A 72,089-nucleotide genomic window follows, 5' to 3' on the forward strand; every position below is an offset into this window, starting at 1 on the left:
GTACGCTCTGAGAAATCTTTATTCCCGTAAGTAATGGGAATGGAAGAAGTTTTATTGTGGTAATATTACTCAATTTTTAAAACCTTCTTTCAAGTTATGTGCTAAAAATACAGCAACTGACAGCTTGATTAGGTGCTCCTTCAATTTTGTTGAAAGCACAGAATTAGAAACCTCCTAACTTGCAAAGTATTTGTTACTTAGTCATTAGAATTCTCTCATTTCTGCAAATCTCCCAATAGGGATTCACTCAGAGTTATCAAATGAGTATTAGTTACTCTTACCCGCTTACTTAGAAGCATATCAATTTACCCAGAAAGGGTTGGGAAAGTTAAAAAAATTGTTAATGTCAATTCCCTTTTGCAAACATGTTTTATCTTATTATATGTGATTTACTTATTTTTTTCTTAAATCCTTGGATATTTACATTTAGTTCATTCAATCTCTGGAAAATATCTGACATGTAAAATAGTTGATCAAACCAGCCCTTTTGTCAAACCAATGAGCCCAATCGCATTTACTTTCCATCAGAAGAAATATGGCTTCATTTTCAGATCAAACGTAAGAGTTAGTGTGCCTCCCTCCACCTATCTTCTTCCTTCCTAATTCTAATGCCAAGGTATTTACATAAGTCATGGAGCTTTGCCAGGAGTTTGTTACTGAATGAAATAAAAGACGGCTACTTTGTCTTACTGAGGCTCTTTTTTTTTTCTTTTTTTTTGCTCTCAGAAGAATCTATCTCAGGGGCAATACATTTTGTGATAATAGGTAAAAATTGGAAGGGATGAAGTTGTTGAGCAAAAAATTGCCATGACTTCTACTGCCCCACTATGCCATATATCTAAGACTGAAACACCCCAACAGAGATATCTAACACTTTGCTTCAATCTTAACAGATATATATTTAAGACAGAGAATGGTGCCAAGGTCTATTTGGGTTTATGGTATCATTACCAAGGCTGTTGCCCCAGAATCATTCCCCTGCCCCTCTCTCAAATGGGAACCAATTACTTTTGTCTTAGTTTCAGGAGGAAACTGCAAAGAGAAAAAACAAGATCTGATTAGAACTCACTAGGCCCAAGATGGTAGAAGATCTGACCTCCAGTTGCCTTTAACCCTCATTATACACTCATTATAATACATTTGCATGTTTCAATGACACACCCACCAGCACCATGACAGTTGACAACTGCCATGACAATAACTGGAAAAGCCCATACAAGCACTGAAAAGGAGTGTTGCCTCTGTGGGTCTAAACCACACTCCTGTTCTCAGATAATGTGTTCTCTTTCCAATTCCCTCTCTTTTACTCTGACCCTCCTATATATTTGGTGTCTCTGCTCCAGTTGGGTTGAGAAGTTGATTTGCAAACTAAGTTCCCACTTTTTCATTCTTTGGCCATTGACTAAAACTTGTGCTGTTCCAGTCTCAGCATCGGTTTTGTTATTGGTTGTGCGAATCTGAGGGGGAAAGAAGCTACCTGGCAAAGACAAGGGGTATCAGCCCAGCGAGGGTCTAAGTCAACCAATTCAGTAACAGTATCTTAATTAAAGATGGCTTTATCAACACAGATATTTAGAATTCTCCTTATGTTTTCACTCTGTGGTTTTTACTCTCAGGGCAGTACAATATAGTAAGTTTGGGGATGCATGAGAGACATGTCTTTATTTTGTAATGTGGGGAAATGCAATTATGAAAGGTGAGGGAAGGTGGGCAAGGAGAACAGGCATGATGTCTTGACTGTGGCACATTCTCAGGCAGATCAAGTCTAGAAAATAATGCCGATGGAATCTGAGGATTTGGAAACTGATGGTCCAAAAACTACTTGTAACAGGGAAGAGCAAAATCTGACTCCATGTTGGAGCTGTTTCTTTTATTTTGAACTTTGCTTTTCATTGCTTTTGTTATTATAACCATACATAATGGCCTGCTTCAGGGAACCCTGCCCCTCTGCCTGAATGTTAAACTAAAGTGCCTTTGTTCAGCTCACAGGGAGATAATCTGACCCTGCCCACTGTGAATGGCTGCAGAAAAGAAGAAATTAACACATCCCCTCCCAATGCTGGCCAAGCCAGGAGATATTTTGCAAAACGAATGGCTTTTTTACTTTACTTCCTCACCTCCTCCCTCTCTCTGTTCTATAAAAGAAACTGGTATCCAGACCCCCCACTAAGATGGTTTTTGGGGACACTAGTCTGCCATCTTCTCAGTCTGCCAGCTTTCCAAATAAAGTCATTATTCCTTGCCTCAACACTTCGTCTCCTGATTTATTGGCCTGTAGTGAGGCGAGCAGAGCGAGCCTGGACTCCGTAGCATATTCATGCCATTCCATCTCCCGAAAAGTCTTAGAGTACCCCCAGGGGCATGCAGGCTCCATTTGAAGACTGTGCTTTAAAAGAGGACAGATGGGGCTTCCCTGGTGGCGCAGTGGTTGAGAATCTGCTTGCCAATGCAGGGGACACAGGTTCGAGCCCTGATCCAGGAAGATCGCACATGCCACAGAGCAACTAAGCCCGTGCGCCACAACTACTGAGCCCGTGTGCCACAACTACTGAAGCCTGCACGCCTAGATCCCGTGCTCCTCAACAGGAGAAGCCACCACAATGAGAAGCCCGCGCACCGCAATGAAGAGTAGCCCCAGCTCGCCGCCAACTAGAGAAACCCCACGCATAGCAACGAAGACTCAATACAGCCAAAAATAAAATAAATAAATAAAATAATTTTAATAAATAAATAAATAAATAAAAGAGGACAGATGAATCCTCTGAATTAAATATCAGAGAAATCCCACAGAGACTGGTTCTCAACCTGGGCTTGTGGAAGGGCTCCAGTGTGCTACAAAAGCCACCCTAAAATTTTTTGTGTTTTTGCATGGGGGGGATTTTCTTAATTTTCATTATAAGTGACTCTTACTAAAAAATGTTTAGATTCCATATCCCTCCATTTATGGAGAGAATATGCCAGGTCAAATTTCCTATAACTAATGTCTACTTTCTTATGAGTGAAATTGGAAAGATTGTTTTATATTTTGTGTGGTTCCAAGGAGGTTTAAATAGTTTATAAAACTACATATAATGAAACAAAATCAAACTTTATTTTAGACATGTGAGAGAACCAGAATAGGTGGAATATAGGGTAGGAAAATAACATAAAGCTAAGAGCAAGATTAGAGCATAAAATGCTTCCTGAAAGGGTCTCCATTCCCTTATTAAGGTCAGACCATGAATGTGGTTATGTGCTTTCTAGCAGCCAACACAGGAAGTACATAATCACCTAACTCACAATATCCACGAGATGACTATCTATTCCTTTCACTGAGGCCAAGGAGAAATCCTCCCATGGCTTTTTTTTGTGTGTGTGTGTGTGTGTGAAGAGATTGCTGTGGACAATATCCTCAATAATACCCTTACAGTTTGTATAACAGTGATCTTCATAGAATTTCTCCTTAAAGTAGCCTTCAATGCAATAGTTATACTTACTGAGTCATTACCATGTGAGAAATACTTGACCAAAGTATTTATTTACATGCATTACATCATCCAATCCTCACAAAACACATTGTGAGATAGAATAACTAGGGCTAAAGTGATGGTGTGTGACTTGGAGATAGGTCATAAAAGGCACTGTGATTTTCTGTCTCACTCTGTCTCTCTCTTGGTTCACTCACTCTGGGGGAAGCCAGCTGCCGTGTCAAGAGGACACTCAGGCAGATTATGGAGAGACCCGCTTAAGTGAGGGACTGAGGTCTCCAACCAACAGCCAGTAAAGAACTGAGGCCTCTGACAATAGCTATGTAAGGGAGCTGGGAAGTGGATTCTCCAGACCCAGCTGAACCTTCAGATAACTGCATCCTCTGATTGATGCTGAGTCAAAGCACCCAGGCAAGCCACTCCCAGATTCTGAACCCACAGAAACTGTAATTTAATAAATACTTGTATTTTAAACCACTAAATTTGGGAGTAACTTGTTATGCAACAACAGATAACTAATAGAGGTGGTAAAGGTACAAACCTCTCTGATGCTCTAGTCGAGATCAAAGAAATTCTTTAGAAACTCCACAGCGAGGGGTTTTAACCTATGTGAACATGTTTGAAGCAAACCCTTTGGAAAATCTGATGACAGTCATGCAACTTCTCCCCAGAAAATGCACAAACGCACATGCACAACACTGAAATATGTCAAGGAAATCACAGTCTTCCTGAGGCCTATCCAGCAATCCACGTACCCCAGATTAGGAATGTGGTTTACACTGGTGCTTCTCAAACTTTACTGTGCATATGAGTCTTGTTAAAATGCAGATTCTGATTTACTAGGTTTGAGTTAGGGTCTCAGTTTTTGCAAATCTAACAAGCTCTAACAAGACGCAGATGCTTCTGGTCTTTGAATCACACTTTGAGTAGTAAGAGAGAAAGAGGGGTAGCCTGCACATTCTTTGGGCAATCGTTAATAAATATTGCTTTTCTCTCTGGGAGTTTTGATAGGGATGGACAGGTAGTAGGTTTGGGGCTATCATCCCTGACATGTGTCTGGAAAGCAGCACTTATTCAGCGTGTAGAGCCACAGGTCTTGGCTTTTAACACCAAACTGGCTGGGATCACAATTTAGGGATCTCATAAAGTAGTCACCTCACCTCTGCACAGAGACGGACGGCTATGGTGGCATCTTTAGGCAGGGCAATATTCTTTTCAAAATGTAATATTTGGTGAGCTCAAAAACACAGACAAATGGGCTCTCAGAGGTCAAAGTTCTTTACCCTGATCACGTACAAAATCATTTCATTCTGGAAAAACTTTAGAGCAGCTATAAGTAAACACTGACCTTGGCCATAAAGCTATTTCAGTAAAGGACCCAGAAAATGTATACCTTTAAGAAATATAATTTTCTGGTGGACATATTAAGTTAAACTGGTTGTAAAATATTGATAAATGGATTTATGGAGTTTTAAATTATGAACTCATTTAATGTTGGGTGATACTGAGCAAAAATAATGACTTTAATTCTAGAATACTTGGTCTCTAGGCTTTTTTGGGGAAGTCATGTGATACAAAGGTCGATTCTATCTTAAAGCCAGTCTTGGAGTGTTTGAATAGACATGTCATCTATATATAAGAGAATGTTTATCTTTCTTTGTAGTGGGGTTATGCATCCAGATCATGGAAAAGTGCTGTCAAATTACAAGGGTAAAAATAGAAAAGGGGGAGGGGCATTGCAGAGGCCTATTTTTCCTCAATGGAAATTGTTAGCTGGCACATCAAGAAACCACTCTTTTGTTTTCATACTATAATTCTTAAACTAGTTCAAATAGATACAGATTATAAATGAGCATAAAAGACAAAACAGTACAGTTTAAAAAGGATTTCTATTTGAGTTCATGCAGCTTGACCAATAATTTATGCTCTTCTCAAAGGACAAGAAAGATGAATAAAAGACAAGAAAATTATTATATTATTCGTGGGAGAAACAGTAATGCTCACCAAATGTTCCATCTGCTCTCCTCCATTTCTCAGCCTCTTTATAGTATGTGAGCCCACGTGACTAGTTTTGGCCAATGAAATGGGAGCAAAAGTGATCTTCAGACTGAAGCAATAAACAGCCTATGTATAATTTTCCAGCCTTTCTTCTTTCCTAATTGAGGAAGTTATGTGTTCCATATGGAGCACCTACAAGTTGGTGGGGTCTTGGTCAGCCTGAGTCCTTGAATGGAACAGAGACTCTTGCTGACCTGTGATAGACATGTAGGATGAGCGAGAAATAAGTCTTCATTATGTTAAGCCACTGAGAATTCAGGATTAATTTGTTAACACAATAAAACCCAGTATATCTCAACTACTGCATTTTTGTGATAGATTTCTCCACAAGATAAAAGAGTTTAATAATGTTAATAGGGAAGTGGCTTTCTCTAAAGAATGCCTTCTCTTCACAGTGAACGTTGGTTTGAGAAAGTCAGCATTAGTTTAAAAAACACAGTACTGGCATACACACTGGATGAAAGATGTAGTAAATTAGTAGGTTAAAGAATTGCTCTTTGGAAAATGAGATTAAATTATTGTTGGGATCTAAACTGACAGATTTATATGTGTAGAGTTAATGAAGGCAAACAATTTGGATGCATTCAAAACAATGCTTAAGGCTTAACAATTCCAAAGTCAGAAAATTGTGTACTATTATTTATTTAGGTTGAGATTTTAAAGTCAACGAACAATGAAAACAATACTGATATGCAGTCAGAGAGCGTCCTGGGATGTGGAAAGTTTAGTTTGGGTTTAAATGTTGGCTCTACTCTTCCTAGTTTTCTAAGTGTCTTTTCACCATTTGTAAAAGGGGAATAAAGGCTTCTATCTTTCAGAGTCGTTGTGAGAAATAATTATGGTAATATGATGTATATTAACTACATAGTCTGGATTCTGACCCTCAGAAATCACTCATAACTGTGATAATAAGGATGATGGTTTCATCAACCAAGATCTGAGATTCTACAACTTAATTCACAAATTCATACCTTGAGTCACTTGGCCCCAGAAATTGCCCTCATGATAAGATCTGATTTGATGGTTAAACACAGATCCCATTGTAATCCAAGACTGTATATGTGTATCTGTGTGTATGTGAGTATGTATGTGTGTGTGATTTCTTTCCCCTCTTTTAAGAAAGACTAAGGAGATTAAACCATTTGTAGGGAATAAGGAACCAATAGCATCTTCCAACTTCTTTCAGATGTCTTATTAATTGTGCCTTTTTTAAAAAAAATTAATTAATTTATTTATTTTTGGCTGTGTTGGGTCTTCGTTTCTGTGCGAGGGCTTTCTCCAGTTGCGGCAAGCGGGGGCCCCTCTTCATCGCGGTGCGTGGGCCTCTCACTATCGCGGCCTCTCGTTGCGGAGCACAGGCTCCAGACGCGCAGGCTCAGTAGTTGTGGCTCACGGGCCCAGTTGCTCCGTGGCATGTGGGATCTTCCCAGACCAGGGCTCGAACCCGTGTCCCCTGCATTAGCAGGCAGATTCTCAACCACTGCGCCACCAGGGAAGCCCAGCCCCCAATTGTGCCTTTTTTGACTTCTGCAATCTTTATCAAACTCCTTGCTGGGAGAGAGCCCGTTTGCTGAGAGGCAGCAGTGTGCCTGTGGTCAGCAATCCACTGATAGCAGGTGAGCGGGACAAGCTCGCCTTTGAAGCAGCAGTGCTGAAGTTTAGAAGTCATTGTATAGCAAGAATCCACCCATAAAATCAGGAAGATTCCTGATCCCTTTACCCTCTCCACAGCCTTAATTTTTACCATCCAATCCCAAGTGTAAACAGCTTCTTGGTAAACTATGGAAAGGAATTTTAAAAAGATAAAAATAATAACTTTAGCCCAGATATTCAATTTGAGAGAAAGAGGGGAGGAAATAAACAGGATATCTTCTGTAACTATATCCACGGTAGAAATACAGCCAAAGCTTTTTCTAGATTTATCTTACTTGCTACCTTTCAGCACACACATGTGCTTAAATACATTTAGAGAGAATTTTTCCTTTTAGATACATATATTTCTATTTTAAAGATGGGCTCGGGGCTTCCTTGGTGGCGCAGTGGTTGAGAGTCTGCCTGCTAATGCAGGGAACACGGGTTCGAGCCCTGGGCTGGGAAGATCCCACATGCCGCAGAGCGGCTGGGCCCGTGAGCCACAACTACTGACCTGCGCGTCTGGAGCCTGTGCTCCGCAACGGGAGGGGCCGCGATGGTGAGAGGCCCGCGCACCGCGATGAGGAGTGGCCCCCGCTTGCCACGACTGAAGAAAGCCCTCGCACAGAGGCGAGGACCCAACACAGCCAAAAATAAATAAATAAAAATTAAAAAAAAAAAAAAGACTGGCTCACCCGAAAGCTCAAGGAAAGGCTCCACAAGGAGTCACCACCAATCCTTAATAGGCTATTTAGAATAAATAAAAGATAGAAGAAAGTAAAGGAGAAGCTATATGTCCAAAATTCAGAGTGGGCCTTTGTTCGGAAATATGTTACATTTACCTAAGGTTGAAAGAGATCAGTGCAGCTAATTCACTTTTATTTCTGATGGATTATTTAACCTTGAAATCTGAAGAGACAAAAACTCTAAAAGTTCTCTGACTTGTTTCCCAGCTAAATTTCATTTCATATTTTGTCTCCTCTTTGCCTCCAGAACATCATTATGATTTGTAGTTACATATTCATTTGTGTTTATTTAGTATTTATCTCCCCTATTCAAAAATACACACTGTGAAAGCAGAGATCATTTGTATTTTGTTCACATATAAATTTTTGTTTATGATCACCAACACCTGGGTGGACAGTGTCTGGTACATGGGAGACATTCAATGGTAGTGATTGAATAGAGAATTAAATCTTATAATGTTATATCATTATATAATCTGTTATAAAATTTAGTTCTTTTTAGAATGTATATATTAAAATTATTCAGAAAGTCAACATATTAGAATCCTTACCTTTAATTTACCAACTGGTCATATTACACCAAAGAAATCTTAGATGTTGAGGATACTCAAGGGAGTTGAATAGCTTAAACAAATAAAAATAACAATTCCACATCTGTTGGCTCTCTAATATAGCCTAGAACATAGATACTATTATGGCTGGTATTGGTCATAGGAAATCAATGTGAGTCAGGCTGTGACTCAAGCTGGACAAATCTCAGCCAGTTCCTTGGCCATATTTGATTGGCATATTAGTTTCCTATTGCTGCTGTAAGGTTGTACCACAAACTCATTGGCTTAAAACCAACCAGATTTATTATTGTACAGTTCTGGAGGTCAGAAGTCCAAAATCGTTCCACTGGGATAACATTGGTGCCAGCAAGCCTGCATTCCTTCTTGAGGCTCAAGGGGAAAATGCATTTCCTTGCCTTTTCTGGCTTCCAGAGGCTGCCTACATTTCTTGACTTGAGGCCACTTCCTTCATCTTCAAAGCCACAGTATAGCATCTTCTCTCCTCTACGACCTCTGCTTCTGCCTTTGTCTCTCTCTCTCTCTTTCTTTGTGTCTCTCTGATCCTCTTGCTTCCCTGTTTTAAGGACCCTTGTGATTATATTGCCTTCACGCACATAATCCAAGATAATCTCTTTCTTTCAAGATCCTTAACTTAGTCACATCTATAAGATTCCTTTTGCCATGTAAAGCAGAGTCTGGGGATCAGGATGTGGGCATCTTTGAGAAATCCATTACATAGCCCACCACAATTGATACAGGAGTAAGAATCTGGCCTAAGCCAGGCCAGCACCCTTCTGGATTGTTTTTTGCCCCGGAACCTGAGAAAAATCACCCATGTTAATGGAAGCTCTGACATACGAGGTTTAGGATCCATCAGCAGTCATATTCCTTGAGGTATAGAATAGGCTGGCATAAAGGAAAAAGAATGGAGTCCCCTGGAAGAGAGACTAACGTGGAAACAGAGGGCTGAGGCCCAGGTGTGCTTTTGCCAGGTGTATATAACTGAATCACATTGCTGCACACTTGAAACTAACACAACATTTTAAATTAACTATACTTCAATAAAAAATAAATCATAAAAAAAGGGCATGCAATAAAAGACAGTCTTTACCCTCAAGGAGTCCCATGGGAGGCAGAGCAGCAAATCTTCACTGCGTGTGATGAGTACCATGGGAGCACTCCTGGGGACACTTCACTCAGGAGTGTGCAGGCCAGGGATGGTTACCAGAAAGCTGATGTTTGGGCTGAACCCTAGAAGATAATAGGAGATTTTGGACAGTCAAGGGAGAGGACATTCCAGGCAAAGTCACAGAGGCACGAAAGAGTGTGGTAGATTCCGTGCATCATGAGCAGTGTGATATTATAAGAACAAGGAGTTTGGACTTCCCTGGTGGCACAGTGGTTAAAAATCCGCCTGCCAATGCAGGGGACACAGGTTTGAGCCCTGGTCAGGGGAGATCCCACATGCCACGGAGCAACTAAGCCCGTGCGCCACAACTACTGAGCCTGCGCTCTAGAGCCCGCGAGCCACAACTACTGAGCCCGTGCTCCGCAACAAGAGAAGCCACCTCAGTGAGAAGCCTGCGCACCGCAACGAAGAGTAGCCCCCGCTCGCCACAAGTAGAGAAAGCCCGCGAGCAGCAATGAAGACCCAACGCAGCCAAAAAAAAAAAAAGAACAAAGAGTTTATGTGGGGTACTGATGAGAAATGAGGTTAGAGAGCTTGACAGGGCAAAATTGAAAAGGTCTCAAGGCTCATGCTAGGGAGTTAAGGTTCTGTTTCCAAAAGCAATTGCACAGTGCCTGGCATAGAATATCAACCGTCACATCGCTGATGGTTCTGACGCAGAGACTGCTCACAGTCAGTACAGAAATCAGAAGGCCTGGTCACAGAATTGATGTTTGGCACTGAGACTGTTACACTGACATCTTTGCTCTGGGAGAGAAAAATCAGTGTTGGAGAACTAGATTTTTTACATTTTTAAAATCCAAAGATCAAAGACATGAATATGACTGCAGCTGTATAGGAAGGGGATGAGAAGTGAAACTGGAAAGATTGAAAATAATATATACTTAATACTTACTGAAGGCTCCTCTACATTCCTAATACACTAATTGCTAATAGCAGGGATCTTCGCCTGGGGTCTGTTTATGAGCTTGGGATGATTCTGAAAACATCTTGAAATTTTAGGCAAAGTTTTTTTTTTTTAATAAATTTATTTTATTTATTTATTTTTGGCTGCGTTGGGTCTTCGTTGCTGCGTGCGGGCTTTCTCTAGTTGCAGCGAGCGGGGGCTACTCTTCGTTGCGGTGTGCGGGCTTCTCACTGAGGTGGCTTCTCTTGTTGCAGAGCACAGGCTCTAGGCGTGCCGGGCTTCAGTAGTTGTGGCACGCGGGTTCAGTAATTGTGGCTCATGAGTTCTAGAGCGCAGGCTCAGTAGTTGTGGCGCACGGGCTTAGTTGCTCCGCGGCATGTGGGATCTTCCCAGACCAGGGCTTGACCCCGTGTCCTCTGCATTGGCAGGCAGATTCTTAACCACTGCACCATCAAGGAAGTCCTAGGCAGTTTTGAGCATGAGTGCATTTGTTTATTTTCCTAAGGATAGGTGTTTTGGATTTTTATCGTATTCTAAAAAGTCCTTGTCTTCAAGGTTAAGATCCACTGGCTTCTAGCAGTCAACTAGAACAAAAGGACGTGAAGCAACATTGTTTAGACATTGCATGGTGGATTATAGTGGTAGAAATTTCTTTTGGGGGGAGTGGAGAGTTAGCAGGTAGGCCAATGCCCAGTGGTCTAATAAACAATCTCCCAAACCCTGCTGCCTTATCATAATGACAATTTATTTCTTGCTCACCTCGAAGATCAATGCAGTTAGTGGCGGGAGGTGGGTCTTCTGCACACAGCTGGTTAAGGATCAAGCTCCTTCCATGCTGTGGCTCTACCATACTCAACATGTCACCTCAAAGGCACCCTGGCATCATCCAGGTAGCACACAAGGGAAAAGAGAGAGCACACGGAGAAGGTGCATCCCTCTTAACTGCCTTGATGGGGAAGAGGCACATCCCTTCTCACATTTCATTTACAGGAACTGATCATAGGGTCCCTTCTAAGTGCAAGGGGGTTGGGAAGTGTAGTTTATCTGGGTGCACAGGAAGAGGAAATGTATTTGGTGAATATCTAGCTAGTTTCTGCCCTGGGAAGTTTAAAAAACTGGATTCTTATCTGCTGGTCATGGTTTTGGGGTAGCTCTAGGTGAAAAAATATGGAATGAACTAGATATCCTTTCTCAAAGACCATATGGTTGTTCATACCAGGTTTTTTAAAATGTATCCTTTGTCTAAATAATGTTTGGGGTCAGAAGCACAACCTCAAGAATTCTCTGATTCATCAACACCCTTAAGGGTAGTCACCCACCCAGTAACTCAGATGGAATGTGAGATAAAGGTCCAAGCCTTCAATATGAAGAAAGAGATTGAGGAATCTATACTATACTCCTTTCTACACTGAAGATGCTAACAGTATTTCAAGGTCCAGGATATTTTATTGTCAAATAAGATTCACTTTATGCTTTCATTCTGATAAGCTCCTTTGTAAAACATTAGCCCAGGACCGTCTTAACTCAAACTGCAGAGCAAGTCAATTCCAGAGGGGAACACAAAGATCAAGTGATGTCAATCATCTAAGAACTGGAGCATATTAAAATGCTTTACTTTGAAAGACATTTTCAAGTGACTACTTTAATCATATAGAATTTTGCTAATTAAACAATTTAAATGCCAGCTCTACTAACTGAATTTTGAGTTACATTTTATTTTAATTGTTTCTGTTCTCTAAAAATATACATCAGAGCTTTTTAATTTTAATTCCACATTTTACACAGCAGTTAAGTCTCCCACACAGCCAACTCCAACAGTCACAAAAGCAGAAATACATGCTTGCTGAGGGTACTCTTTTCCAGTTTTAAGCTTATTAAAAATTCATCTGTTGAACTGTTTAGATTAAGTTCTGCCCTTTACTGAATCTTACCAGTCTCACAAAAGCCAAGCAGTCAGTGTGGTCTGTATGAATATAATCATGGTCGAATTCTGACCTGACATAGTCTTTTTCTGACCTTAAATACTTTCTTCTCCATTAAAAAGTCTTGCCTCTTCTAATTGATTGCTAAGTCAATTTCCTGGCTCTGTCTTCATTTGTTCATTTAAAAAATGTATTGAGGGGCTTCCCTGGTGGCACAGTGGTTAAGAATCCGCCTGCCAATACAGGGGGCACGGGTTCGAGACCTGGTCCAGGAAGATTCCACATGCCAAGGAGCAACTAAGCCCGTGCGCCACAACTACTGAGCCTGCACTCTAGAGCCCTTGAGCCACAACTACTGAAGCCCGCGCGCCACAACTACTGAAGCCCGAGTACCTAGAGCCCGTGCTCCACAACAAGAGAAGCCACCGCAATGAGAAGCCCGCACACTGCAAAGAAGAGTAGCCCCTGCTCACTGCAACTAGAGAAAGCCTACACACAGCAATGAAGTCCCAACGCAGCCAAAAATAAAAATGAAAAAATAAAATAAATTTATATAAAAAAATGTATTGAAAATCTTCTTCTTAGCTGTGTGACCTTAAGGCAAATCACCATGCATTATAGAGCCTCAGATTTTTTATCTTTGAAATAAGAATAATCTCCTAGATTTGTTGAGAAGACCTCAAATGGGATGATGAAAAGGAAGGTGCTTTGAAATCTTCCAAGGGCTGTAGAAATACCATTATCAATAAAACCACTAAACCTCCTGATAGGTGGGAACAATCATTGTTGCAGAGTTCAGAGAAGGAAGCAAGTGTGACTTGAAGCATCCTGCTGAGAGCGAGAGGGGAGAGTGGGGAGATAGGACTTGTGCTGAGTCATGGTGAAAGAGGAGGACTTAAATATATGGAGAGGGAAGGAGAGGGCAACTCAGTCAGAACTGTAAGATCTGTCCTGACAAAAATGCACACAGGTGGAAATGAACTCAAGTTGGCTGGCTCTGAAGCAGGTTGTTGACCTGGGTGGATTGAGGAATAAACTTGAAAAGTAAATTAGGATCAAGAGGAGAGAGTCTTTTCATTGACAAGGACCTTGAATTGATTTTTGATTAGGACACGGTGGGATGAGGTTGGTATTTTCAGAAGACTCATCTGGCAAAAAGGGTAAGCGACCAGATGCACAAAGACTCGTTAGTGGGCCGCCATGTTCCAATCCTGGTGAGAAGAAATAAAGGCCTGAACTATTATGAGAGCAGTGGGGTAAGAAAAAAATGGTACATGAGAGAAGTGGAAAACCCTGACTGTCATCATTGTACCACTGCTGCCACCACCAAAAGCACAAAAACCATGGCATTGCAAGAGAGTAGCATGGATTTGGTAGGACAGGTAAAGGGAGAAGTTGAGAAAGACTCTAGCTTTGGAGTTTCAGTGACTAGGAAAATGGCATCCTCAACAGGCAAGATGGTACTTTTCCAGGACAGAGGGATGGGGGCTTTGGTGTTGGATATATTGAGTTTGAGGTGAAGCTGGACACATAAGTGAAAAGCTCAGGACTCTGTTACTTGCACTCCTTGCTTTGAATGTTATGCCCTTGAAATAGTGAACTGTCTCTTTCTTGTGTGCACCATGCTGTCATACTTCCATGCATTTACCCTTGCCCTTCCCACCTTATTTATTTACTTATTTTTGGCCACACCCTGTGGCTTGTGGGATCTTAGTTCTCCGACCAGGGACTGAACCCGCTCCCCCTTCAGTGGAAGTGCAGAGTCTTAACCACTGGACGGCCAGGGAAGTCCCTATTTTTATGATTTTTTAAAGTCAGGTTTAGTGATGTATAACTGACATACAGTAAAATCCATCCTTTCCAGTTGTATGGTATGAGTATCGACAAAAGTATACAGTCATGTAACCACCACTACACTCAGAGAATTTTCTCTGTGTCTCTTTGGAGTCAAACCCCTCACCCCATTTCCAAAACTCTTATCCGATCTCTGTCCCTATAGTTTTGCCTTTTCCAGAATGATACAGATGGAATCATACCGTGTAGAGCCTTCCGTGCCTGACTTCCTTACTTAGCATGATGATTTTGAGATTCACTCCTGTGTTGCAGGTACCAGTAGTTTGTTTCTTTTTTTTTTTTTTAATTAATTTATTTATTTTTGGCTGTGTTGGGTCCTCATTGCTGCACGCGGGCTTTCTCTAGTCGCGGCGAGCCGGGGCTGCTCTTCGTTGCGGTGTGTGGCTTCTCTTGTTGTGGAGCATGGGCTCTAGGCACACAGGCTTCAGTAGTTGCATCACGCAGGCTCAGTAGTTGTGGCTCATGAGCTCTAGAGCACAGGCTCAGTAGTTATGACGCACGGGCTTAGTTGCTCCGCAGCATGTGGGATCTACCTGGACCAGGGATTGAACTGCGTCCCCTGCATTGGCAGGTGGATTCTCAACCACTGCGCCACCAGGGAAGCCCAGTTTGTTTCTTTTTATTGCTGAATAGCATTCCTATGTATGGAGGTATCAAACTTTGAAGAACAATTGAATTATTGACATTTTTAGCTTTTGGCTATTATGCTTAAAGCTATTATAAACTTTCATCTGCAGGTCTTTGCACGGACATAAGTTTTAACTTCTCTTGGGTAAATACCTCAGAGAGAGATTGCTGGATCGCAAAATAAATATATATTTAATGTTACAAGAAACCAACAAACTGTATTCTAAAGTGACAATACCATTGGTATTCCCACTAATAATGAATGAGGGTTCCAGTGGATGTTTTGGGTGCCTCCTCTCCCTCCCCCCTTCCCCTCATCCCCACCCCCTACCATGTTGTTATGCTGTTAGCAGCCCTATGGAGAAGCCCGTGTGATAACTATCCTGTCTGAACAAAAGGTAGTGAGGAACCGAGGCTTGCCAGCAACGAAGTGAGTGAATTTGGAAATGGGTTCTCTGCCCTCGTTGAGCTTTGAGATGCCTGCTGCCCCATCTGAGAGCTTGGCTGCAATCTCAGGAGAGATCTTGATTCAGATCCACCCAACTAAGATGTTCCCAGATTTCTGACCCTCAAAAACTCTGTGAGGTAAGAAATGTTTGTTGTTTTAAGCTGCAAAGTTTGGGGTAATTGGTTACACAGATAATTAGTGCACTGAACCAAGACACTGGCGTGAAGCTCAGGGGAGAGGTCAGTTCTGCAACAGAGATTTCAAGTGAAACTATGAGAGAGGATGAGTTTTGAATGCTTTGTGCCGAGACCAGAGCTTCCAACCCTATATCTGGGACCCCATCCAGTATGTCTCTATCTCAAAGGATATAGATAATTTTCAAAACAAAATTAACTAAAAAATAATACAGTATTTGGGGGGTAGGGAGAGGGGGCCACATACTCAATAACGATTGTGTTGTCTCAGTTCTCTGAAATTTAGACATCACCCTCTATGCTGGTTTCCAGCCATCTCTACCCTCATGCATTATTTTTTGGTGGTCTATTCATCTGGCAATTTTCAGGTATATACAAATTTTTTACATCCCACTCTTCCTCTTCTTTCTCTTTCTCCTTTATTCCCCTGAAACCCAGTTTTACAGAGTGATGCAAGTTAAAACAACTCCCTGTGGAATCTGCTCAGGCATAGAGAGAAATGAACTGGGGGGAACCCTGACACCCTATTCCCATTTGGCCCCCGAATCCCAGACAGTACATTGTTCCTGGAGATGTGAGTATGGGAAATAGGTGGGTGTGGGGAAGGGCTGGAGGGTAGTGGCTGATTCATGCTGCCTCTTCAAGCTGGAGAGTTACAGATCGGTGGTGAGGAGCAGTCTCCCGCTGTCTGCAGGGCGACTGGGACTTGATCGGCCCAGATGAGGCTTAGGCAGTATTTAGACGCTGAGCTTAGACAGAATCCTTCCACCCTGCAGTTCAGCTAGAGCTCGGGGGTGGGGGTTGGTTGGGAATGTGGTGAGAGGGTGTCAGGATAATGTTTGTGACAAGGTCTCCCTCTTTCCCCTTAAACATACTTGCCGTTGAATTGCAGCCAAGATTTTAGACCAGGACAGCCGGCACTGCTGGCTTCTCCTTCTTGAAGGATTCCTGGGGCTCCTCTGAGCCACACTGAAAGCATCGTGCAAAGGAAATCCTTTTTCCTTAATAAAAGCGGCTGTGATTCCCTCCCACCAAGTTCTTCACTGTCTCTAAAGCTGCACATGGCCATATATACAGACACAGAGGGAAAATACAGTTTTCTGAATGTAGCACCCTTACCTCTCACAGCAAAATAGCCAAGCCCTTTAGGATAGAGATGCTTTAGGCAAACCCGTATCACATCTAATGTCTCCTAAGACTTCTGCAAAATTAGGGTAGGAAGTCATTTGGGCTTCATTTTTCTCTCTCCTACTGCACTATAAATCTAACCAAACCACTCTATCAATACAATTGCTTCTTTTTTGATTTTTGCACAGAACCGATTTCTCCTTTCATTGATAGCCCATAACTGAAAGCTTTCTGAAATGGATGTGGGAGGAGACATGTGCAAAACAAAAAGAAATGGGAAAACGTTAAACAAATTACTTTTCGCCTGTGAGATTTTCCTCCTTTTCTCTGCAGCGTTATTTGCCTTCTCTGTTGACATTTCAGACTAGAGGAAGATTATGCATAATTGGAGCAGCAGTTTCTTTATCTCTAACCCTCTGAGGGTTCCAGGGACAGAGGTTGTTAGCCTGGGAAACAGGATGTTTGCATTACTGATTAGGCCACGCTGCTTTGACTGAAATAGTAGAGAATATTCTTCGCGGATTTGCCTGTGTCAAGTCGGCCTGCTTCTTGTCCATCACTTCTGGGGTGAGTTAGCTGCCGCCACGTGTGTCACACATCACGTCTCAGGTTGTTCTTTCAGGCTGTCAGTCATCTTACCTGCTGCTGATGATTAAAAACCTTATCTCAACCGAGAAACTGTCTGCTGCCTGCATTTGTGTCTGTGACCACGGGATAGTTGTTCGGTGCTTTGGGCTATCTTTATCTCAGATTCCTGGTGCTGGGGGTTCCAGCTGTTTGTGGGAAGTAGAGGAACAAATGACTTTACCATTTTCAATTTAGTTGTGCTGCAGAGGCAGCTGAAGATGAAACCACACCGTGTTGCTTCCTTAACTACATTGCTGGCTTACTAAACAATGCTGCACAATCATGGTTTGCAAGCTTTGGTAGGTAAAATGCAAATTTCTCAGCTCAGCTGACAGTGATTTTGATCCAGTAGGTCCCAGATGAGACCCAGGAATCTGTCTTTAAACAAACAGCCTGATAAATCTGATTTAGATGGAACACGGGACAGACTACAAGAAACAGAGCTACACAACGTTAAAGAGTCGAGTGGAGGTTAGGAAATCCGAGTTCCGTTTTAGTAATCTCATGACGAGTCAAAAAGAATGTTGAGGGAAAATCCCAATACTTCTATTTATAGTGACCAGAGTGTTAGCAATTTAAGGATATGATTTATGTCTAATTTCTCTCTCTTTTTCTGATGTTAACTAAATTCACTGTGGTAATCATTTTTTAAAAATTGAAGTATGGTTGATTTACAGTATTGTGTAGAAACAGACTCAGAGACATAGAAAACAAACCTATGGATCCCACAGGGGAAAGCGGCGGGGGGAGGGATAAATTTGGAGTTTGGGATTAACAGATACAAACTACTATATAAAAAATAGATAAACCACAAGTATGTACTGTATATATATATATATATAACTGAATCACTTTGCTGTACACCTGAAACTAACACAACATTGTAAATCAACTATACTTCAATAATTTCTCTTTGGTGATGCACTTTGATTGATACACTTGATAGACAGACACTAAATAATTAAATCTAATAATGATCGTAACAAATTTAAAACATTTATTATCATTTGTTGAACATTTTTTTATTAATATGAATCATAATCGAGACCCAAAACTAGACCACAAAATATTTGGGAATTTAGTAGCATTTCAGATTAGTCGAGACAAAAAGGATTGATTAGTCCCTACCTGGTATTATAACTGGCTTGTCGTTTAGATTTAAAAAGAGGCCAGATTTCTACTTCACTCATCAACTCCAGATAAATTACAGATGAATTAAAGATCTAAATTGAAAATAAATAAAGCTGTATACACCCTAGAATAAAATACAAATACTTCTTTTTAGTATCGTTGGCATGACATAAAACCAACAAGTCAAAAAGTTAAAGATAGGCATATTTGACTACCTAAGAATTATTGTATGGTAAAAAATATCATAAAAGAGTCAAAAGTTAAGCTTAAAATTAAAGATAAAATTAACAACTTGAGAAATACTTTTGAATAGGCAGTTATGGACAAATAATCCATAAATGACCTATAATTTATGAAATGATGTTCAACTTTGCTCAGAATTATATAAATGCAAATGAAAATAAGATACTCTATTTCATCTGTTTCACAAAAATTAACTTATTTCATGACATCAGCTTTGGGGGGTGTGGACAAGAGAGCCTGAGCAATCTCTATACAAGTTTAAAATACTCATAATCTGATCCAGCAATTCTACTTCTGAAAGTGTATCCTAGAACTATAATTGTACACATAACCAGAACAAGGATGATAGTTAGAGCACCGTTTGTAATAGTAGGAAAAACCTCATATAATCCAAATAATCATTAATAGAGGGCTGGTTAAGTAATTAATGATTCATAATACTTTGTACTTATTTTTTTCTTTTTTTTTGCATTTGATGAGATTTTATTTTCAGAAAGGCAGGATTCATTCCGGTTTGTCCAACAGATCACATAATCAATTTTTTTTTTTAATGTTAATCAAGAAATTCCACTTTCATCAGCAAAAGGCAGGCTATGCTGTCAAATACAGCCAAGATTGTAAGCATACAAATGGCATTAAGTCTACTGGATCTTAAATTATTCACCAGTATCCACAAGAAAAAGGCAACACTTTGCCCTCCTGAAAAGGTATATCACTTTTTAGGAAACTGGTAGCGCTTCTGAAAGCCTCATCATTCGTGATTATGCTAATTGCCCTTGCAAGTGTATTTTACACTATCTGTGCTGACTCAGCTAGGAGCCAACAGGCTGGATGTCGGCAGGTAAAACACATCCCTGCAGACCTGTTACTGTTCATGATGACATTTGGAAATCTCAAATCGCAACCCCAAAGGCTCCTTCAGTTCCATTCATGCATTATATGTACACATATGAAGAGTTTTCCTACCAGTAGCATTTAAAATAAGCACACTAAATAACTGCAAGTCACATGTAACATAGAATATTCAAATGTTTAGTTTTTAACTGTGTGTGACAAAGCTAAGACAGCCTACCATTCCAATAAAAAAGGCAGGGAGTGGGAGGGACAGTTTTAACACACCATTAATTTATGCTACTGAGTTTTTCTAGTGAAAGACAGCAAAGCCAATACAAAATTTAGGGACAGAGGAAAACAGATTTCAGCCTCTGGTACCTCTCTAAAGGCAAACCTTGTGCTTCCGTGCCCTGCCATCCGGAAAGCTTACCTCCTTCCCAGCCAGACACCTTCTAGCTGAGAATACAACAGTCATTAAGAATCTCTGTCCCTGACAGCCCACACCTGGAACATGCATCATGCCTACCTGGCAATACAGGGGCCATGAAAGGCGAGAAAAAAGCATGCCTTGTGAGAGAGACTGTTGAAAAGGAGCCCCCTGCCCCAGTCTCCCATAAAAGTACTGATCACATTAACTACATCCAAGGAACCAGAGGGAAATAACTGAGGATTGCAGAGAATCTACTCAAGCTGTCACTGCAAAGAGCAGAGTAAGAAGCATGCAACCTTCCTCAAATCACATGCGCTTCACTCAAACTTTTTCCCTCACACAGGTCTTCTCTGCTAACAGGACTGGTCTTCAGCATCTCTCTGAGTTCCTCTCTCTTATCTAAGTTGCTCAAGCTAGTTCTAGTCTTTCCCAACAGGATCCAGTTGGAAAATATAAAGCCTTTGGAATGCAGCCACACAGGAAATAAGGCATATACAGAAACAGGAGATTTAGGAGAAGCCCTCCTGGTGTAGATTTAGAGACAAAAGCGCCAGACTGCCACCAGCAGCAGGATGCCCAGCAGAGCTGTTTTCCCTGATATACTCGTCCCATCACTTTTGTTACACAGGTTCTCCTGGCAGCAGCGGTACTGAAGCTCCGTCTCGCCTAAGGCTTTCGCAATGGCTTCGAAACTGCAGCGGTCAAACATCCAACACTGGTAGTAAGTTTTTGGTAGCACGGCTTTAACGATGAAACAAGTATCTTGATTATGTGAACAACTGACGACCGTAGTGCAGCCATTAGCTGGGTTAATACAGATGTAGCACTCCAGGCTGTGACCTACATGGCAGAGGGCAGCCAGGATGAACAGGAGCCCGAGCTGCACGAACCCTCCTTTGCTTCCCTTGGGACCGGCTACAAATTCTTATGGCTCCCGTCATCCGCTTCAGTGTGGCTACGCCTGATACTGTACTATTTTAAAAATATGGTTAGATCTGCATAATATATGGATATGGAAAAAACCACCAAGATACACTGTTAGATTTAAAAAGAAAAAGGAAGGTAGGGCACTAAACAATGTGTATATTATGTTTCTGTTTGTATATAGCAAAACCCCAGAAAATGTGTTTATACACACAGATAATTTCTGGAAACATTAAGAAATTGTTAAAAATGGATACCTTTGGGAATGGGAGTGAGGATTTTGGGGTAGGAGGAAGACTTACATTTCATTGGAAATACTCTTGTATTGCTTCAAAATTTAAAATCACGTAATATATCTTTGGAATTACTGAAGCAAAAGCTACTTGAAAAAGCAAGGATTTTACATACCTCAGCTGTTCTTCTGATTACGGCATAATGTTTGTGATAACCATACTTTGCTATCAGAAAGATCAAATTATGTCTTATAAAACAAATCAACTAAGCACATGAAACATTTACAAAGGTGGTTATTTTGAAAAAGAATTCAGTATGTAAGTGACAAAACATCATTAGGAAAAATCCATGCATTTAGCATAGCTGGTATGTACTTCACTGTGTCATACCGCTATGCAAAGATGTTCCTGACACCTCCTCAGTACCATGACATGCTTTCAGGACTTTGCCTAGTAAAGGTGGCTATTTGCCTTGTCATCCTGAAACCGTGTAACTCTGATTGGGACTTGAACCCACACACTGGGACTTTCAAGTCCCAGCCAAAACCCAGACTGGGACTTGAACCCATGTTCTTTTAACTGAGATCACACACCTGGTCTCAGGACTTAATGAAGCTCAGGTTCTTGATGTCTCATCGCAGAAAGAATTCAGTGAGAGACAAAAGTGATAGGTAAGAAGTGGATTTATTTAGAGAGAAACACAGTCCACAGAGTGTGGGCCATCTCAGAAGGCAAGAGCAGCCCCAGGGTATGGGGTTGTCAATTTTTATAGGGATGGGTAATTTCACAGGCTAATAAGTGGGAGGAGTATTCCAACTATTTTGGGGAAGGGGTGGGGATTTCCAGGAATTGGGGCACTGCCCACTCTTTGACCTTTATGGTCAGACTTGGAACTGTCATGGCTCCTATGGGTGTGTCATTTAGCTTGCTGATGTGTTACAATGAACATATACTGAGGCTCAAGGTCTAGTGGAAGTCGACTCATCCATCTGCCATCTTGCACCTATGTGGTTCTAATCGGTTTATGTTGTGTCCTCAAACTAGGTCATTCTTTTAAAGGTGGTGCCCTGCCCCCTTCCCTCCTGTTTCAATCGTGTAAGCAGATAAGTTATGGAGTCCCCAGAGAAAGAGAACCAGGAATGGCTTTCTTGACATAAGAGAAGCCATTTTGGCCTAAGCCGTTGTGTGATCTCAGGTGGGCAGGGTCAGGATGCTTCCCTGTGAGCTGAACAAAGGCACTTTAGTTTAACATTCAGGCAGAGGGGCAGGGTTCCCCAAGGTAGGCCATTATGTATGCTTATAGCTATAGACAGCATCCTTTTGGTGATTATAGTAACAAAAGCAACGGAAAACAAAGGTTAAAGTAAAAGAAACAGATCCAACATGGAGTCAGATTTTGTTCTTCTCCGTTACAAAAGGTCAAAAGGAGAGAGGAGATGCCAGCCCGTTGTCCTGCCAACCTCCTAGAATCCTTCTTGCTGAAATCCGTCTTGAGCCATGCGTGTGCCATCAGGAAGGACCTTGAGTCAGAGTGATTGGCCAGAGACAACCTGGAACTAACCCCATCACCATAAAACCTGAGTCTGCGAGCCACATGGCAGAGCAGTTCTCCTGGGTTCCCTTACCCTGCTGCTCTCTGCCTGGGTGCCCCTTCCCAGTAAAGTCTCTTGCTTGTCAGCATGTGTGTCTCCTGGGACAATTCATTTTTGAGTGTTAGACAAGTGCTCACTCTTGGGCCCTGGAAGGGGTCCCTCTTCCTTCAACGAATGGAGTCTTGAACTTTTTTAGGATCACAACCCTGAAAGCAGGATAGACACAGCCACAGCCATAGCCTGAAGTGCTTGGTGGGTTTTAGGAAGACAGTGTACTGGGAATCTTGGAGCTAAGCGTTCCTCAGCTGGCAAGCCATAACATACGTATTTTCTGTTTAGGAAGAAACTGAGTTTTACAAAAGTGAAATGAGGGGGGAAAAGGCACAAATATTGAGAACCAATCAGTCCTTCTCAGCGTTGCCTCATGCCTTCTCCATGCATCCTTATTAAAGCCAGATGCACATTTAATTTTAGAAGAGTCTAAATAGGTGTGTGTTTTATTTTTCTGTGTTCTACTGGAGTAATGTTGTAAGCTTAGAAATGCTCTATATCTAGCATCTGAAATTTACAGCTCTTCTGTTTTAAGTAAACATCAGGTACTTAGCTAATTAAATGTAATGCTTGTAGGATCCTGTTTATAGGAAAGTGTCAACTTTCAGGATGTTGTGTATAAGTCTTGATAAAATTATGTAGAAAATAACAGTGTACTCTTGTTTCATAGGCTGACCTTGCAGTCAACACCACCTGGAAATGGCTCAAAACAAAAAATGATCGAAGGGCTGACACGAGATAAGATCAAATTGATGTCATGGTAATTACACAAAGTACCATTCAATCATTGGATGGAATTTACTGTTGATCCCTGGACTTAGATGCAGGTGGGAACACGCAGTTTTTATTACTCTGCTGGTATATAAGACAGGTGAGGACTTTATTAAGAGCAGTTACTGAGAAATCACAAGACGAAGCTAAAATCCCTCTTCAGATCCACAGTCAACTGCCCTGACCACATCCTGCAAAAAATCCAGAGGAAGGTAATATGAATGAAATAATTTGGGGGATTTTAATTGAGGAGTAAAATATTTGAGAATACAAAGGAGCTGGTTGTGCATAAACCTTAGTAAGAAGACAGGCATTTATACATTCTCTTTTCAGCACTCATGATTGAATTGGGAGGAAGTCTGCAAAATTGTGGTCTGTGATCACAGGCTAAGATGTTATCTAACTGAAGCCAGAAACCAACTGTCTCCTGCTGTGATGTGTGAGTGCCTGTCAGTAACTAAAAAGTTTTCTCAAGAAATATTGGATGTCATTTGAAAGGCATTCTTTTGAGTGGCTTCCGGGGTCAGGAAGAGAGGGAGTAGACATGTAAGTTGCTGATATTGTTTTGTCATCAGTTTTTAAATGACACATAACTACATCTTCAAACTGGTCAATGGTAAAGCAGCTCACCTGTTCAGCTGAATGACCATAGCTTCTGATATTTTTTGAATAGACCCTCTTGGGTAGACTTGAATTGTAACACTGAAATCTCTTGAACAACATTGTTTCCTTTTTCTTCTTTCATAGAATGCCACAAAAATAAGAGTCGGTAGTTTTTCTCACTATTACTGATGGACCTTGCAATTCTACATCACTTGGCTAAGTCTAATTGGTTTGTTCCACAGAGAGTTTCTAGAAATGTTTGCTAACTTTAGTTATATTTGCGTCAGTGCAGCTTGGAACGGCAGCTGGTTAGGAAATTAGGACTAGAAAATAAAAGTGCTCCTTTGTCCCTCCTTATTAATGTTGAGGATACAAGATTTGGGTACATGGAAGAATTACGAACTGACACTACATGGGTCCCTCAGGAATAATGAAGCTCCGTTTCACTTTCATGGGAACTTTTGTTTCCTAAGCTCTACAATCTTCTCCCCACTCAAAAAAGAAGATGTTTTATATTAGAACAAAGGAATATTCTTAAGTTTCTGAAGATGTCTTTAAAATAATTACTTAACACCAACTCAATTATTCAAAATATTGGTCACCCAAATTGATTGTAATACTTTGCTATAGTCTTGAATTATTTTTAAGTGATAAGAATAACCACCATTTATGAAAAGTTTATGTGTCTTCATTTCATTTCTTTAAACTTTGGTTTTGGTTTAAGTTTCTTTTTTTTTTTTTTTTGCAGTAATAGAGTCGTTGAAATTTTGAGCCATATTTCTCACCATTTCTTGCTGAAAAAGGTAGCATGTGAAGTGTTAGAAAAGCAATTTATTATATTCCAGAACAGCTTCTCAGTTTCCTTGTATATTTCTCAAATTTACATGAAAACTCAAAGTAAGAGCTAGGAAACAGAAATAGTAAAATTGGAACGTAATATGTGCATTTTGTTCAAAGTAGATCAAGATAATCTGCTTTCACAAAGAGAAAATGTACAGGAATCAGTTGATATTTCCATTGAGAACAGCATGACCTATAGCACCATACTTCCATTTTTATAGATTATGAATCCCAGAGTAGTTTGCTATCAACTTATGATCCTTGCAAATTCTGGTTTTGGTGTGTAACATTTCAGCATTCCCCATCATAATGTTGCACAAAATAATCCAGTAATTTCTTGATTCATCAGACTCAGAGATAACATTATAGAAATGCTCTAGCATCCGTTGTGCACTGGGGTAGGAGGAGGAGGAGGAGAAAGAGAGAGAGAAGAGGGCACTTAGGCCAGAGCGGGAGCGGAATCAAGGGCAATATTATGAATTGGATTTGAAAAGACAACAGTAACATCATGATCCATGCTTAAATCAATGCCCTAAAGAGAATGGATTAACTGTGTGTTTCTAGGCTACAGAGGTAGTATAGGTGAAAGGGTACTATCTTAGGATCAGACCACTTTCCAGACGACTTTGGCAAATCCTTTTACTTCTCTCAAGTGTAGTTTTCTAGTCTACGAAATAGGTGACATAATAGTGCTTTCCCCAAAGAAGTGTAAAGAGACTCAAACAAGGGAAATGGATATGAAAGCCAATGCTTGTCCCCCACCAGTCACTCCCCACCAATCAGACACTAGTTCTCATGACTTCGTCAGGTGTAAAATGCCTCTTTATCCGAGTGAAATGGCTTTCTTAAGGCTGTTCCGAAGAAGGTGAAGTCAGATAAATATGCAAAATAAAAAATTACACAAGCAAGTTATTTTTGAACTGGTATAACATAATGTTACTCTAAAAAGAAAATATGTCAGCATTCTATTTAGGGATATACCACCTGAAAAAAAAAAACATTTAAGAAGTTCATTGTGAAATATAAAGTTTTGAAGGCAGTGTAGTAAAATGTGGTTCAGAGCTTGGAGTTGTAAAGGGACATTCTAAAATCTTAGGTCTGCCAGTGGGGAATTTTGTGACTTTGTATAGGTTACTTCGCCTCTGGAATTCTTTTACCTGCCAAAACGAGAAGAATACCTCACAGGGTTGTCATGAGTATTGAATATATTTATGTGTTCAAGGTGCTCAAAAGAAAATACCTAGCACACACAAGTGCTCAATTAATGGTTGGTATTCTTTTTAATGTAGAAGTTATTATTATTACCAAATTCAGTATGGCAGATACTGTGGGCAATGCTAACTCCAAATTTTTTTTCACACTTTGTTAGATTTCCCCTAATAGATTAACTGAATCTGTGTTATATAAATCACACCCCACAGAGGAAAAGTACCAGAAGAAAGTGGAGAGACAAGACCGGCATCCCATATCTCAAAGCCTGGAGGAGAAATTTTTGTTATAAGAGACAGCGGTTGTTCCAGTTATCTATTACTGTGCATCAAAGTACTGAGAAACTTAGTGGGTAAAACAAGAAGTTATTATTATCTCTCAAGGTCCTGCAGGTGGATTGGGCTCAGCTGGGCCATTCTTAACTTGGATTTCTCATGCATTTGTGATCAGATATTGGCTGGGGCTGGAGTCATCTGAAGGCTCGACTGGGCTAGTCATCCAAATGGCTTCTTCACTCGTTACTTCTTGGCCTCTTTCTCTTTCTCTATGTGGCATCTCGTTCTCCAGGGCCGGTCCACATGGCTTATAGCCTTCTTATTGTGTGGTGGTCTCAGACTAGTAACACTTCTTACACGGCAACTGGCTTCTAAGACACAGGAAGCAGAAACTGCCAGGTCAGTGCAGGGCTACTCCCACGACTGGCCCAGTGTTGTATTGGTGTAAGGGACACTCTCATCACTGCCTTATTCTATTGGTGTAAGTAGTCATAGGGCCCACCTAGATCAACGGGATACAAAGTTAGACACACCACTTTTCCATATGGAAGTGGCAAGGTCATACTTCAGAGTGAATGTAGGCTGAGAGATATTTTTGTGGCCATCTTTGGGAAGTACACCTGCCATAGCAGAGAAAACAGGGGCAATAAACAATAAGGGGCTTCTCTTTGCAGTTCTGCTCTGTTTTTTTTTTTAAACTATTATATTTTATTTTTATTTTTATTTTTATTTTTGGCTGCGCTGCGCAGCATGTGGGATCTTAGTTCCCTAACCAGGGATTGAGCCCATGCCCCCTGCAATGGAAACGTGGAGTCCCAACCACTGGACCTCTAGGGAATTCACTGCTTTGTTTTTATCACAGAAAAAAATGCTTATGATGTGAGGTGCTGAGGTTGAGAAATCTACAAACCCAGCCTGTCCACTCTATTATTGAGAGACTTTAAGGTAAATTAAATGTTTCTATAATCTAGTGCTTTTAAATGGAAATGATACTTGGTGTGTCAAAAGATTGCACGAAAACAGCTCAAATAAAGAACAAAATGTAATGCACAAATTTTAAAAGTTACAAGAATGATTCTTATATTGCTATAATAATGCTCTGTACAAAACTTTTCTGGCCTTTGGATGTTTTACTTTTCTGAGTGATAAGTTGACACTACTTAATGTTTTGTTCCTGATAGCATTTATTACTGCAATAATGTTAATTTAAAAAATTGAGTATTTTTAAACAACAAATATTTGAATTTCTCATTTAAAACAATATTTTATGGTACATAGAGTTTGTCCTATCAAAATTTCTTGTTGATTTAGTTTGCAGACAATTTAAAAAAATGCTGATGTGCTAGAAAAACCAGAAGGGTAATGGAAGAACTAAGATTTTAATTACATAATTATGTTAACATTGTAAAGTGCCTTAAAATAACAATTAAAGTAGAAAGTGTACATCTTATTTTATTTTAAGCCCCTTAAATTTAGTCAGTTAAGAAAAGAAGCTTCTCAAAATATGATCGTTACAAGAATCGTCATAAAGGAATTGAAATTTTTATAATCCTATGAGCACTTCAATTTCCTTCTAAATACTGCCTGCTCTTTTTCTTTTTAAAAAATAAATATTTAAAGATCATCTTTTGTTCTGTTTGTTTTTATGGAAACCCCTGGGGTTTTTTTTTGTTTGTTTGTTTTGTGTTTTTTTTGCAAAGTATACCTGTACAAGTTGTACTTTATATGTCTTTTGCCTCTAAGACCCCCTTTTTTCACTCTTTCTCTTCATTTCATCTGGAAAATTAAGTCGGCTCCCTTTTAGAATTTTGCGAAGCCAAAAAATACTGTTAAGTAATTGATAAACAGAAATCCCACCCCAAATACAGCTGCTGAACTGTGTGACTTCACTTATTTTCCTCTGGATGCTGGGACACTTTGGGGATACACTATTTGCAACCCCTGTGATTAGTCTAGGGAAGTTATGAGGAGTGCTGAATACACAAAGCTCCTGTACAAACGTTAAAACAGTAAAATATATATTTACTACCGTCGTGTTTTTCTTCCCCATGAAATATGTGTTCTTTATTCTCATTAGTTTTTCACCTCTCCATTTTCCTGTCCCCAGCCTATCAAATGTTTCAACATCTATGAATGCTTTTACTACAGCATTCGTCGCTCTAACTCACAGTCATTTGCCTTTGTATCTGGGTCAGAGAGCAGGAAACTTATTCATATTTGTGTCACCCATACTTGGCACAGTGCCTGGCATGTAGCAGGTACTTATTCAAAGTCTTTAAATCTTTCAAATGTTCAATTTGGACCTTAAATTTTGCACTTTACAATGTTGAACTGTCAAATCATCCAAAACTCATCTTTTCATAAAATAGAGAAAGTATTAATTATCCATATCAAAGAATGAATGAGGGGATTTGAGACAGATCATGGGAGTATTAACCGTTTCTCTCTCAGCCATCCTTTGACCATCAGTGAATGCGATACAGGGTCTCAAGGTCACTCTAGTGCCTAGGAGCAATATTTGAATGTCTACTTCGAAGATCTGAGAACTTGGAGGATTACTGAGGTTGGGGGCTGGAGCATGGGATCACAGAAGACATTCACTGCTCAACCTGGGATTCAGAATATGTTACAAGAACAGGGTAAAAACCCATTTACTGCAACTAGAGCACATGAAGAAAGAAAACTAGTAGCCAAGGCTACTCCAAGTTGAGTTTCCTGATCACTGAACCCAGACCCTTTAAATTCGTCCAGCAGGAGACATCAGTGGTCACCTGGTGGGACGTGGAGGTGAGCCTGTTCGGGGACTGGCTCCATGGGAGTTGGTGGGATGAAGGATGAAGGATGCTGAATATCCACTTACCCTTGAGATGCTCCACCTTCACATCTCTCATCCAGGCTGAACTATTGCTATTCGCTGGACCAGGCAAGATGCTAAAACTTACAGGCCTCTTCTCTGTTTAACAAACAATTCTTACATACCTATCTCATGCCAGGCAGTGTGCTGGGGATTCAAGTCTTTGCTTTCAAGGGTCCTTTTCATTAGTGATCCTTCACTGAAGGCTGCCTACTTTTCTTCTTCTTGGTAGTTAGCTGGGCTAGATGGGGCTAATGAAGTGAAACCTTAGGTTAACACTCTAGAAATCAGTTAGATTTAATCTGTTTTGTTAACAAAGAATTATGCCTCTACCCTGGCCAGTCATCTCAAAAACGTGCTATGAGTCAGTTGGGCTTCCTGGTGTGGAGAGTATGGGTGAGTCACCCCATCTACCCCCACCATTAGAAAAATCGAAAACCTTACTCTTTGGCAGTGGGGGAGCAATGGCAGCATCTCTGCAGGTAAATGAAGAGCAGGATGTCACATTGTACCAAACACTTGTCTTCTTGGAACAACCTTTTATATATATGTACATATATGTGTATTTGTGTACATACATGCATGTACACATACATATATACATACATCCATATATGTGTGTGTATGTGTATTTAATTTGCCTTGAAGCCTTTCAATAATAGGACTGACAGGCTGGGATGATAGATTTCTCAGTCCTGGCACCTTACCTTATAAACACATTTTTTCTGTGATAAAAACAGAACAGAGGAGCTGCAAAGAGAAGCCCCCTTATTGTTCATTGCCCCTAAGTTTTCACTGCTATGGCAGGTGTACTTTTCAAAAATGGCCAGAAAAAAAACCTCAGTCTAAATTCATTCTGCAGTATGACTTTGCCACTCCCACATCAAAAAGTAGTATCTATCTTTGTACCCTGTTTGATAGATGGGGTTGGCGTGTATGTGTATGGCACTTGGTGTGTCAAGATATATAGAGATATATATAGATATATACTGATGTCCATATATGTGTGTGTATGGTACACTGCTATTTACCTATTATATAAATCATTTAATACATTAATTATATATTAATGTATATAATCACAATAAATAATATGCAAACATATTAAATAATAATAGTAAGTTTAACATTGTAAATCAACTATACTTCTATGAAAAATAAAAAATAATAATAGTAAATCATGGCAATAATATTCTTTAATACTTTTAAGAATGCTATCTTTTCCTCACAGAGTCTTATTATATTAAGAACATAAATTTGCCCACATACCTAGTTTGATATAAACTAACAGATACCCAGTTGAAACACTGAAGCTCTTATATATGCTTTTTATTAATGTTTTCTTTTGAATTCTTATGACTTTTATATCTTAGCATAAAATGGCTCTTACCTGTGGCATTTTTAACACTTAGACATTCATGTATTACCCAGCTACAAATTCTATAGTTAAGTGAGAATATGTCATCTCTAATGAATTTATTATCTGAAAATATTTTATTTTATTAAACACTTATTCTAAGTTGTCATTCAAGAGTTACCTTGTTTCTCAGTATGAATGACAGCTCTACATAAGCAACTTTTGATTGATATTGTTACTCTTCTAAAGTCCCGATGCCACACAACTGCATCTACTCTGTGCAAGACCTTGTGCTAGGATGGGGGTGGGTTAGAGGGGCACAGTTTCTACCCTTAAGAAGCTTTACATGGATGGAAAGACAAACAGGTATATAACTAGCTAGAGTTCAGGGCAGACTGTGGAACTTCATCTAAGAATTATAAGCAAAGTGATGGATAAATGCAGTGGAGAGTTATTTATTCTCCCTTTGGGCTTGGATGAAACCTTCACAATGAAGCTGGTGGCTGGGCAGCTCCTTAAAAAACTCTGAGGTGGATGGCTGAGAAGGGGGAGAAAGGCCTTACAGGTCAAGTCGAGAATACACACATTTTCTTGGCCTCATTTTATTCTGATGGGGCAGATGGCAGGAGGTGAGGGTGTGTTGAGTGGGTGTTGGAGATGCACTGTGGGGTTGGATATATAGAGTCTGTGATGCCTGCAGTGTCCTCACTCGGAATACCAAGAGGCTGAGATTAGTACATCTGATTTAGATTGAGCATGTTTTGCAAAATAGCATAAATCCCAGCTGAACATAATTATTGTTCCTGCCCTGGGTCTTAATGTTTTTCTTCCATATTCCAAAACAGAAAGGCCTAAGGGTGATTAGGCTGATGAAAACATTTATTAAAATGTTTTCAGAAACACCTAGAATTGGAGGGTTAATCCCTTTCTGCTTGGTTAATCTCATCTCTTTTTAAAATAAAGACAAAGCCGTTTCTGTTATTGAAAGCTAAAGCAATGGTGACTTTGGTTCTGCTTTTTCAATCTTCTCTTCACTTTATCATAAAGCAAATCCTAAAATATGCATCCGTTTCATGCTCTCACTTTCTGCAATCTTGTTATAAATGCTTCTCTCTGAATTAATTCTGATATAATTGTTCACTGCATAATGCTGAATTTTCATAATATATGAGCTGCAATATCAAAGCACAAAAATGATACTAGTTTAAAAAAAAAAACCAGTTTCCATTCTGAAATTTTCCTTGTGGCTTTGTATATCACTTAAGAAGTGGTTCTGGGCTTCCCTGGTGGCGCAGTGGTTGAGAATCTGCCTGCTAATGCAGGGGACACGGGTTCGAGCCCTGGTCTGGGAAGATCCCACATGCCACGGAGCAACTAAGCCCGTGAGCCACAACTACTGAGCCTGCGCGTCTGGAGCCTGTGCTCCGCAACAAGAGAGGCCGCGATAATGAGAGGCTCGCGCACCGCGATGAGGAGCGGCCCCCGCTTGCCGCAAGTAGAGAAAGCCCTCGCACAGAAACGAAGACCCAACACAACCAAAAATAAATAAATTAATTAATTTAAAAAAAAAAAAAAAAAGTGGTTCTCAAATTTCGGCTCTTAGAATCTGTTTATGATCTTAAAAATTATTGAAGAGCTCAAAGAATTATTTTAATGAAGTTATATTTATCAATAGTTACTGATACAGAAATTATGTTGGAAAAAGTTTTAAAATATTTATTCTTTTTTTTTTGGCCACATGGCTTGTGGGATCTTATTTTCCTGACCAGGGATTGAACCCGGGCCCTCAGCAGTGAAAGCACCAAGCACTGGACTGCCAGGGAATTCCCAGAAATATTTATTCCTTTAAAAACAACAACTTAAAACCCATCACATGTTAACACAAATACAATATATTTATAAAAAATGACAATTTCCAAAACAAAAAAAGTCAGTGAGAAGAGTGGCATTGTTTTACCTTTTTGCAATTTTTTTTTTTTTTTTTTTTTTTTTGGCCACATCCTGAGGCTTGTGGGATCTTAGTTTCCCAGCCAGGGACCGAACCTGAGGTCATGGCAGTGAAAGCGTCAAGTCCCAACCACTGGACCATGAGGGAATTCCCTCTTTTTGAAAATTTAAAAAGTACTGGGCTAATAGAACATAGCTACATTCTCAGGTGCTTCTTTATTCAATCTGTTGCAATATCACATGTCATGTAGCCTCTAGAAAATTTCTCTGAACACTCATGAGGCGATGAGAGTGAAAAACCCAAACAGCATCTTAGTATTATTATGAAAATAATTTTGACCTCACAGACCCACTAAAAGTGTTTATGGTCCCCAGATCTCACTTTGAGAGCTACTGACTTAGGACAATATTTATTCAGTGTTAATTATGGGTGAAGATAAATAAAACCCATAATTACTTGTGTATAAGTATATAAATCAGGTAGAAATAATGACATACATATGTTTTAGCCTTACCTACATGTAAACAGTCTGTTTTCTGTATTATAAACTGTTGGTTCTACTGTCTGACAAATTATTCTTATAAGATACATGGGTTGATATAAACATCTAGCAAAAACATGGTCTTATCATGTCGGTCTACATGAAAAATAACCACAGGTTTTGAATCACATGGAATTATAAATCTCATTCTGAAATTTTTTTAAAAGAAATTTTGGTTTTGATAAATTATAGATTTAGAGGAAGTTGCCCACCCCCCCCCCAAAAAATGTACAGGGAAGTCCTGAGTATCCTTTAGCTAGTTCCCTCAATGATAATACCTCCCAAAACTATAGTACAAGGGGAAAACCAGGAAATTGACATTGGTACAACCCACAGAGTTTATTTGGATTTCACTAGTATTGTGTGTATGTGTGTGTTTCTGTGCAATTTCATCCCATGTTAGATTGTGACACTATCGCAATCAAGATAAAGAACTGTTCCATCACCACAAGGCTCCCTCATTCTGTCTTTGTATAGCCACATTTACTTACTCCCCTCAACTTTCTCCCCACATACTAACTCCTTGAAACTGCTAATGTAGCATCTCTATAATTTTATCATTTCAAGAGTGTTATATAAATGGAATCACACAGAATGCAACCTTCACTCAGCAGGATACCCTTGAGATCCATCCAAGTTGCATGTGTATCAATAACATGTTCCTATTTGTTGCTACATAGTATATAATCTGGTATTGGAAGTACTATTGTTTGCAGAACCAACCATTCCTCTGCTGTTGGGCATTTGGATCATTTCCAATTTGGGGCTACTATAAATAAAGATGCTATGACCCTTTGTATACGTTTTATTTGAACATAGTTTTCATTTCTCTGGGATAAATGCCCAAGTACAACTGCTGGGTTATATGGTAAGTACATGTTCAGTTTTATAAGAAACTTCCAAACTATTTTCCAGAGGGCTGTACCATTTTATATTTCCACTAGCAACGTCTGAATTATCCTGTTTCTCTGCATCCATTTGGTGCTATTTTTATGTTAGCTAGCTGATAGGTATATAATATCTCATTGTGGCTTTAATTTGCACGTCCCTAATGGTTGATGCAGAATACGTTAAATGTGCTTACTTGCCATCTATATATCTTCTCCAGTGCAATGCCCGTTTTTCAATTGGATTTTCTTAATTGAGTTTTGAGAGTTCTTTATATATTCCAGATACTAGTCCTCTGTTAGACATGTGGCTTGCAAACATTTTCTCTAAGTCCGTATCTTGTATTTTCATCCTCTTTGAGGATTAACCCATAATTTGGATGAGGTCTAATTTATCACTTTTTCCTTTTATGGATTTCATTGTCAACTCTAAAAACTTTTCACCTAGCCTCTGCCCACCCTTCCCAATTTTTTCCTAAAAATTTTATAGTTTTACATTTTACAGTTAAGTCGATGATCCATTTTGAATTAATTTTCATATAAGGTATGAGATTTACATTAAGGTGTTTGTTTATATGTTTGTTTTGTTCTGTTTTTGTATTTGTTTTGCCTATGGATGTCCAATTGTTATAGCAGCCATTATTGAAAAAGTCGAAATCCTCTGTTAAAATTGCTTTGGCATCTTTGTCAAAAGCTAGCTGGGCATATTTTTTGGTTCTCTATTCTGTTCCATTGGTCTGTGTATCCCTCTGCCAATATCATGCTGTTTTATTACTGTAGTTATAGAATAAGGCAACACTGGGAAGACTGGTTCCTCTCACTTTGTTTCTAAAATTGTTTTAGCTATTCTAGATCCTTTGCCATTCAATAATCATAAACTTCTCTGTGTCTACAAAAGCTGTGCTAGGATTTTCATAGGTATTTCATTAAACATAGAGATCAATTTGGAGAGAATTGACGTCTTTACCATGTTGAGTCTTCCAATCCATGCACATGATATGTCTCTCTGTTTATTTAGGTCTTTAATTTACTTCATCAGTATTTTGTAATTTTCAGTGTTCAAGTCCTGTCCATATTTTGTTAGATTTATACGTATTTTATTTTCTTTGGAGCGATTATAAATAGTATTGTGTTTTTAATTTGTTTCCACATTATTGTTTTTAGTATATAGAAATGTAGTTGATTTTTATGTGTTGTTTTTGTCATGCAATCTTGCTGAGCTCACTAATTAGTTCCAGAACATTTTTTGTAGGTTCCCTGTTTTGCTTTTTTTTTTAAATGTAGATGATCATATCATCTATAAATAGGGATAGTTTTACTTCTTCATTTTAAATTTGTGTGCCTTAATTTCTTTTTCTTGCCATATTTTGCTGGCCAGAATGTCCAGCACTATATTGAATAAGAGTGTGAGAGTGGACATCCTTGCCATGTTCCTGATCTTAAGGGGAAAGCACTTGGTTTTTCACTATTAAGTGTGATGTTATCTGTAGGTTTTTGTAAATGCTCTTTATCACGTTGAGAAAACCTTTTTGGTTCTTGTTTGATGAGAGGTTTTATCATGAAAGAGTACTGGATGCTGTCAAATGCTTTCCTGTGTTGATTGATATAATCATATGATTTTTCTTTATTCTTTTGATATAGTGGATTACAATTAAGTGATTTTCAAATATTGAAACAGCCTTGAATACTGTGAATTATTTTCAGTTGGTTGTGTCTAATAATTCTTCTTATACATTACTGGGTTCAATTCGTTATTATTTTGTTTTGGATTTTTGCATCTAATTTCATGAGATATACCAGTCTCTTGTTTTCTTTTTTTGTTCTTTATTTGTCTGGTTTTGGTGTCAGGGTAATCCTGGCCTCATAAACTGAGTTGGGAACTGTTCCCTTCTCTTCTATTTTATGAAAGTAACTCTGTAAAATTGGTGTTAATTCTTTAAATGTTCTGAATTGTCTTCTTATTGGTAATTAATTCTCTGTCTCTGTTATCTTTCATAGTTTGAACATAAGCACTTTAAAAATGGGGATAAAAATCTGTCCCTTTCACATATATACAATGGAATATTACTCAGCCATAAAAAGGAATGAAATTGAATTATTTGTGGTGAGGTGGATGGACCTAGAGTCTGTCATACAGAGTGAAGTCAGAAAGAGAAAAACAAATACCATATGTTAATGCATATATATGGAATCTAAAAAAAAAAAAATGGTACTGATGAACCTAGTTGCAGGGCAGGAATAAAGATGTAGACATAGAGAATGGACTTGAGGACCCGGGGTGGGAGGGGGAAGCTGGGGCAAAGTGAGAGTAGCATTGACATGTATACGCTACTGAATGTAAAATAGTTAGCTAGTGGGAAGCAGCAGCATAGCACAGGGAGATCAGCTCAGTGCTTTGTGATGACCTAGAGGGGTGGGATAGGGAGGATGGGAGGGAGGCTCAAGAGGGAGGGGATATGGGGACATATGTGTGCATATGGCTGATTCACTTCGGTGTACAACAGAAACTAACACAGTATTGTGAAGCAATTATACTCCAATAAAGATCTATTAAAAAATTCTTTTGTCCCTTTTATCTTACATGAGATTTTTCTAGAACATGTAGGGATAAAACCCAGTTCTTAAATGCGGTGAGGTCAATGCCTGGATAAATTGTCAATCACTCAGCTGACCTTGCATAACCTGATCTCATGTACTCAGAATGCTTAGGTAAAGCTGTATCTACAGGTATAAATAAGTCAGGAAGTGCATTTAGGAAAACTTTGATTGATACTACCTGCTGTCTACTCTTGCCACATTGCTGGGTTAGCATTTACTTTGCACATTGATAACTAGCCTTACAGCCCAGCTACTGTCATACAGAGTGAAGTAAGTCAGAAAGAGAAAAACAAATACAGTATGCTAACACATATGTATGGAATCTAAGGAAAAAAAAAAAAAAGGTCATGAAAAACCTAGTGGCAAGACGGGAATAAAGACACAGACCTACTAGAGAATGGGCTTGAGGATATGGGGAGGGGGAAGGGTAAGATGTGACAAAGTGAGAGAGTGGCATGGACATATATACACTACCAAACGTAAAATAGATAGCCAGTGAGAAGCAACCACATAGCACAGGGAGATCAGCTCGGTGCTCTGTGACCACCTAGAGGGGTGGGATAGGGAGGGTGGGAGGGAGGGAGATGCAAGAGGGAAGAGATATGGGAACATATGTATATGTATAACTGATTCACTTTGTTATAAAGCAGAAACTAACACACCATTGTAAAGCAATTATACTCCAATAAAGATGTTAAAAAAAAAAATAAAGAAGCCCTGTGGGTTTAAAAAAAAAAAAAAAAAGCAGGAGAGATATTATCTTTTCTTTCTGTTCTCCCACCTGGGAATGTGGAGATGGGAAGGATGTGCTCAAATGCTTGTATATTTTATATATCATATATAAGCTTATCTATCTATCTATCTGTCTGTCTATGTATCCATACATCCACTCATATAGATATCCTTAGATATTATCTAGTGAAATTTCATGTTTCATAAATAAGGACATTAAAGCTTCTTAACAGGATGTTAAGATTTTAAAAAGAGAACTTGTTGTTGTTGTCATTATACCTGATTCTACTGGTTGATGTGCGAAGTGGGAAGAGTCAATTCTCTACCTCTTTCCAAGAGAGAAATTGCTTTTTTTATACATGGCTTTAGAGTATATTGGGAGCTGTAAGCAGAGGGGTCAAGACACTGATGACTATTACTATTAATAGTAGTAATATTAAAATTACTGGTTGTTGTTATGCCTGTTAAGCCAATTTTATAGTAACTTTTTTCCCATGTCTGTTTTTCAGAAGAGCCATGGATTACTACAGAAAATATGCAGCTGTCATTCTGGCCACATTGTCTGTGTTTCTGCAAATTCTCCATTCCTTTCCTGATGGAGAGTTTACAATGCAGGGTGTGTGACCAAACTTGGGTTTGCAGTAACAAGAAAGCACACATTTCTAGATGTACATCAATAACTCCATTAATTACATTTCTACCTCCTTTTCAAATGCGATAAATCTTTGCTGTTGGATATCTATCTAGGCACTTTTAGACTGTGAACATAAAATTAAACTAGGTTCCAAAAATGTACAGTGAAAATGATATCTTACATGTCCATTTAAATAGCAGCCTGTACATTTCCATCTGGAATAGATTCCTGATTATTCTTTATCTGAGTTTTACAGGCAGAAAGTGCTCCTTATTCAGTCTAGCTAGTTGATTTTTTTTCTTTTTTTTACATGTCTCCCAGAAGATGTGGGAGGATTTTAACATAGCCTTTGTAGATGAATTTTCAAATCAGTTAACAAGTGAGAAAACAAAACCATTTTATGCAGTAAATTTGTTTTGCTGTATTTTCTGAAAAATCTCATATAGTAGCCGATATAATTCCATCTGCCAAGAAATTCTGAGCTACTATTGGTGATGGTTTTTCTCTAGACAAGTGATAATATTTTAACCTCTGTTCCCAAGTGCAGATGCCTGATCTCATATCAGGCTGTCCCACTCACCATGCTTTCTTAATTCTGACATGCTTTCCTTTGTCAGTATTTGGAGTTGCTATGGGGGGAAAAACAATAGCAGATTCTAAATGAGAAAATATTTTGCCTCTGGGCAAAATCCTTCTTTCGGATGAGCATGGTGTTTTCATCTGTCAAGTTTTGCATTCCCTATAGACATACTATCAGCACTGGAATTGAGAAGTCATACTTAAAGAAAGAGAAACTACTGCTACTGAGATTTCCCATGCATATCTGCAAAAATCGTTTTCCCATGAAAATAACTGTAGTTGGTACAGATAGATATTGTGTATGAAGATGAACATACAGCCAAAAGTACTGGGTTGGCCAAAAAGATCATTCGGGTTCTCCAAGTTACGGAAGAACCCGATGATCTTTTGGGTCAACCCAAAATTTATTTATTTATTTAATTTCTTTTGATTTCCAATAGAAAAAAAAGAATATTTGCTGTCCCATAATAAGGAAAAATGCATAGTTTCTTTTAAAATTATTTTTTGGATTATTTTACTCTTTGCCTTTTTTCTTTCTTTCTTTTTTTCTGGTGATAGGCTGCCCAGAATGCAAGCTAAAGGAAAACAAATACTTCTCCAAGCTGGGTGCCCCAATCTATCAGTGCATGGGCTGCTGCTTCTCCAGAGCATACCCCACTCCAGCGAGGTCCAAGAAGACAATGTTGGTCCCAAAGAACATCACCTCAGAAGCCACATGCTGTGTGGCCAAAGCATTTACCAAGGTGATAACTGAAAGGGCCCCAGAAACTTTCTATAAGTTCAACCAGAGAAATGTCCTCAGAGCACATCCATGGGGTCTAACGCCAGAGGTATCTGATGACCCATGCTTTATTGGGCATTTGTCCCCTTTAATCAAAAGAGTCAGCAACCTTGTGGGCACAGGCTGGATTTATTCTGAATGAAGAGAGTAGGGGTAGAGGTGATGAGGGGCAGGTTGGGAGAGAGTATAGAATACTTAGTGCAAACCTAAGCTTTCAGAGTGAAAATATCAGCTGAAAAGCAGAATATGCAAATATAGCAAGCATCTATTTAATTCAGCTGGCTAGAGTCAATTTTATTTAACAGTTTTCAATTTTGCCTACCTATCTGTCTGTCTATATATATCATCTATCTTTTTTTCCCTTCCTCCTTAGGCTACAGTCATGGGAAATGCCAGAGTGGAGAATCACACTGAGTGCCACTGCAGTACTTGTTATTATCACAAATCTTAAATATTTTGCAAAGGGCCATGTTGATGACTGCTGATTTCCTGGAATGGAAAAATTAATTTGTTCAGTGTTTATGACTTTGCAAGATAAAACCCTCCTTTTCCTTACCATACCATTTTTTACATGCTTTAAGAATATACTGCAGCTTTATTGCCTTTCTCTTTATCCTACAGTATAATCAGCAGTCTTGTTCTTTTCATCTGGAATGAAATACAGCATTTAGCATGACCATAAGAAGCTGGTTCCGCTGGAAATAAAGTCTTTTAAATCATCATTCTACCACTGAATTCTATTTTTTTCTGAAACGTTTCAAGCCAGTTACTTTTAATAGGATTAATGGGAGGGAGTGAGCCAGTGTGGGCCCCTATATACTCAGTGACCCGACACTGGAGAATCTTGTTCCCACCAAGCCTTCCAGAGCAAGCTGTGAGTCCTTCGGCCAGTGTGCTAGTTATGAGACAATCCATTGGGGTGAAGGAAGAAAATATAACTTCTATTTCTATTCATTTTTACATTATCCCTTTAGATGACCATTTGGATGAGTTTTATAGAAGTACAGATACATTAGTATGGTCATGCATGTATAAAATTTATAAATAAATAAATATGCAGATATTGAGGATGTTTGGTCAGAAACTTTTTTACTGGTAGAAGTTTTCAATCAGGAAAAAAAAAAAAAAAAAAAGGAAGAACACTGCTCTAGGGTTTGGTAAAGACAAAGACAAAATCAGCCCCAGCCTGAAGTTTCTATCCACTGGTTTATGCCTGACCAAAAAAATAAAAAAAAAAAAAGAAATGCATCTGATTAGTTCCTGGCAGGCAGGTTGTAACCAAACAGAGGCTAAGGTAAGGATATCATCCTCTTACGTTCCATGTCCAGATCCTGATGGGAATGAACAAATGACGAGCAAAGAATTCACTGAGCACTCATTGTGGGCTAGGAGGAACAAACACTTTCACTTAGCTCTGTCCAAATGCTTAAGAGTAATGCCATGCTTCAAAGTCACATTTATTGAGCATTTATACTTATAAACAGAGATAGACCATGGTTCTTACCCATTAAATTAGATTAGCTATGGTAGAGATCAAAGCCACCCAAAATTTCAACTCCTAAGGGAGACTGAAATTAAAAAAAAAAAAAAAAAAAAATCACACTGGTCACAGATAACACTTGCAAAAAAAAAAAAAATTCACTCATCACCAATTTGCCAGATTCCATTTCTGAATGAAAACCCAATTTCTAACAGGTAGGTAAACACACCAGGTGTCTGGGTGAAAAATTTAAATGAGTGCATGTATTTTTAAAGAAACACTGAAATGCACACACATTACTTAACTTGTTCATTCATTTATTTATTATACATTTATTTAATGTCTAGTAAGTGCTGGCCCATGATGAGATCATGGAGATTCAGAGATATCAGGATTCTCTGGAAGATAAGACTGAGAAAAGATAATGCAGCTTAATTTGAGAAAACAGTGGTGCTGATCACGGGTTCATTCAAACATTTAATAGATATTCATTGAGAATCTACTATGTGTCAGGTCTTGAGAGCTTGTTTGGAGGATTCAGCAGGAGAAGAAAGCTAGCGATACACCCTTGACTGGAGTGCCCTTGTCCATCTGGGATCATCCTATGTGACAGAGGGGATGGAGGAAGTAATGAGAGAGGAAGGGGACATCCCCGTGGTCATTCAGATCAGCCTAATCAACCCTGGTGAGCACTAGAATAAGACACGGATGCTGCTCTGAAGCCATCCACAGTCCGGTAGGGAAGAGAGACACAGGCAAAGAATTAAGATCTAGTGAGATTATGCTATGTGAAAGGTATGGATTGTGGTGACATTAAGGGAGGAATGGTTAACTTGGTCTACTGGGCTTCGTCATGGAGAGCTTCACAGGAAAGGTGATACTTGAGTCTAGAAGATAAGCAGATTGATGGGGGAGGGGTTCAGTCTACTTTGAGGAAACAGCATAGGTAAATGTCCTGAGATGGGAACCAGTATGATGGTCATAGAATGACAAGAAGTTCAGTGTGCCTGGACTTTAGGGGCTGGTTGGAGGGCTGGAGCTCCAGAGACAAATGGACAACTGTCAACTAGGCATGCAAATAACATGCAAAGAAATGTACATTCCAGCTAGGACCTTCCTTTCTCAAACTAGGGGGCCTGAGGGTTCCTGAAGCCACAGGATTAAACATGCACCTTTCTGTAGGATCAATCTTGCTTGAAGATTTGGGGACATGTTATTTTAATTTCAAAACAAAAACAGATACATTATAGAGTAGAATGCAAAATTGCCAAAATGGGGTTAAAAATTGCGACTTAAAAAGAAACTTCACATTGTGGGTGGTGCCTTCTGCATCCTGCTCTTCTGACCCGTCCCAAGCCTCCTGGGAGCTGGTTCACTCTTCTTGCATTAGGAGTTCTTAAGCAGAGGAGTTTGAGAAGTGCTATTAAAGGAACAATAGGCTCTGCTTTGCCCTTTAGAAAAATCATTCTGGCAGCAGGTAAAGGGTGATTTGAGAAGGGGAAAGACCAGTCACAGGATCGTGAATTGGGGCCTTTGCAGAACTGTCTTGGCAAGAGATGGTGGTGGCCTACTGGCGGTGAGGGTAAGAGGAGGGGACAGATTTGGGAGGAATTAGGAGAAAATGAAGAAATGATTGTGGGTGTGACTCCTGGCTTCTTGGGTCGCTGATGGATAATTGTGTGCCAAACTGGGACATGGAATAGGTCTGTGTGGGAGCAGATGGGGGAAGTGACAGTTCAGTTTGGGACATGCCGACCTGAGGTGTCTAAGGGGTACCGGGTGAGCATGTCTAATAGGCAGCGTGTGCAGCGATAGACACGGAGCTTAGGAAAGGCCTCCAGCCTGGAGGAGTGGGCTCGAGGGTCACCTGTGCTCAGTGGTATCAACCCCACAGGGGTGGCTAGGATTGCTCACGAGGGCGTGAGGGTGTGAGGAAGAGAAGATGCCGGACCACCAAGGAGAGATTCTGGACCAGCCTGGCTAAGAAAGCGGCTGTTACGTCTTTGGGTACAGTCAATTAGAAAGCTGTGATAGGAGCCCTCTAGAGAAAGGACGATCATCTCAGATGGATAAGCAGCAAGGAGGCAGAGAGGCAGGCATGGAGGCTGGAAATTTTGTTTCAAACCCATCTGAAAAATGCCTAAAAGTGGTATTAAGGGAAGATGATCACATGTTTGAGGGGCGCTTCTTTCAAGAAAACCTCTCCACTATTCACCTCAGCCAGAGAGAGCTGCCCCAAATTCTCCCATGCAAGATTCTTTCCTTATGTCTAAAACACAGGATCCCAGGCACCTTTTTCTTGAATGGCAACACGTCTGACTGAGGCAACACAGCTGACCATTAACATCATTAACAATGCCATTAACAAGATGAGTTAAACAAGCCACCAGGTCTGTCTGCAGGTCCTGGATCCTGTTTACCAGGGAGGGAGGGGTGTCAGGCAGGACGATCAAGGGATAAAACAAAGAAACAAGACGTCTACTACTTTGTAGTTGTGTCGAGAACTGACCATGAGCAGTAACTCCTACGTGATTACAGGGGTGTCGCTGTGGACCAGGCTCAAGGAGGAGACCAGTAAAACAGGGATGGCTCCTGTCTGTCTCCTGGGAGTTAGGGAAAAGGGCAGGAAAAGATGGGAGGGAAAGAGATAGAGGGAAGGGAAGAGAAAGAAGAATGAGGAGGGTATAAAAAGTTGCAGAAGGAAAAATGTGTGAGAGGGAGGCAAGAGGGGCAATAAGGGCCACTGGAGGTGTCTGTGGCCTCAGACATGGCTGAACTGGATTAAAGCAGAAAGGAAAAGCCATAATTCTACTCACTTCCACTTCTTCCCCCAACCTCTGTCAGAATCTAAGTAATCACCCATAGTCAAGACCTCTAGCCTACATAAAGCCTTTGTGTGAATGGAAAAAGATGACTCTCTGGGCAGGCAGAGCATCTTTTTTTTTTTTTTAAATTGAAGTATATTTGATTTATGATGTTGTGTTAATTTCAGGTGTACAGCAAAGTGATTCAGATATATGTATGCATACATATTCTTTTTCAGATTCTTTTCCCTTACAGGTTATTACAAAATATTGAGTATAGGTCCCTGTGCTATACAGTAGGTCCTTGTTGGTTATCTATTTTATGTACAGTAGTGTGTATATTTAATCCCAAGCTCCTAATTTATCCCCCCACCCCTTCCCCCTGTTTGCTTTCTATGTCTGTTCTATTTCTATTTTGTAAATAAGTTCATTTGTATCATTTTCTAAGATTCCACGTATAAGTGATATCATATGATATTTGTCTTTCTCTGTCTGACTTACTTCGCTTAGTATGGTAATCTCTAGGTCCATCTATGTTACTGCAAATGGCATTATTTCATTCTTTTTTATGGCTGAGTAATATTCCATTGTGTATATGTACCACATCTTCTTTATCCATTATCTGTATATGGGTATTTAGGTTGCTTCCATGTCTTGGCTATTGTAAATAGTGCTGCTATGAACATTGGGGTGCGTGTGTCTTTTCAAATTAGAGTTTTCTACAGCAATATGCCCAGGCAGAGCATCTTGAGTGAATGGCTTCATAATTAAATGACATAGGAAAGTGGATGTCAGGCCGACCTTACCCCCTGGCTGGGCACCTTTGTGCAGTGCACACACTGTGCAATCTTACAGCAGCTCTGCCCATAATCTCATCATCCTACTATGACCATTGTTGCCTTTTGGAGAGATAATGTCTTAAATTGGCGAGAATCTCAGTTGACATCTAAGATTCCAAATATTGATGTCTTTATTATCCTTATACTGCTAAGAAACTTCTGGAGAAAATATTGCCCCAAATTCTTGCCATCTATGGAGAAACTAGAATTGTCTATAACCTGGTCCAATAGGAAGGTAAAACCAAAGAATCCACATGTAAATGACCATGAAGCTGACACGAAGATGCTGATTAGGACCACAAACCTCAAGAGGTCCAGAGAGGTCTGCTTATTTAATAAAAAGTTAATCAACATCAAACTACCTGACATTAGTACAGTACTTTTACTTTCCCAGAAAGTTCTGAGATGGTGCCTCAATGAGTCTCACTCAGCCCCTCAGGGACCGAAAGTTAAGGCAGGTGGCACTGTCTCCATTTGACAGTTAGATAAATTGAGGCACAAAAAGCTTTGGTTGTACAGGGACTGGGAATGCATGGAACTCTGGGTTTCCTCATCTCCAGTTTTGTGCTGCTTCTTTCAAATTCCATTGTTTTCTCAAGGGATGAAATTTTTGCTTTACCAATAAAGGACCCATTTCTCCCTGGATACCGGATAGGAGAACTTGGAGGTTTTCCCAGGGTGAGAAGCCATCACAGTAAAAGAAATTGAAGTCTGAACTGTGACTTGTCCACTGATGTTCTGTCTCGAAGAGTGAACTTCAGCTTCACCTTTGTAGTTCCTCTCTACTCAATCAACACCTCCTTCAGGCACTTTCTTTTTGAACTTAATTAGGAGAAATACAAAGAAATTTCTCTGTTCTGAAAGCCAAGTAGGATTTCCATATTCTGCTATTCAAAACTGCATAGCATATGGAATTGTAAATATTAAACACTTTTCACGAAGAACTGAAGCTGGGTCTGAGTTTCCTTGGAGCGAAGAGAGAAGTTAGTTATTGCATCGAACTTCAAAATGGGAGACATAAACAGGAAATAACTGTTGGATGTTTTTAATGAATTCCTCTTTTGACCCCCAGAAAAGCACATGTTTGGAAAAGTATTTTCCTATTGAACCTGACTCCCAGGGCTCACTCGTCTGAAGGACTTGAAAGCTGAGGTTTTGGGGAGAGAGTGAGGGAAATGGGGGTTGGGTAGGACACTCTGAAGAAGCGGCCAAAAGCTTGGCACATGATTGAAAGTTTGTAAGAATGTTTTCAAAGAAGACATTCTGTTGTTTTAAAGCCATTTCACTAATGGGATGCTTGCAAAATGTAGGATAGTAAAGTGGGAAGCACAAAAAACTGCATCAATTTTCTCCAAATGCTCTTGATCAGAAAGTGTGTTTGAATTATAGTCACTTATTCAGTTGTAAATTGTCTGTGAACAGTAATTGATTCTCAGCTAAGTTGACAGTAAGTAGAATTTCAGGATGTGCAAATTTCCTTCTACATACCTTTTCCTCAATTGCCACTCATGTTGGAGATAATTAGAAAAAGCCAGCATTAGCGTCAGGACTAGGAAATGGAGGGGAACTGGGAGGCAGAGCAGAAGTAGTGGTTTGCCCACGATGGCTTCAGAGGGATTAAGGAAGAGGAAGAAAGGAAACCTGGGTTTGACCCAGAAATGCACCCCAGCTTTGACAAGATGGAGGAAGTGGGAAGGGCATGTGGATAAAGGGTTTCTGGCAGATGCTTGGGTTGACATTATGGTGGGAGGAATTAAACCCTTAACCTTGGCCATTAGGGAGGGAATTTATGAACTATCTAAATTAAATTATGGTTATTCTAGTGACTGTGTGTCTCTGGTACTGCTCTCTGACGTGGAAGACAGTCATAACATCAGGGATGTAGTCACCGTTGGCATGGGCAGAGTGGACTCCGGGGTGGCCCCATGGTTCCTAGAGCTGAAGACACAAGTGCTCACCCCAGCACTGCGAAGCTGAGCGTGGCCAGAGGGTGGCTCTCTCCCCAACTGCTAACACCTCCATCCCATCAGGCAGCTGCAGAGGCACTGCTGCCCCTAGTGGACAGGTGGTGCATGGCGCTTTTGAAAAAGTGGATGGGGCTGGGGAGCGGGTGTGCTTTCCAGGGATGCCTGGCAGGATGGGTCCTGCTCACGGGGCACATTTGTCTTCATACGGATGGGATCCTTCTGTTTATTTTGCCTCTGCTGTGCCCTTTTAGTGGCATCCAACTAGCTGCAGGGGGACAGCTCTAATGCATGGGCACTTGACAAATTATAACTTCATTATTTAAAACTATTTGATAAGCTAAAGTTAAAGCTCAAATCCATTCACATTAATACACAGCAACATGACATTTGTCAATGGGAGAAAAGGAAAAGCCATTAGGTCCCTTATATATAGTTTAAACTATCATAAAATTTTGGATGGTTGTGAAATAGTGGGTTTAAGGATTTTTTTGTTACCTGCATGCACAAGGTTTTTTTGCAGGTAGTGACTATCAAGAATTTGAAGAGGGTATCATTAAAAAGTCTTGATGATGAATTTCATGTAGCCATTTCAAAGGTAAAACTTGACAAAAAGTTATAAAGACATAGCCTCATCTTTCTCATTGAAATTTCTGAAAGTGTTTTATTTGAAAGTTTTATACAAATTTGATACTTTGTATTTTTCTCATAACTATAATTCTTTTTTTTTTAACCAAGCTCCATATGGACATTCCCCAAATACCCTCCAGTTCACCCCGTATTTTCCTAATTTTTGTGTGTGATCACATGAAAGGTTGTGAAACAGTGGGAGAGATGACCAGATTAGAAAAAAGAAAAAGACTGTGTTTGGCTGCCATCATTACAAAGCAAAGCACACACCAAAGCATCTACTGAACATTCAGGAAAGGGAGATCCTGAAAAATGTTTAGCAAACTAAGGATGGAAAATAGAATTAGTTTTATAGTCACTGTTATTCCTAATTTAAGATGTGTGAAATGCCATTAACCTTATCCTCATTTGGTTTGCTGTCTTTATTGTTTTACATTAGTGAACATAAAAATATTTATAAGCGCTTTCATTGGTTCATTCTGCTGAGTCCATTTTCTCTCCTGTGGCTGGGAGAAGGGCCACTAAATATTTTTTTCATATCTGTGGGCTCATTACTCAGGTGTCTTATTTGGATTTGACCAGTTTTTCCACTAATGTTCTTTTTCTATTCTGGGATCCAATCCAAGAATCCCACTTTGCATTTAGGTGTTATATCTCCTGAGTCTCCTCCATCTGTGACAGCTTCTCGTCTTTCCTTTTCTTACATGACTTTGACATTTTAAAAGAGAACTGGCCAGCTATTCTGTAGATTGGCCCTCAATTTGGGTCTGTCTGATGCTTTCTCTTGATCAGACTGAGGCTGTGCATTTTTGGTCCTTCTCAGTATGTCATTCTGGGAGCTTATGATGTTGATAATGTCTTATTACTGGGGATGTGAACCATGATGTCTTGGTTAAGGCGGTGTCTGCTAGCTTTCTCTACTTCTCCAAAGTTATCATTTATTTTTTTAAATATTTAATTTATTTATTTGGCTGCGTCAGGTCTTTAGTTGTGGCACACGGGCTCTTCGTTGTGGTGCATGGGCTCTTCATTGTGGCGCGCAGGCTTCTCTCTAGTTGTGGCACGTGGGCTCTAGAGCATGCGGGCTTAGTTGCCCCGCGGCATGTGGGACCTTAGTTCCCCGACCAGGGCTCGAACCCACATCCCCTGATTGGAAGGTGGATTCATAACCACTGGACCACCAGGGAAGTCCCCACAGTTATCATTTATTACTTACTGCTACTTTTCTGCAAGTCTAAAATTATTTCAAAATAAAAAGTTAACAAAAATCCTCCTTATAATCTGATTTCTGCATCCCTTACTCTATTGTACTGAGTCTCTTAATGGTCATTACTCATCCATTTATTTGCCAAATTCTAATGCTTTCGTCTCCTTGCAGCATCTGACATTCTTGACCTCTTCTCTCTCTTTTCCTTGTCTCACATTACACTTTCCTCCCTTGGTTTTCCTTCTCTCCAACTGCTCTGTTCAAACCTATTTTCTCTCCACTTCTCTCAGGAAATTTCCCAGAGTTTCGCCCTTTGCCTTCTTCTTCTATTTGCTCTATGTTTGCCTTGTAAGTTAAAATCCTCTCTACTTACAAGACTCTTTTTTTAAAAATTCATTTTATTTTTCTTATTTTTTTGTTTTTTACTTTGGCCGCACCGTGCAGCATGTGGGATCTTAGTTCCCCAACCAGGGATTGAACCCTTGCCCCCTGCATTGGGAACATGGAGTCTTAACCACTGGACCACCAGGGAAGTCCTACAAAACTCTTTACAATGGGCTCCAACTCCTCCCTTTGGCCTTGTTTCCTCATATAACTCTGCCAACCCTCTGGCCACACCTAGCCTTTGTTTCACAAACGTGTATATCATGCCTTTGTTCCCCTGCTCTGGGTATTCTCATTGCCTGGAAAGCTTTCCTTCTTCACAGCCCAGGAAAATCTTATTAATTGTTCCAGATTCAGTTCATGTGTCTCCTTCTCTGTGATGTCTTCTTGGATCATTTCTAACAGTATTCATTCTCTTCTTTTCCCCTAAGGCATGTTGGACTCCCTTCTATTATATGAAATATTCATTTGTCCACCCATTCATTTTTTTAAAAATTATTTATTTATTTATTTATTTATTTTTGTCTGCATTGGGTCTTCGTTGCTGTGCACGGGCTTTCCCTAGGTGTGGCTAGCGGGGACTACTCTTCATTGCGGTGCGCGGGTTTCTCATTGCAGTGGCTTCTCTTATTGTGGAGCACGGGCTCTAGGCTCATGGGCTCAGTAGTTGTGGCTCGTGAGCTCTATAGTTGTGGCTTGCGGGCTCTAGAGCACAGGCTCAGTAGTTGTGGTGCACGGGCTTAGTTGCTCCGCGGCATGTGGGATCTTCCCGGGCCAGGGCTCGAACCCGTGTCCCCTGTGTTGGCAGGCAGATTCTTAACCACTGCACCACTAGGGAAGTCCCTACGCATTCATTAAGTGACAGATTTTTTGAGCAGTTGTTCTGTGCCAGGCACTGAGCTAGGCTTTGAGTATTCACTGGTGAGTGAAATAACATAGTCCTTCCCTTGAGAAGTTTATAGTTAACAGGCAAAGACAGAAAATAAACAAACAAACAAATGAATAAATAGGTATATAATTACAAACTGTGGTGAGGGCTATATAGAAAACCAATAGCATGCAGTGGTAGAGAATAATGACATGCGGGAAGGTGGGTATTTTTAGACAAAAGAGTCAGAGAAGGTCTCTTTAAAAATGACTATTAGTTTCTTTCCCAACCAGGGATTGAACCCGTGCCCCCTGCAGTGGAAGCGCAGAGTCTTAATCACCGGACCACTAGGGAAGTCCCAGATAATTGTCCATGTTTATTAGAGCAGAAGATGAATCTTATGAAAATCAGCTTGTTGTTCCTTGGCCTTAGTTTTGAGGAGACTCAGAGCCAGACCTGGGGCCCAATTCAATGCCTTTCCAGACTCTGAAAGTCTAGCTGGAGTGGATCTCCAGATTTCAATTACTTGTGAATTCTCAGTGACCAGGTCCCACACACTCCTGACTCCATGGCAGAACTCGCTGAAGCTGACCAGTCACCTCTCAGTGGAGCACAAGCTCTTCCAGCCAGACTGGACTGCTCCAAAGGCCACCACTGCGTCCCTGCCCCAGTGCCTGCTGCACGCCAGGGGCCATCTAGCCCATGCTCCTGCCCATTCAGGCCTGTCCCATCTAGAGCCCACTTGACGTGTTGAGGCAGAAAATACTGGCTGGTGCGGCTGGAATGAGTGAAGGAAGGCAAGGGCTACATCACACAGGATTTGCTTTTGTCCCAGATACAAAGAGAAGATAAATGCTAACTGTCTTGCTGTCACAGACTGACAGTCTGCTCATAGCCAGATAGAGACCATACACAATTCAGAGAGTGACTGATAAGCAGGATTTAACTATCACTTACATGGCTATAAATAATTGGGAATGATTATGGGTTAAGAAAAACCTAGGTGTAATTTCAGCTCTGAGAATGACTCTTTCTGTGGTGCTGGGGCCTTGGTGGTCTGACTCAGTTTCCGTATTTGAATAAATGGAGGATGTATTAGTGACCGTAAATTCCTCTGGAGAAAAAAAGGCAGAATGTCATTTTCCTTTAGGTAACAGAAGTCATACCTTTAAAACTGTGCTTCCTAATTAAAAAAAAAAATATATATATATATATGGAATTCCCTGGTGGTCCACAATGGTTAGGACTCCACACTCTCACTGCCAAGGGCCCGGGTTCAATCCCTGGTCGGGGAACTAAGATCCCACAAGCCGCACAGTGTAGGCAAACAAAACAAGATAGATATATATATATATATATATATAAATTTATATATATTAAAATCTCATCTAAGATTTAAAAGTTACAGATGCTTATGCCCAACCCCAAACCCATTGAATCAGAATCCCTGATGCTTGAGCCCAAGTAAATGCACACTTTAAAACTCCACAGATGTTTCTAATGTGCATCCTTGATCGAGAAATGCTGCTCCAGATGATGATAAAAGTCCTCAAATAAGAATAAGAACTCAAATAAGAATGGGGACTAGTGTCATCTATTTTTTGCTTTTGAAATTATTTTTCCTAAGGATGTTAGTCTTAATTTCAAAGCACTGCTTGAAAATCCTATACTTTGCATTTCTTCTCCCTTAACTCTCTTGAATAAACATCTTGAGCTAGGCATCAGCAGGAGAAAGCAGCAGTGATTATTGCCTTTAGTCTCTGGAGTTTTGGCTTCACTCTAATGAGAGGAATTTCTTAGTAGATTCATTTGTCATGTCACTTCACATTTTTTTTGACGTGAAGAAAGCTGGTTATGGGGTTCTTATTCATGCATGGTCTTTCTCTTAGGACACAGGTAATAAAAAAAAATCATCACCATAAATAACAACTCCATGAAGTCATAGCACAAATGAAAATGTTAAGTCTTTAACTTTGTTCTTGACCAAACAAACTCAAGTGTTTACTGTCTGGCCATTCTCTACTCAGAAGGTAAAGAGAAAATGTTCCACTTAGTCACATTCTGTAGTTGTTCCATTAATCAAAATATCAAAGAAGGCCTAGGTGATTATTTTAACTCAAAGAGACAGACGCTGATGTGGCTCAGAAGGAATTTAATTTCTGATCCAGGAATTAAACACACTGAAGTCATCCACTTGGACTCTCTATTCTCCCAATGTGTGACTTATTTAAGTACATAATTGAGTCTCCTATATATTTTCCAGAAGCAGTGGACACTGATAATCCACTAGAGCAGAAATGCAGGGCAGTGTGTCTAAGACATTTGGGATAAACTTCTCCCCTTACAGATAGCTAGAGCCGTGGGACCACTTCTGGCCAATGGGCTGTTAGTGAAAGTGGGACCTGTCACTTCTGGGCTGGGGTGAACTCTCTTCGCCTCCCACAGGGACTGTTCCAGGGTGATGTTCCAGATGACAGAGCCTCTATGAGCCTGGGTCCCTGAGTGACTATGAGCAGTAGGGCTTCCGACCTGCAATGGCCATGTAGCATGAGGGAAAAATTAACGTTTGTTCTGCTGGGCTTCTGCAGTATTGCCTATCCAGAATGACCAATGAACACCCCAAGACGTGGGCTTCCTTCTTATGTCTTCTTCAGAGTGATCGAAATCAAACCTCTGGGAGGACATGCAAATTAAAGTAAGCACACATTTTATTTTACAGACTTTTTGGCCAGATGACTCTGATACTTAGAGAATAGCTCCTTATTCAAGAATGTTGGGCTTTCCCTGGTGGCGCAGTGGTTAAGAATCTGCCTACCAATGCAGGGGACACGGGTTCGAGCCCTGGTCCAGGAAGATCCCACATGCCACAGAGCAACTAAGCCCGTGCGCCACAACTACTGAGCCCGCATGCTACAACTACCGAAGCCTGGGTGCCTAGAGCCCGTGCTCTGCAAAAAGAGAAGCCACCGCAGTGAGAAGCCCGTGCACTGCAACGAAGAGAGTAGCCCCCGCTCGCTGCAACTAGAGAAAGCCCGCGCGGAGCAACGAAGACCCAACGCAGCCAAAAATAAATAAATAAAATAAATAAATTTATATAAAAAAAGAAACTTAAAAGCTTAACAAAAATGTTAAAACCACTAAAAAATAATATATGTATATCCTTTCTTGATCATTCCTGATATTTCTTGGTAAGAGCACTCTCTTATATCCTAAGACGTTGCTGGAGTGTTCTGTTGGCGACAGCCTTCAGGAAAAATTGATCTGCTCGGAGCTTGGTGCCAGTGAGGCTGCTATTTTTTCCCTTTGGCACTTCTAACCATACTTTACTACCTCAGGAAATCCAGATGGACTAAGCATCTCACACCCACCTTCTTAGATCCTTCCACTTAAATTTTTAGGCTCTCAGGACCACAAATTCAGATTCCTGTTAGGCTGGAAGAGGAGGTCTCTTCAGCTTTGTTCTCTTGAAAAATTCCTTCAGAGCTTCTCATATACTAGCTCAGGACTTTTAGCTACAGAAATTAATATACAGACGGTGAGGATAACAGTCATGATGATCGCAATGACCTGGTCCATATTCCTTTGAAAGCACTAGTTTCTCTCGTTCACTTAAAAGAAAACACACATTCAGTAGAAAATGCACTTCACATCTTGAATTTTGATCTTTTCATGGACTGGTGATGTGAGGTACCATCCTCTCTTGAGACGCTGGGCAGAAGCAGTGAGCCTCAGCTCCTAGCCAGCCACGCGATCACCAGGGTAAACAACTGAAACACTTACAACCATCCTGTGCCCGTACAGCCATCCTGTTTTTCACTTTCAGTACAGTTTTCAATAGATTACACGATATATTCAATGCCGTGTCATAAAATAGACTTTGCGTTAGATGATTTGCCCAACTGTAGGCTAACATAAGTGTTCTGAGCACATTTAAGGTAGGCTAGGCTAAGCTATGATGTTTGCTAGGTTAGGTGTATTAAATACATTTTTGACTTACGATATTTTCTTTTTTTTTCTTTTTTAAAAACTTTTTTGGCTGTGCGGCCTGCGGGATCTTAGTTCCCTAACCAGGGATCGAACCCTGGCCCTAAGGGATCGAACCTGGGCCCTACAGGATGGAACTCGCGTGGAGCTCTAACCACAGGACTGCCAGGGAATTCCCTCAACTTAGAATATTTTCAACTTATGATGGGTTTATCCGGACATAACCCCATAAGTTGAGGGAGATCTGTATACAATTTCAATAGTCATTGCCTTCAATTTTCTTATAGTCTACCTGAGGAAAACAGAAGAGAATAACAAAACAAGTGAATAAGTGTAGAGAAATAAATGAATGGGTAAAAAAGAAAGCTGTGGGAACTCCTACTAGAAAAAAGTTGCTACAGGCTGGGGGAAAGTAAGAGTTAATCTGTGGATTTAGAGATAAGTTAACTGTTGACAGATAAGGGTGGGCATATCGGCATGTGTGTGGTATAGTGTGTACAAAGGTATGGGATGGTCATGAGGCAGGAATAAAGTGAGAACTGGGGAGAGAGGCTTGCAAAGATAGGTTGGGAGCAGACTGTCGAAAGCATTGGACTTTGGACTCAGGATATAGAACTTTAGTTTCTAGAAAATGGAGAGTCATGATGAAAAAAATTTTTTTCTTTTAATATGGAGAGTGTCATAAACCTGGTGGCATTATAGTGACACCAGTCTGCCAGCCAACTGCTAGGTTCTTTGGAGAGGGAGGGACCTGGAAGTGAGGATGCTTTCACGGTAGGCCAGTAGCATGTGTGGAGAGTGGAGGCAGCTAAAGAGGCTGCGATGAGAAAAGGGGGTGCAAATCTGGAGCTGCTAAATCAGTGATAATGATAATGGTCAACATCTTTTAGCTCATACAGTGTGCCAAGCACTGTTATAAGCATTATATAAATGATGCTTAAATCATTTAATTCCCACAACAATCTTTGAGGTAGGTATTGTTATTACCTGTGTTTCAAAGATTGAAAAACAGAAATGAGGGTAACTTGCCCCAGGTCTTACAGCTCGTAAGATTTGGAGTGCTCTCCAGTGACTGCCATGGGATGGAAATGGAGGTCAGCAGAATCCAGACTGTCTGATGAGCCTCTCTACTGGCTGCAGAGGGGACGCTGAGCTTATTTGGGGTGAAATATCCCTTTGGGAAGCTGGGATGTGGACTTCCTTCATCCTCAAGTGTCAGTGCTGCCCTGTGGGACCCAGGGACTAAAGGGGCAGGGCCAGCAAGGTAAATCATAACCAGGACACCTTCTCTGAGACCGAGTTCTTTAACTAGGACGTCCTGAAATCTCAGTTAAATGTGCTTATAGAAAAGGAAGAGCATGTGCTTTGGTGCAGAGATGCGTCTGAGCCAGGAACTGCCATTTCCTAGCTGTGTATCCTTGTGCGAGTTACTTAACCTTGCTGAGGCTTCACTGCCATACTTGCAAAGTGGAGATGATAATAATTCCTTCTTCATCGTGTTGTTTTGAGTATTAAAGGGAACGAGGAGGTAAATTGCTCAGCACCTGGCATGTAATAAAAGCTTATTAAGTGTGAGCTATTTTTTTTATTGCCCGGCACCATCAGCTATTTTATTATTGCCCAACTACATTTTGTTAAACATGTATTAGGTAAAGCAGTACAATAAAAGGAAACTGAACATTGGAAAAATGTTAGTATAGCTACAAAAGAAAATGCTAGAGCCAGTCAAGACACACTTGATTCCCATCTTCCCTTTGTCAAAGGACCTTTCGGCACAGGCTCTATAGATAATGAAAAGCTCATTATTCTTTCCTCTTCTGGTTTGCAACCCTTCCTTTAAGGAGTCTGACAAAGGGGGAAAGTGCAAGTTGCCTTATCTAAAGTAGCGCAATAATTGGTTGTTTGAATGGCATTTTGTATTTGATTTTCCCAAGGGGATAGTCGCTGGAGCCACACAGACTGTCTGGGCCCCAAGGGCAGTCCCTGGCCTTCTTTGTAGGAATGTGTTTAACGTGTACGCCTAAGATGCACACATCCACACAGTGCACACATGCAAAATGTAGCTGCAGAAGAGGTCTCTGTGCAACTAGAAAAACTGATTAAAAAACAAAACAAAACAAACCTCTGTGCATTAGTGTAAGCTACCAATCACACCCTCAGCCAAAGGAGATTGCACATTATCGATCTCTGAAAACTTGCTTCAGTAGTGTCTTTCCTAGCTGGCTGGTTTTGTTTTGTGTTGTTTTGTTTTCAGTTGCAGAGATGCTTTCTTTCTTTTTAAAGATGGCCACTTCCTTTCCTTCGGTGTTTGTGCGTCTTTCTGCGTCAATACAAGAGAGAATATATTTTAAATGTTTTGTTCATATGTCTGAAAACCAGTCAGTGGTTGCCTGCTTTTTATTTGCTTGCTCCCTGCAGTTCCAAGACGATTGTGTGGACTTGGAGCACCACCCAGTGGCAATGTGTAACCAAAACCTTAAAAAAAAATGAAAGAATTTGGAGCTGGAAGAAAATATCAGAAGCCATTGATTAGTTTTCTTTGAAATGAACTAGAGGAATGGGTGTTTCAAAAGCAGGAATATGACTAGGTCATTGCAATCACTATGACTGTTATCCTGACCTTTTCTTTCTTCTTGCTTTTGTTCCTTCAGTTATTTCATGCCATTTTAATATATCACTGCTGCCATGTGTTTAAAAAATTTTTTTTGTGTGTGATGGTTTGTAGTACCTCTTCGTGAAACAGAGCAGGACCCTATGGGGTCTTCCCAGGACAGATCCCACCCCCCATCATGTCCTCTGCCTGCCTTTTGCCTGTAGAAAAACTGTAGTCACGGAATAAACTTAATCAGAGAAGTGAGAAAATGCAGAAGCAAAGGAAAGCAGTCAAACAGGACACAGTAATAATAGTGTAGTCATTAAGCAAAGTCAAGGACATTTAGTTCCTCCTCAAGGGCTATAGAGAACATTCTGAGCCATGTCCTTTGAGCTGTTTTGTAGATACTGAAACCCACACCAGGTGGAAGAAGTTAACTGCATGATGGCCTGACTGTAGCCATGACGTAAGCTGTGACAATTTCGAGAACTGGCCTCAAAGAAATGGGAACAAACTGATCCTGGAACTGAAGACTAACTGTAGTCAAAATAATCAAGATGATGCTGATCACACCACCACATGACCAGTTTCAAGAGACTGTCAGAGCTGATTGCGCTGTTCTGCATGTAGCCCCCTCCTTTTACCTATGCACCCCTGAAACTCCCGTTTAAAAGCTCTTGTCCACTGATCAACAGGAGAGAGTTTGCTTTTGGACATGAGTCCACCTTCTCCTCTGGTTGCCAACCTTCTGAATAAAGCAAACTTTCCTTTCTGCCAACACTTGCCTCTCCAGTGTTGGCTTCTGAGTGGCAAGCAGCCGGACCTGAGTTCAGGAACATTCCCTGAGGTTGTTATGGAAATAGAGATTTTAGTAGTTTAAAAATTGCATTGAGATCAATTAAATGATCCACATCTGCACATTCCCACCACCACTTCCTGAGGGCCTTTGAGATGGTAATGAGACTCTAATGAGGAGAGAACTAGCTGCCTTTCCTGCCTACTGCAGCTGGGGCCTGCCATGTCATTCTTCTCCACTGCTTTTTGTCAAGTCACCTGAATTCCCATTGGTGATAGGGCTCTCATGCACTGTTAGCTCATATCAAACTCAAAGCCACCTGGGTCATTTAGACACGGCTCACTGCTCATGGAGTATCAACTCCAAATGTCAGGAAGATCAAGCCTGGACCTTTCTTTAAGTCACATCAAATTTCCTCTTGTTGGTTTTGGTCCCAGTGTTGTTGGGGTCCACTGAAGTGTTTTAGTCATCTGGTCTAGTTTTGTGCCATGTAGTCATTTCATCTATGTCTCAAGCTATTAATAAACATGCTGAATAGGACAGGGCCAACAAAGGCCATGGCAGCACTCCAGGATCCTTCATCAACATTTTGGGGGTTGGTTTCAGGAATTTAGCTGGCTATCATGAAATTAAGAAAATAATCATAACTACACCATTTTGGACCATCTTTTATACCTAGGCCTTGAGCTAGGCCATTGACATATGTTGTTTTGAAGTTTCATGACGTTTCTGCAAAGTAGGCATTATTATCCTCATTTTTTAAGATATCAAACAGAAGAATGAAGGGATTAAGCAATATGCCTGAAGTCATACCCAACTTGGAAGCGATTGAGTTGGATGTGAACATACACCTGAGTGACTTCAAGCTCTACACTCTTTTCACTATACAGCTGGCCTCAATGTCTCATCTTCTGAAGGCATGGATCTCTAAAAGGTGACCCGTGATCAAAAGAAGCAGAGAAATAGAATTGCAAGTCCATGAAATTTAGTTCAAAACAATTGGTAGTGGTGGCACAGTTAATTCATTATTAAGAGAAGTTGGGACTGCATATTCGTAATTGTTCCTGGGAATATGACAAAGTCACACTGTAATGAGGATGTCAGTCTAGCTCTTGTCAATAGGATACATGGAGTAAATACCAACTACTCATTAGTGAGTTAAATAATTTCAAATTCATAAAACAAGAATGCCTCTCATACAGGATGAAGACTAGCAATGACAGTGCATCCTTGACCCCTCCTGACACTCATGGGGATGCTTTTAATGCTCTGCTCTTGTTTATTTTAATTTTTAAATTTTTATTTATTTTTTTATTCTTTGGCCAAAACCGCACAGCATGTGGGATTGAACCCAGGCCCCCTGCATTGGAAGGGCGGAGTCTTAACCACTGGACTGCCAGGGAAGTCCCTCTACTCTTACTTGTGATGCTTCATGCAGGTTTCTGTTTGATAGCTTTCAGTGAGATGAAGAAGTTTCTTTCTACATCTAGCTTGCTGAAAGGATTTTTTAAAAAGCAAATATTTTTTACATATCTAATGAAAGAGTCATATTAAACATTAAATTGTAAAATATATCATACATTTGGGAAAAGTCTATAAAACATATATGTGCCGTCCAAAGAACAATATTAAAATAAATACCCTTGCATGAACCCATTTGTCAGGTAAAGAAATACAGTGTTGTCAGTCCCTTAGAAGCCCACTGAGATTCCTCTTCCTTCTCCCCAGAGGTAAATATTATCCTTACACTTGTGTTAATGGTTGCTTTTCTTTACGGTTTCACCACCCATGTACATATCATTAAGAATATTTCATTTAATTTTACTTGAACTTGATAAACGGAAATACTGTATTCCATTTTTCCTCTGACTTCTTTTTGGTCCAACATTGTTTGTGAGATGCAGCCTTGTGGATGCCCTGTAGCTGTAGTCCACTCATGGCTGAAGAGCGTTCCACTGCATGCCTGCGACACTGTGTATTCATCCACCCTCCTGTTGATGGACATCTGAGTTGTTTCCATTTTGGGGTTATTATAAATACTGCGCTACAAATATTCTTGTACTTATCTCTTAGAACACATACGCCGTCTCTTGTCCGTGGAGGCCATGGAAGTGCTCTGCTCAGAAGTCCTTCAAGACAATTTGCCTGGACGAGTGTGGCTGATTGACAGTCCCCATGATTACACCTTTGGGTCAACCACAGCAGGCCATGCCTCCTCCACCCAGTGGCCCCAGTCAATGACTGAGTACAGTGTAGGAATCATAACTGTCCCACAAAGAAATGCTCTGAGGAAGAATTTCAGCTCAGGGCCTTACCATCAGCCTGGCTGAGATTTCTCAGAATTGCATTGCAGTCCAAGGCTCTTCCCATCCAATCTTCCCCAACTCTGCCACCCTGCCCTCAATTAGAACCTTGGCGAGTAAGTTAAGAGATATCACTGGAAAGGCAGAGGGAAGCATCTGGAACTGCTCCCCTGCCTCACTCTGGCCACTAGTCAAGATAGTAAGACAAAAATCATATTGAATCCCAGGGGCTGGAACCATCGGTATAGAAAGGATCCAGGGATGGTGGTCCCTATGCCCATTTGATTTGCGGGTGTTTTCACATGTGTGCAAGCCAAAAACAGACAACAGCTGCGTTAGGGATGGCCTTGAAAAATCTTCCCAATGGGCACTTCTTTCCTTTTGCATCTTAGATCTTTCATCTGAGGTAGTTTTCCTTCTCAGTAAAGTACAAACTTTAGAATTTTCTTCAATGAGCATCTGTTGGTGGCAGTTTCTCAGTTTTTGTTTGTCTGAAATGTCTTATTTTGCCCTAATTCTTAGAAGTTTTTCCTTTCTTCTCCCTCTCCCCTCCCTCCCTTCCTTCCTTCCCTCCTTCCTTTTATTCTTGGATTGGATATTCTAGGTTACTTCTCAGTTTTGATCTACATATTTCAAGAAATTATTTCACTGATTCTTGGCTTCCACGGTTGTGTCGAGAAGTCAGTTTTTAAAATTCTAGCTCCTTAGGCTGCTTTTAAGATCTGTAATTTCAGTGTGGTACATCTGTGTGTAGTTTTTATTTATTTTTTTAAATTCTTGGGATTTGCGGGTTTCTTAAATTTGTGGATTGCTGTATTCCATCAGTTCTGAAATCTTCTTAGCGATTAATCTCTTCAAACATTACTTGTGCTCCATATGTCTTTCCTTTTGACAACTTGGGGGAATAAATCAGCATAGACAACCAGTGTTCAGATTTGAGAGAACTGACTTCTCTAAGAAATATTTTTATTTTGATGGAAATATGAATAAATTGTTAAACGTATCTCTCAGTTTTTAAATACAAGACGTGGACAACCATGTAACCATTACTTGCAGTGGGGAGCAGGAGCTGGCTTTTAAAGACTTAGGAGAGCTGAAGTCAGTTAAATATTCAGAAATTTTGCAAGCTGATTGTTAAACTAGTAGTAGCTTGAAATCAGCCATTTACACTAGGATTCAGCAAATGCTATAAATGAAAGTTTATTGTTTTGGGTTGGTTTGGGTTTTAAAAAAATTTTTTTTAAATTTATTCCAGAAAAACAAATATTTTTTATTTCTAGCTTATTTATTCATTTAAAAAATTAATTAGTTAATTAATTAATTTTTGGCTGAGTTGGGTCTTTGTTGCTGCGCACGGGCTTTCTCTAGCTGCGGCGAGAGGGGTCTACTCCTCATTGTGGTGTGCGAGCTTCTCGTTATGGTGGCTTCTCTTGTTGTGGAGCATGGGCTCTAGGCGTGTGGGCTTCAGTAGTTGAGGCATGCAGGCTCAGTAGTTGTGGCTCGTGGGCTCTAGAGCACAGGCTCAGTAGTCGTGGTGCACGGGCTTAGGTGCTCCGCAGCATGTGAGATCTTCCCAGACCAGGGCTCGAACCCACGTTCCCTGCATTGGCAGGTGGCTTCTTAACCTCTGCGCCACCAGGGAAGCCCTCTAACTTCTTTAAATTCGACAAAAATGTATTCTTTTGCTAAAGAGGATGATTTTCCACATCGAAGGCTAAGACTCTGTGTGTGTGTCTGTATACATAGTATGTATCCCTTATCTTGTGACTGGATGCTTCTTTGTTTTTTGAGAACCAGTTTACCAGCACCCCACTGGCTATCATGCTTTTAATACATCCTCCACACTGAATGATCTTTCTTTAATGATCAATCTGTTGGGTTGTTTCTCTTCCTTGGCTCTCCTTTACCCCTAGGTGGGGCTCTACATTTTTTAGCCTGACGTGGCAGCACCAGGAGTGGCTTTTGGCAGGGCCTTACCTCTTCTAGAATCTCTGTCAGTCTTTCTCCATTATTTGAGTCTGAAAATTGATATTTTCTCATTGATACACAAAGCCACTCTACTCCCCTTATAACCAGATGGCCAGATGGTTTTTCCTGACTCAAGTCCCTCCCTCCTCCCTTCCCACCTTCCACAGATATAATACATTGTATTCCTCCAATTCTGAACTTTTTATGTCACACAAACTTTTTATGCTGTCATACAGCATGCTACATAATTTGCTGGACTCAGTATAAAATGAAAATGTGGGACCCTTATTCTCAAAAAGCAGAAAAAAAATAAAGCATTTCTCTTTCTCCCAGTCTCTCTCTCCAGTTGTTATAGTAGCTGTTTTTTATTTTAATTTGCTACTTAATGTCATTCTAAGTAAAGAAAAATTAAAAATTTAAATCATCATGGATGTTATTGTTCATCTTTATATTGTGTGATGCCAGTTTTTAAATATGAGAGCATTTATTTTATATGCTGAATCACTGAAATTACACAATTTGTATTTCGGAGCTTGTACATCCATATGTATTTGTTTCTCTTCAGTACAGTGGAAAACATTTCACAAAACTAACTGAACTGTTTCTCTTTCACTTTTTGATACACTCACATTCTACCAACAATTACTCATCAGTAAGGAACGACTGAAATGAAAAAGAACTAAGAGTTATTCTTTTTTTCCCCCCTTTCTTTCTAAGTTATCATTTCCAGTGTAAGTGGTTGACTAACACAGAGTGGCAACAATAAGAAAATATATCGTAGGGGTCTCTGGTGATGCTGTTTCTTAGAACGCTATCGCTTCCTTTCTGCGTTTGAAGTAAGTTCTGGTTGGAATAGAAAATGAAGTGTCTTGGGGCTGTCAGAGCATGTTGATCTCACTCAATCAAAGATGCAACATGCTTATTTTGTACTTCTTTTGCATCTCCCTGAACTTTCACATATGGTGGATCGGCTGGAATTCTGTGTGTCAGATGAATGCTATAGGCAAAGAGAGCAGCTAGGGGTGGTGGTGGTATGGGTTGTAAGTATCTCCTCTGCTCACACACATGCTCCATCGTCCTATTGGACTTCACTTACAAAAACACAGGTTCAAAGATAAAATCATTTGGAATTTCAAGACAATTAGAGCAGAATATTATACAAGTCTGGTGTGTGTGTGGGGTGGCTTCTGAGCATAGGGACCTGTGGACAGGTCGCATGCCCACAAAGCTGGCCCTGGGCTATTTTTTAACTCTGGACCTTTGCACATACGGTTCTCGATGCTTGGAATATTCTCCCTCAAGCCTCCACTTTCCCTGCTAACTCCTACTTATCCCTCAGGCCCTGGTGTAGACCCCAGTTTCTCTGGAAAGCTTCTCGTGAGCTTCCTCTACTAGGTTCTGTGCCCTTCCTCTGTGACGCTATAGCATTCTTTGCCTTTATCATTCTATTGCAATCAACTGTCTTGTATTAAAATGCTATGTGTCCTCATTTAGATGAAACCTTCCTGATGAAGGAACTTTGTCTCATTCATGGCTGTGTCTCAAACAACTAGCCCACCTCCTAACACATACTAGATGCTGAATGACTATTCTTGAGTATATAAATGAATAAATTACGGAATTCTTCTTTGTCCTAATTTAATGATGTCATAGGGGCTATTGAGATGTGCAAGTTTTCTACCTTTAGAGTAAATGTTTTCAGACAACTGTGCTTCTGATTTTTATGCTTCTCCTCACTATATCAATCTGCTGACTGCTGTTCTTGTGGAATTTAGTGTGTCAGCCTTTCTCCTGCTTCTAATCTGTTGAGGGCTTAAAAATGTAGATCTTACACTTGCTAGAGTTCTGCGTAAGAGTAAGTGGATCCAGAAAAGAGCAGGGGCCTCTTCTCTGAGAAGGTGCATAAGCTATAGCAGACGATCGATGATACACGGATATTGGCTGCTCAGTCACTTTTTTGTTTATTTCCCAGTTCTTAGCTATGTGTGGAGTATGTGATGTATTATTCTGTCCTGAACTGCTGTTTTCAGTTCCGCTGTTCATGTTCAGCCCAGCCTGGAAAAGTGTCACTACAGGTTGAACCTGTCATTCCCTCTGCTGTAGGACACTAACTTCCACAAGGAACAGCAGACAACAGTTTGACATCATGGGGAGAAACATACAAATCGGAAGCCCGCTCGTCTGAAAACAGTAAGGTGCTCTGTCAAAAGCCAGGGCATTAAACTCAGCCTGCCGCGTTCTGACGCTTACAGTCACCTAGTCACGTGCCTGCTGTAATCCCAGAGAGGCCTGGCAAATATGAGCCCGCTGGCCTGTGAACCATATACAAGTTACGTTTTACTGAGATAAACCCAAAAGATACACTTCACGCAAACGACACCAGTGGACATCAGGGACAGTCAGTGAGTCTTTTTAGTCAGGGTTAATATCAAAAACATTTCATGATAGAAAAGGCACAGGCACCAGCCCATCGGGGCGTCTTCTAGATGTGCTGTGCCAGCTGTGAATTCTTCAGTTTTTAGGTTTTGAGGAGATGGGAGGGGGACCAGAGGAAAGGGCTAGGGCAACGGCTACTTATGAAAAGACGTTATCAGCTCTGCTTTTAGTTACCTCAGTGAGAAAACTACCAGATTCACAGCAGCAAGGATTGTACAGGGTATGCACAAGGGATGGGCGAGAAGGGCAGGGCCAGGGGTCTTGCTGGCCATCCCAGAATTGTGCCTACCTCACCGCTAGACTTGTTTTGAGGATGTGCTGAGTCATGAGTATAAAGTACTTGGCACAGTGCCTGAAACAAATGTTATCTTTTGTTATTTTATTAAGTTACTAATTTCTTTGAGCCTTAATTGTCTCATCTGTGAAATGGAGATAAAAATAACAGAGATAGGGCTTACCTGGTGGCACAGTGGTTGAGAATCTGCCTGCCAATGCAGGGGACACGGGTTCGAGCCCTGGTCTGGGAGGATCCCACATGCCGCGGAGCAACTGAGCCCGTGAGCCACAACTACTGAGCCTGCGCGACTGGAGCCTGTGCTCTGCAACAAGAGAGGCCGCGATAGTGAGAGGCCCGTGCACTGCGATGAAGAGTGGCCCCCGCTTGCCACAACTAGAGAAAGCCCTCGCACAGAAACGAAGACACAACACAGCCATAAATAAATAAATAAATAAATAAATAAATAAATAAATAAATAAATAAATAAATAAATAAAATAACAGAGATATTATAAGAATTAAATGTAATAATGTAGGTGAATGTACTTTTTAAAGAGTAAAGAGTTTGGAAATTTTGTAAAGAGTTTGCATAATTGTAAAGAGTTATGCAAATTTAATTATATTAATCTTCATTCAGGGAGGAGGATGAGTGGAGGGGGAGACACAAGGCCTTCAAGGACTTTTAGGGGAACTGATATTTCTAGACAATATGAGTTTAACTTGCACTGAGTGGGTCCAGGTTAGGCAGAAGGGATGGGGGGAAGGGTTAGAAATGCCTCAGCTCACCTTTGAACCTACTGGGTGCCATGTACTAAATTTCAAAAGAGTGATTCTTGTACCCGGAGTCAAAGGGATGAGAATTAAAATTTATTCAGGGATGACTCAGTGCCAGGTATTGTGTTATAATAATCATATCAATTATTATAGTAATAATAATAGTATCAAAAAATAAAGATAACATATTGAGTGCTTTGTCTGTAGCAGATATTTCATATATATCACGTATTATAATTTTCTCAAAATCCCTCTGGAGAAACAGAAAACCTCACTTTGTTGTAGAGGAAACTAAGATGGTTATAGAATCTAGGTCTGTTTTCCTTTTCATTTGTTTCTGTATTTATTGCTTCTTATCCTCAGCACACAGCCAGACAGCAAACCCAACCTCAAAAGTTCACAAAGCTTTTGTTTGTTTTTTGTTTTTGTTTAGTAAAATCTAGAAGTTGCAAACAAGCCAATTCACCCTGAATTCAGTCACATTGCTAGTAAATATCTCTTTCTCTACACAATGTTTCCATTTAACTTCAATAGGACAGGAGCTTCCTGCAAGTGCTTCCTCACCACTAAAAACTTGATACGTTTATTTATTTACTGGCATTAATAGGAGTCAAAAATTAAAAAAAAAACCTAATAGGAATCACCAAAGATAGTCATACATTGAGACACACGCAATAAGCAACACAAATTTCAACTCTCCTCAAAGAGGATCAGCTTAGAAGTACTGGCAACGTGAATTTCATTTAGACAGACCGCAAGCTATGATAGCAAGAAAAGAATAGCGCTGGCATGAGCAATCCTGCCCAGCAAGGCCTGAATGCTGCCTGCCACTTTCTTGTGTTCCCTGAAAATTTTAGATAAGATAGATCTGGACAATTATTTTTTTTTCCAAGGGTGGGTCTTTGGTAAACAGTTTGGAATTATGAACAGGCTGTATTCATTAATTTCCACTCAGTCTTATTTTAGGGAAATGCTTTTTGTTTACTTTTATTTATAAAATAGTTCTTTTTACGATAATACATTTTGAATGACGTAGATGAATTAGATGCCATCCAGTATGTATGCATGTTCTCTTTTCTAAAAGTGACCTGAGTGTCTCAGCCTCACTTTCTTTGTGATAGTATCTCAGTGGTGATGACAGATTGATGTTTTTCAGCCTCATTCCCTTTTTAGCTTATGGTCACCATCAGCATGCTTGTGCAAGATACTCGGCTGGCAATGCGCTCCATGTGATGACAAAAGGTCAGAGATGTAGAAAAGTATAGCTGGAAAACATTTTAGATATTATCTGTTCAGGGTTTCTCAAACTGTATTAAAGCACAGGCCTCCTTTAGAGGCAAAATTCTTTGGGCTTTCAGTGTTGACTTAAACTGTATTATGGTAATAGTTAAATACATTTATAAAACCAAGGCAAGGACTAATTATCAATTTAGTATGACATGCTATTTTGCTAAAACAAAATTTATAACATTGAATTTAATAAAAAAATATAAAAAATGTTTGGGTTTTATACGTCAGCTGTAGATTGGATTCTTTTGATCTTCAACATAGTGGATCATCATTGGGGTCCTTGTTATTATTGATATTGATTTTGCCTTTTAGAAAATGAATTCAGGAAATTCCCTGATCCAGTGGTTAGGACTCGCGCTTTCACTGCTGGGGGCCTGGGTTCAATCCCTGGTCAGGGAACTAAGATCCTGCAAGCCACAAGGCATGGCCGGAAAAAAAAAAAAAAAAAGAATTCATATGAAAGCACCAATCTATTGAATAGACCTGTAAATTTATGGTATATTCCAATATCGGAGATTTAGAAAGTTTCTTTCAAACAAAAAACTTCTCTGAGTTTTGGTTGCTGCATTTATCCTAACGGTTGGTTGATACATGTAAGCAATATGTTTGTTAGCAAAGTGCATTTGACTCTGACTGACACGATATTATTTATTTCTTTTTTGTTGTTGTTTGTTTGTTTTTAGTTCAGTGTGTTCAATCTGCTTTGTGATACTTGAACTCTAGCACCTCTATTCTCTATTCAGACCACTCTAAACCCTTCATTTCCCAGTGCCACTGGGGTACCATGTAACTTACCTTGGTATAAGTTGAATCATTTACTATTACTTTTATATCTATTTTATTCTCATTAGCCTGTGGCAAGGAACACATCATTCTGCGTTACTACATTGTTTTTATAATATTAAATCAATTTCAATTTAATAAGTAAATTAAGGAAATAAAGTCTTATTTTATAAAAATGTCTTTAAATTGTAAAGGAGAAAAGTATTTTTATCTACCACTGGTAAACAAAAGCAAATGTAGTCATTTTCATGTTAGAATATGCCAACAGAACAGTGGTCACACTTGTTATCCAACATATGCGTTAGATAAATACCATGATTACAGGTGATCCTTGGGCATCACAGGATGGTAAGGGCAAACACAAATGCAAGTATTAAATTATAGGGCAGTCTTGGTAATGAGGTAGTTATCCAGATAACTCAGAATATACTTTTTAAAAATGATCATCACTAAAAGTGAAAGACAATGTTAACTTTTTCATAGTGAAACGGAGCAGGACCCTATGGCCCTTCCCCCTACCCCACCATGTCCTCCGCCTGCCTTTTGTCTGCAGAAAAATTTTAGCCAAAGAATATGTTTAATCAGAGAAGTGAGAAAATGCAGAAGCAAAGGAAAGCAGTCAAACAGGACAAAATAATAATACTTCAGTCATTATGCAAAGTCAAAGATCTTTGGTTCCTCCTCAAGGGCTATAGAGAATATTCTGAGCCGTGTCCTTTGAGCTGTCTTGTAGATACTGAAACCCCACCAGGTGGAAGAACTATTGATACATGATGACCAGCCTGTAGCCGTGACATAAGCTGCCACAATTCTGAGAACTGGCCTTAAAGAAATGGGAACGGACCCTGGAATTGAAGATTAACTGTACTTAAAACAAGATGATGCGATCAGACCACCACATGATCAATTTCAAGATGACTGTCAGAGATGACTGTCAGAGCCGACTGTGCTGTTTCTGCATGTAGCCCCTCCCTCCGCCGATAAAGGCTCTTGCCCACTGATTGTCAGTGGGGGGAAGTCAGCCTTTGGACAGGAGTCAAAGGAAGTCAGCCTTTGGACAGCCCTCCCCCCTCCCCGCACAGCCCTGGTTGCCAGCATCCAAAATAAAGCAAACTTTCCTTTCCACCAACTTGCTTCTTTACTGGCTTTAGAGCAGTGAGCATCCGGACCTCCACTTTCAGTAACAACAGAACTTGTGTTTTCCCTTGAGAATACATCTGTAAATTCCAGTTTGAGAAACACTGACTCAGTCCAGCCTATTTGCTGTAATTCTGGAACAATGTCTGTTTCTATATGGAACGAGGAATATTAACCTTGGCTTGGTGTGTTAAACTTATCATTATTATCATTAGTTGTTTGAGAGACATTTTTAACAACACCTATCTGATACATTAGCTGAAAAACTGAGTAGAATAACATATCAATTGTTTAACCTGTTATTTTTAATGTCAATTTTCCTCCAAGATTCAAAGACATCCAGTGCTTGGATAACAGTAGCCTATATTTTTAGTTACTTGATTCACAGAAAATCAAAGCAAATGATTCACAGTTTTATAAATGATATCTGTTTTTTCATCCTCATTTATCATACTTCTTCATTTCCTTAAGGATAAAGGCACCACCTTGACTGTATTCCTCACCTTAGTCATTAGAATATTCTCTCCTCATACACACTTTACTATGTGAGTTTCAAGCTAATGTTCTGCATGTGAAATTTCATTCTGATGTGTTTTTTTCTAAGTGGGTGAGAATGTTTACCCTGAATTTAAATTATTATTTATTTATTTATTTATTTTTGGCTGTGTTGGGTCTTTGTTTCTGTGCGAGGGCTTTCTCCAGTTGCGGCAAGTGGGGGCCACTCCTCATCGCGGTGCGCGGGCCTCTCACTATCGTGGCCTCTCTTGTTGCGGAGCACAGGCTCCAGACGCGCAGGCTCAGTAGTTGTGGCTCACGGGCCTAGTTGCTCCACGGCATGTGGGATCTTCCCAGACCAGGGCTTGAACCTGTGTCCCCTGCATTGGCAGGCAGATTCTCAACCACTGCGCCACCAGGGAAGCCCTACCCTGAATTTTAGAAGTGTTTAAATCTGTAATCAAGGAACTGTATGTGAGGCAAGATTGGTGAAGCTCTGGGAATCTAACTTAATTCTCCTTTTTGCAAAAGGAGTAGTGCAAGTCCTTCACAATGGCTTGAGGCATGAGATGCTTCAAGAGAATTCACAATTGTTTCTTTTTCATTTTTTTAACATCTTTATTGGAGTGTAATTGTTTTACAACGGTGTGTTAGTTTCTGCTGTATAACAAAGTGAATCAGCTACATGCATACGTATACCCCATATCCCCTCCCTCCTGTGTCTCCCTCCCACCCTCCTTATCCCAGCCTTCTAGGTGGTTGCAAAGCACAGAGCTGATCTCCCTGTGCTATGTGGCTGCTTCCCACTAGCTATCTGTTTTACATTTGGTAGTGTATATATGTCAATGTTACTCTATCACTTCATCCCAGCTTACCCTTCCCCCTCCCCTTGTCCTCAACTCCATTCTCTACGTCTGTGTCTTTATTCCTGTCTTGCCCCTAGGTTCTTCAGAACCATTGCTTTTTTTTTAAGATTCCATATATATGTGTTCACATATGGTATTTGTTTTTCTCTTTCTGACTTACTTCACTCTGTATGATAGACTCTAGGTCCATCCACCTCATTACAAATAACTCAATTTCGTTTCTTTTTATGGCTGAGTAATATTCCATTGTATAAATGTGCCACATCTTCTTTATCCATTCACCTGTTGATGGACACATACGTTGCTTCCATGTCCTGGCGATTGTAAATAGTGCTTAAATGAACATTGTAGTGCATGTCTCTTTTTGAATTATAGTTTTCTCAGGGTATATGCCCAGTAGTGGGATTGCTGGGTCGTATGGTAGTTCTATTTTTAGTTTTTTAAGGAACCTCCATACTGTTCTCCATAGTGGCTGTATCAATTTACATTCCCACCAACAGTGCAAGAGGGTTCCCTTTTCTCCACTCTCTCCAGCATTTATTGTTTGTAGATTTTTTGATGATGGCCATTCTGACCGGTGTGAGGTGATACCTCATTGCAGTTTTGATTTGCATTTCTCTAATGATTAGTCATGTTGAGCATATTTTCATGTGTTTGTTGGCAATCTGTAAATCTTCTTTGGAGAAATGTCTATTTAGGTCTTCTGCCCATTTTTGGATTGGGTTGTTTGTTTTTTTGATATTGAGCTGCATGAGTGGCTTGTATATTTTGGAGATTAATCCTGTCAGTTGCTTCGTTTGCAAATATTTTCCCAGTTGGTTGTCTTTTCATCTTGTTTATGGTTTCCTTTGCTGTGCAAAAGCTTTTAAGTTTCATTAGGTCCCATTTGTTTATTTTATTTTATTTTTGTTATCTGCTGCAGTTTCTTTTTTTTTTTTTAAAGATTGATTGATTGATTGATTGATTGATTGCTACGTTGGGTCTTTGTTTCTGTGCTAGGGCTTTCTCTAGTTGCGGCAAGCGGGGGCCACTCTTCATCGCAGTGCGCGGGCCTCTCACTATCGTGGTCTCTCTTGTTGCGGAGCACAGGCTCCAGACGTGCAGGCTCAGTAGTTGTGGCTCACGGGCCTAGTTGCTCCATGGCATGTGGGATCTTCCCAGACCAGGGCTCGAACCCGTGTCCCCTGCATTAGCAGGCAAATTCTCAACCACTGCGCCACCAGGGAAGCCCCTTTATTATTGTTTTTATTTCCATTCCTCTAGGAGGTGGGTCAGAAAGGATCTTGCTGTGACTTATGTCATAGAGTGTTCTGCCTATGTTTTCCTCTAAGAGTTTGATAGTGTCTGGCTTTACATTTAGGTCTTTAATCCATTTTGAGTTTATTTTTGTGTATAGTATTAGGGAGTGTTCTAATTTCCTTCTTTTACATGTAGCTGCCCAGTTTTCCCAGCACCACTTATTGAAGAGGCTGTCTTTTCTCCATTGTATATTCTTGCCTCCTTTATCAAAGATAAGGTGACCATAGGTGCGTGGGTTTATCTCTGGGCTTTCTATCCTATTCCACTGATCTGTTTTTGTGCCAGTACCATACTGTCTTGATTAATGTAGCTTTGTAGTATAGTCTGAAGTCAGGGAGCCTTATTCCTCCAGCTACGTTTTTCTTTCTCAAGATTGCTTTGGCTATTTGGGGTCTTTTGTGTTTCCATACATATTGTGAAATTTTTTGTTCTAGTTCTGTGAAAAATGCCATTGGTAGTTTGATAGGGATTACACTGAATCTGTAGATTGCTTTGGGTAGTATAGACATTTTCACAATGTTGATTCTTCCAATCGAAGAACATGGTATATCTCTCCATCTGTTTGTATCATCTTTAATTTCTTTCATCAATGTCTTACAGTTTTCTGCATACAGGTCTTCTGTCTCCTTTGGTAGGTTTTATGCCTAGGTATTTTACACTTTTTGTTGCAGTGGTAAATGGGAGTGTTTCCTTAATTTCTCTTTCAGCATTTTCATCATTAGTGCATAGGAATGCCAGAGATTTCTGTGCATTAATTTTGTATTCTGCTACTCTACCAAATTCATTGATTAGCTCTAGTAGTTCTCTGGTAACATCTTTAGGATTCACTATGTATAGTATCATGTCATCTGCAAACAGGGACAGTTTTACTTCTTCTTTTCCAATCTGGATGCCTTTTATTTCTTTTTCTTCTCTGACTGCTGTGGCTAAAACTTCCAAAACTAGGTTGAATAACAGTGGTGAGAGTGGGCAACCTTGTCTTGTTCCTGATCTTAGAGGAAATGGTTTCAGTTTTTCACCATTGAGAATGATGTTGGTTGTGGGTTTGTCATATATGGTCTTTATTATGTTGAGGTAGGTTCCCTCTATGCCTACTTTCTGGAGAGTTTTTATCATAAATGGGTGTTGAATTCTGTCAAAAGCTTTTTCTGCATCTACTGAGATTATCATACGGTTTTTTAAAAAAATATATATATATTTATTTTATTTATCTATTCTTGGCTGCTTTGTGTCTTCATTGCTGCACGCGGGCTCTCTCCAATTGTGGCGAGTGGGGGCCACTCCCTGCCGTGGTGCACGGGCTTCTCACTGTGGTGGCCTCTCCCGTTGCAGAGCACGGACTCCAGGCACGCGGGCTCGGCAGTTGTGGCTCGCGGGCTCCAGAGCGCAGGCTCAGCCACCGTGGCGCACAGGCCCAGTTGCTCTGTGGCATGTGGGATCCTCCCAGACCAGGGCTCGAACCCGAGTCCCCTGCATTGGCAGGCGGACTCCCAACCACTGTGCCACCAGGGAAGCC

At 40.2% G+C, this 72,089-nt stretch overlaps 1 protein-coding gene across 1 annotated transcript; it reads left to right on the top strand.

The window, feature by feature from the left end:
- The first annotated feature begins 23,466 nt into the window (after positions 1–23,466).
- Positions 23,467–40,046, top strand: CGA (glycoprotein hormones, alpha polypeptide). Its single transcript, XM_068551109.1, has 4 exons — positions 23,467–23,771; positions 37,913–38,019; positions 39,175–39,359; positions 39,771–40,046. Exons 2-4 carry the CDS (start codon positions 37,920–37,922, stop codon positions 39,846–39,848), a joined length of 363 nt encoding a protein of 120 aa, XP_068407210.1. The 5' UTR covers positions 23,467–23,771; positions 37,913–37,919; the 3' UTR covers positions 39,849–40,046.
- Positions 40,047–72,089: the final 32,043 nt, after the last annotated feature.

Source organism: Eschrichtius robustus, chromosome 9 (assembly GCF_028021215.1).
Source record: "Eschrichtius robustus isolate mEscRob2 chromosome 9, mEscRob2.pri, whole genome shotgun sequence".
Taxonomy (NCBI): Eukaryota; Metazoa; Chordata; class Mammalia; order Artiodactyla; family Eschrichtiidae; genus Eschrichtius; species Eschrichtius robustus.

Coding starts and splice junctions, on each gene's coding strand:
- CGA (XM_068551109.1), top strand. CDS start 37,920: ATGGATTACTACAGAAAATATGCAGCTGTCATTCTGGCCACATTGTCT. Junction 38,020..39,174: donor TGGAGAGTTTACAATGCAGG/GTGTGTGACCAA, acceptor TTCTGGTGATAG/GCTGCCCAGAATGCAAGCTA. Junction 39,360..39,770: donor TGGCCAAAGCATTTACCAAG/GTGATAACTGAA, acceptor CTTCCTCCTTAG/GCTACAGTCATGGGAAATGC.